The sequence below is a fragment of the Asterias rubens genome, unplaced genomic scaffold (genome assembly GCF_902459465.1).
Source record: "Asterias rubens unplaced genomic scaffold, eAstRub1.3, whole genome shotgun sequence".
NCBI classification, from domain to species: Eukaryota; Metazoa; Echinodermata; class Asteroidea; order Forcipulatida; family Asteriidae; genus Asterias; species Asterias rubens.
The window spans coordinates 1-52,306 of NW_022985749.1; the positions used below are offsets into that span (position 1 = coordinate 1).

Here is a 52,306-nt window from a genome sequence, read left to right on the forward strand (position 1 = left end):
CGCTAGCGCTCAGCTTGAAAAATATAGCAGAACATGTTTTTAAAGGGACACGTTGCCTTTGATCGGGCGTTGCCTTTGATCGCTTGTTATAAAAAGCTGACGGTTGGAAAGATGTTTTAAAAGTAGAAATATAGTTATCCGCACAATATAGTTATCCGCACAAAACCTCGACATTGCATGATTTTCTTTGTTATACGTTTTGTGGAGTCAAATGTTTGACTCCTCGAATTCGCAGACCGTGTTAGTAATAATATAATAAACAACGCTTATAAAGCGCCTTACATCCATGACTGGACCCCAAGGCGCTGTACACAGTTAAAAATAGCTGCAAAGAGCAAAAATTATGGCATATTTGTGTGTGGATCATTAAATTCTACTTTTTGCACGGCTTCAAACGTTTCCCTTTAATGTCGCGAAGGGTTGGAAAGAGGTGCTAGTGAACCTGACGGCCCCTTGCTTCGGCTTTGAAGAACCTGTCAGAATGATTCCAAGGGAAATCCCCTGACATCCAGTTTTTGTTCTAATTCACTTCTGTATATTATGGATTGGTTGAGCTCCGGGAGCAAGCCGTAGAGGGCGCGTGTTTGTACAGCTAACCATTTAATCGATACTGAGGTTTCATCACACAACGAAGCTATTCAAATGATCACATCACACTATATACAGTGCTGATACAGGACCAATTTCAGTAGCACATGGAGTAATTTCATCCAAAAATATAAATTCGATCCCTAAAACAAGTATTCTTACCTGGTGTATCCGTACATTATGCTTAAAATAACATATCTGTGAAAAATTGGACTCAATTGGTCATTGAAGTTGCAAGAAAATAATGAAAGAAAAACTTTTATTGCACAATAAATGTGTGCCGATTTCAATCCCCTTTATGCTTGCTGTTAATTAGAGTGTCAAGTTGTCGTTACGTGACTTCCGCAGCGCATATCAGACCGCTGGGTGCGGTGATAACGCATAATAGATTATTATCTTAATCTACAAAATGTTGACATCTGTGAAACAGAAATATTTTGGTCTGAAAGTATCTTTACCATCAAGTGTAGTTTATTATCAGTTAGACACAACAAAGCTGAACAGAATATTCAAAATAAAACTGTGAAACTCCAGACAAAATGTGTATTGAAATGACTCATCGGATTGGGTAATAACGAACAAGCTATTAGGCATTCCAGCACAGGTTGAAGTTTGCACAACTGTTTTGTGGGAAAAATAACCCTGGAAGTTTTTCGGTGATAGCCGGCATTTGTTGTTCATCTAAACTCAAACAATAAAACCGACCCTCTTTGTCGAAGCATCTGTTGTCCAACCACTGCTGTTTTAATAATGCAGGTTTACGTGACAAGGAGGGTGGCATTGTTTTAGGCCAAACTTGATTAGAATTGTCTTAAAAGGCACCGAACACTTTGGTAATTACTCAAAGTAGTTGTTAGCGTAGCAATTTACTTGGTAAAGCAATGGAGAGGAGTTGAATAGTATATTACGTTGTGACAAAACGACTCCCTCTGAAGTAACGTAGTTGTTGAGAAAGACTTAAAGGCAGTGAACACTAATGGTAGTTACTCAAAATAATTGTCATCGTAAAATCTTTATTGATTACGAGTAATGGGGAGAAGTTGATGGTATAAAACAGGGAGAGAAACAGCTCCCTTTGAAGTGACGTAGTTTTCGAAAACAAAGTCATTTTTCACGAATTTGATTTCGAGACCTCAAGTTTAGAATTTGAGGTCTCAAAATCAAGCATCGATTGAAAGCATACAACTTCATGTGACAAGGGTGTTTGTTCTTTCATTATTATCTCGCAAACTCGACGACCGATTGAGCTCAAATTTTCACAGGTTTGTTATCTTATGCACATGTTGAGATACACCATGTGAGAAGACTGGTCTTTAACAATTACCAATAGTGTCCACTGTCTTTTAGCCATGAAGCCCTTCTCCTGTATCTGAAAGCACATTTTTATTTTGCAACAATGTGTTTTCTTTCATTGTTTTTTTATTTGCAACTTCGCAGCCAATTGAGTCATAATTTTCCCAGATTTGTTATTCTATGCTTAATTTTTTGGACCTACCAAGTGAGAATATACTAGTCCTTGACAATACTATCATACGTGTTCGATGCCTTTAACAACTGCGAAGTGATTTGCCCAAAACCACAACCACTCGAGTTGTCAAGACATCTCGATCCAAACGCGTACAAACTAATAAGAATCTTGTAACGATAATCGATATGCCATTTTGTCTTTTGCTCAGCGTTAACCCAAAACAGATCCCCATTAATGACCTGGATAGGCCATGCTCACAGTGTTTGCCATCCAAACGGTGACAAGTGGGCTTTTTGCACATCGATGTTTTTCACCAACTTAATGAACAATACGTCGCCTAAATTTGTCAGATTTTTTTTCCGGCCTCTGTCCATTAATTATTCATTTATTTGTTAATTTAATATTTATCTGCAGGCCATACAGGGTACATTATATATAGCCATTCTACATTGGCCTTGTGGTAAAAAGAACAGGAAAAGCATTTAACAATAAGGCTAATAACATCTTATAATAAGGCTCTTATCATACCAGTATCAATCTTCCAAAATACATTTCCCTCCAAATAATTTTCCTCCAAATAATTGCCATCATCGAAAAGACGTACATTTTGGATGCGTTAATCGACTATAATAATTATACCCTAAAATTATACTATTAATTCCCGAGATTTCCAAAACAAAACGAAGACACAACAGAAGCGGGTACACCATGGTGGATATCGAACACCCAAAGTAACCGACAATTGAGATAGAAACCGGTGTGGCGGTTTCAACTTTCCGCCGTGTTCAGTTTTCCGAATGACCAAATACGGTAACATTACGTCATGCGATGCCTGCGCACAGCAAGCAAAAGTAGTCAATTTTTAGTGCTGTATTGAGTCATCCGTGTTACTCTCCGGTAGCTGTCATGGCGGCGTCCACGAGTACAACGAGCGGCGAACGCGTGGATCGTATGAGAGAATTTGGTGTGGCACAAGCAGTGTGACCTGCTTACAGCTGTACGCATGAATACGTGTAAAGATGGGGCAAGACAATGTGACTAAACAGAAAAGAATCTTAATAATAAACAATTTGGGTCACTGAGAGAACTACAGTACTCGCCAGGGTACTCGCGGCTGTATTTTTGTCTGGCTACGTCACCCGGAAAACTGAACACGCCGGAAAGCTTAAACCGTTGCAACAACGTGGTGAAATGTCCGGCTACGTCACCCGGAAAACTGAACACGGCGGAAGACTGAAACCGCCACACCGGCATCGGCTATGGTACACAAAATCCCTTACCCCCCCCCCAATTTAATCACAACCACCTATTTTGATGAAATTGCGCATTTCCTTAAAACTCAGAGTGTATACTAATGTCTTCATCCCAAAACCAATCCCGTATTTGAGAAAAGTACAGTCACCTGGTTGCCATGGAAACGACGTACTTGAGAACACCCCAGTATGTTACACTGTGGTGTTATTTTTGTGTTTTCCGTTTTCGAGGTTTTTTGTTTGTGTGGAATCTTCGTTGAACATCCAAACAAAGCTGTGTTTGATTTATGTCTCTCACGACTATTGATATATCAATCATTATTCACATTGAAAAGGTTTTTTTTTAATATGATTGTCAAGACATTTTGTCAACCGGGAATTACACGGGAGCTTGACATGAATTGCAAGAAACTAATCTTAAAGGCAGTGGACACTATTGGTAATTTGAGCTTAATTGGTCATCGAACTTGCAAGATAATAATGAAAGAAAAAACACCCTGTCACACGAAGTTGTGTGCGTTTAGATGCTTGATTTCGATACCTCAAGTTCTAAATCTGAGGTCTCGAAATCAAATTCGTGGAAAATTATTTCTTTCTCGAAAACAATGGCACTTCAGAGGGAGCCGTTTCTCACAATGTTTTATACCGTCAACCTCTCCCCATTACTCGTCACCAAGAGAGGTTTTATGCTAATAACTATTTTGAGAAATTACCAATAGTGTCCACTGCCTTTAAGGGGAACACATTATTATTATTCTCGCCTAAGTATAACATTATTACACATGGGAGCGTTAAAGGGAAGTGAATTTTGGTAATCACTCGTAAAATTAATGGCAATAAAACCATGTTTGGTTCGAAGAACCGGGATATTATTTCACTTCGATTTTGATAAAAGATATCCGTTTTTATCCAAGAGATATTACATCTGAGAAGCGTTTCTAGCAGAAGCGATTGTGTATTGCAATTGCGGTACATTCATCCTGCGTGGACATATCGCTCCGGGTTTGGGCGGTATCTCAAAAACGCGACCACTTTTTGAAAAATGAGTTTAAATTTTCACGGGTTTTTTATTTGAAGTCCAGTGCTTTTAATGGGAAACTGAAAATACCAACTTTGTATATTGGTTGCAGATTCACCGTTGAGGGACACAGTGTCGGGTAAAATTCTTGAGTACGAGTTGGACGGCATACTGGAGGAGCTACAGAGGAAATGGTTCGAAACGCTGGGATGCATGAAAGAGGATATCCTCGATCCCACCTCCGGGGGCGAGGATAATACAGTTACGATCGCACACGTAGGAGGTAAGAAAAAACCCACAAGACACATGAGAAGGAGTGTAGCTCTGGAGAGCGTTAGCTTATGAAATGTGGCTTCGGAATTAGCGGCTGCGACTCACGGCTTGATTGCTGAGGGATTAGTCATTAGTAATGCCTTTAGCCACCACTACTCATTCGGACGCTGGAAAACAAGAGCTTTCTATATGCTACACGGCCCAATATCAGAGCCGCTTAAAAGTAGAAAATATATTGCTTAGCAGAAATGAGCAGGATACCAGTCAAAAATGGTGCATGCGGCATGGTATTTTGGCTGGTAACCCTTTTGTGTGAAGCATTATTTTGGTGTGCTTTGCAAAGTTTTGGGTCCAAGTTCATGACACAATGGGTGGAGGAAGAGCAGAAGTTTATATGGAGGACTTATTTAACCAAGATTCACTCAGAGGAACTGACAGAGGTGGCCCCTTTGCCATTTTCGAAACCTCGGATTAGGTCAGGGCTCTGATAGCATTCTATACTTTAAAACTATTAATGAACTTTTTTGCTTCCAATTATTGGTCAATCTATTTGTAGAATTTCACACCAGTATTTGTGCATATATAATATTATGCGTTTGAATAGGTGCAAGTGAGGTAAATATATTACAATTGTTTTCCCAAATTAATGCAATATTCTTTGATTTTCGTACAATAAGTAACATTTTGTAGGCCTATAACGCCTGACTTTTGAATTTGTCCCGCCAATTTGGACAGGTCTCCTTCTTCTGCTCGTCAGCGGTGTCATCATATCCTGTCTTATCTTATTGGTGGAGTTTGCTGTACATAAATACATGGTGCCGAACCTACGTAAAGTGCCGAACCATCGACGGGACTGCCTCGTTCTAAGCCAGGTACGAGCTTACTCAAGTCAAGTATATTATAATCACTAAAATATATTATTACTTTTAAAGGCACTAGGCACTATTGGTAATTGCTCAAAATAATTGTTGGGCAGCGTAGTGAACCAATATTGAAAAAAAAAAACAAGGGAAAAGCAAAACAAGGAACCGGAGATGGGCGGAACACCTGTGCAGAAAGAAAGCACACAGAGGCGGGTTGGTACAGACAGGATCTAAAGGGTACAATTGAACCCCTGCCGTCGATTTCACAAAGAGTTAGGACTCGTCTTATCTCGAGTTAGGGACGAGTAATCGCCTGAACTTAGGATAATCTTAAGGTCTGCATGCTACAGTGCAGGGTTGGGACTCGTCCTAATTCATTTAGATTTGTCTTAAGTTAGGAGAGTTTTTTTTAAATCGACGGCAAGTAGTAATAACTGATTGGACTTACTCAGTTTGATGATAATGACTGGACAAGTACACACGCAGAACTTAACTGCACATCGCCATGTTGGGACATGTATTATCATAAACTCAACGGGTCAAGGGTCACTAGCCATGACGTATGGATACAACCTACATTATTCAACAGCCCATAGTAGCAAGAAAGACAATGTTAACTAACAGACTGGACCCAAAGGACACAAGAAAAAAGGCCCAAGCGCAAGATGAAAGAGTGAAAGGCTTCAGACGGTTGAAGACCTGAAGTTGGATGCCTTCTGAGGTCAGAGATAAGCAGCTGGCCAGGCAGACAAACATATAGACACATTTTGATTATTGTATTCTTTCTGAATTGTTCTCCCCAGAGATTGCACCATGAGATCAACTCTGACTATAAAGTGAGATCCTCAGCCAATATGAGGGAGCTACTCACGCTCGTCAAGCAGGGGAGTTTGCCAAAATGTTACAGAAAGAGCAAAGACCGGTAGGTAGTACATAATTTGTTTGCACATCTTCATTCCCGTGACTGCTGTCATCTTCGTCATGTTCCCTATGTCAACTAGCCGCAGGAGACACTAATACCAAAGAAGGGTGGGGGTGTCAGACCATTTCCCCTTTAAGCCTAGTTTTGGTTACATTGATTATTATATGAAAGACAAATTAACATTACGGTAAAGATAAAAAACCCAATAATTTACCAAATGAATCAAGGTCATTTGTAGTAATTTTTGAAAGATCGATATTTAGTTGCATCGGGATCATCAAAATACTGTCACTTTTAAAACCAATAAAGCAATATATCCTGTTTTACATAAATACTTTTTTTTGTGGGTCGTGAAGGCCACATCACAGAGGGCAAAAGAGAAACAAAAATCCCTCAGTATGTAATTTTCCACATTTTTTGGAGACAGTAAAATTGTTTAGTAACATTATCTTCTGTGTTTCCGAATCGGTTTTTTTTGTGCAATTCAGTTTTACTCCAAGCTGCCTGCAAATGTGTGACATGTCTTTTTTTTTGAGACAGTTATTTTCAAAACTAAATTACTTTCCTCTCATCCGCAAGGCTGCTCCTGAGGAGATCGAAGCTAGGCGAGACATCAGGAATGCAGTTCAAGCTGGCATGGCTGGACGGTCAGTATTATACCACTTTGAAAAACTTGCCAAAGACGACTTCCTTATAACTATACGATCCAAAATATTTATTAATACTATACAAATATTAATTACCAGAACAAGTCAACTTATTAGCAACCGTAGGTTGGCAAGATAAATTATCAGAGCAAGTCGACGTCTTAGTTTGAGGAATGAATCTCGTTGATATTATTATGTCTTGATTAATCGACTATTTCGTTTTCAAGGATTTTGATCAAGTTTCACTCAAAGGTTTTGTAGATCAAGTTTCAACTTCATTATCGTCAAGTTTTTGAAAAAAGGGTGAACGTCACAGAGGTATCTTTTCATGGGAGTCGCACAAATCCGTTGAAAATGCTAAAAATAATGTTTGTCGTACTGACACGAAAAATGCTTTCGTTTTCCCCGGTTTTTTTTACTGGATTCTCGAAAACTACAGCACCTCAGCAATTGATATTATAAGAAAGTTTCTTACCCCCATTAACTTTAAACCGTGTGAGTTTACCCCCCATTTACTTTAAACCGTAAGAGTTTAATGTAATGTTTATTTTAATGTTGTGTGTCGTAAAAAAGTACCCAAACCCGTAAATATGTCGATTTTGAAAGATGTCATTACCTATATATTAATATGGCACTCGTGGTGCTCCGTAGATCATGTTGTGCGTCAACTAATCCTTTTAATTATTTTGATTTTGATCTCCCTTTATTGTCGTGTTGCAGCTCGCTCGACAGCAACCGAAGCAATAGCGGAATACCTCACCTACGAGCCTCTGAGCAGCAGGAATATCTTCAGACGATGGACGACTGCAACGAAGACCATTCTCGACGGCAATCTCGCAACAGCGACGCCAAACCCAAGTACTCCTGGCGGTACTTCACTCCGGAAGATTTCCTCGATCACAACGACGAGACGGAAATGGACCGGTTGCTGTCTCGGGGGATCGTGGTTCCAATCCGCCATGTGGGGAGACTTCGGCAGCCGCACCTCCGACGAGCGACCACTACGAACACTCGGGGAACTCCCCAGCGTGGGAGTCGCACGTTAACATGGTCCGATTGAGATGAGCAACCTGCACAGTGCGGACATCGACGCTGGTCTTTACGCGAATGGATTGGGTGGTTCGAGTCCCTACACGGATGGAGTGGACTCAAATCCCTATGCGAATAGAGTGGATTCGAACCTAAACACGGTTGGGGTGGATTCGAATTCATACGCGAATGGTGTGGGTCCGAATCCATACTCGGATGGAGTGAACTCGAATCCTTACGCAAATGGAGTGGGTTCGAATCCCGCTTACCTGGACGTTGATATTGTACCCTACGCTGACGAAGGGGAAATGTCCGATTGCCGGAGAGACAGCTTTGCCTCAGGGTCCTACGAAATGGATGACCTCCTTTCGTTTATGTCGGATGAACTGGCACAAGGTCACCTCGGGAGGGCGTGTTTAGCCTCACCGGAAACGGACGATGGGACCGCGAGTCAAGGTCACTCGTCACTTTCCTCTGGCGGTGCCGAACATTTACCGTGGTGAGGGCGCCACTCTTCCAAGAACATCTTCTCTGCCATCTTACGACTCCGCCATGTACTATCCACCTTTAGTTTGTCCTACCCCATCAGAAAACACGCCAGAAAAAGTCATGAACTGTAAAACGTCATCAGAAAGAAACAGCTCATTTTCGTGACAGAGTAGGTGTTGAAAGTTCCGTATTTTTGACTTTCTACTTTCATCATTCCAGTAGCCATGTTCTTCTCTATATTACCCAGGGACAGACTGGGATACAACGCGAATCAGTCGAAAACAGGGACCCAACACAGAATCTGTACGTCTATTTGAAACATGCGTGCCAAAAGTGCACGTTTTCAAAACGAAATACTGACGGAGCCCAAACCGAAAACCGCGGTTTCAACAAGGCCTTGCGACTTTGGCATCTGATTAAAATACTACAAGAGGGCATTACCAGTACCTACAATGGCGTATCACGTCGTTTGCAACCCACCGTCATGGTTCTTTCTTTGATAATAGATAGTTTGCATATAGCGTCGACGACCGCCAAAATTGATGAGAAACAAAGGAAAGTGCACGCATAAATTATCATATACGCGCTGCCCAAAATCTCTGTGCACGTTTTATCAAAGGTGGTGGTTGTCAATGACGTCATGCGCAATCCATCTATTCCTTGAATCATGTGGATTACCCCCACTAGATTTAAAAGCCATCGAGTTTAATGCAGTATTCACATGATACATCGGTGAAGCACGATACAGAGAGCATTGATGTATAATGATGGGTTCAAGGTGGGGGTCATTGATTGGTTTAATTGGCAGATTTACAGAGGCCAGATTATTAATACAGATGCAATACAAGTCACATGTGAAAGTTTCAGCTGAATATTCATGCATTTCATGTATTAATTTCACAGGTAAAAATTAAAGAACACAGTATCTTCTTGTTGAGAAAACAGAACCAAACAGCAAAAACCGACACAAGGTTTATTATTTTAACAAGAACACCGAATGCATCTTCGTTTAGCGAGGATACGACGGGTACCAACCGCATCGCTGGTGGGAGAATTCACAAACGGACACCACACAGAAATTTGAACCTCCAAAAGCAACCTTTAGCGGGATTTTCAGATTCAAATCTGTCGACATACTATTTCTAACTAATGAAGGCACTTCATATGAAATTATTCGCAGGTTGCTTTACTATCATTACCATCTTTATAACAAGTGGGCTTAAAGGTATGAAAACTCACAGGTCACGAGGCCAATACCAAGGATGGCCCTACCTTTAAAACTGTAGTGAACAATTTACTAATCACGTCTGTATACGACTTAATGGTTTCACATCGATAAGATTGGCTAATTACTTTACACACAATGTCCCATCCAGTGGCTTCGATAGGTTGTGCTATTCCAGTAAGAAATGTCATTCACATGAAGACATGAATCAACTCTCACTCTACCTAAACGGTTTTCCCGTCTGCCGCCCTCTGTGACATGGTTTCGGTACTTTCTCATTGAGGTTAAGACTTGTTCAAGTCGGATGACATACAGACAGGTTCATTTTACCAAAGTTTGTACATGTATATTATGGTGCTACTTAAAAATTGTCTCATCAGTTTTCTCAAGCAGTGAACATTTAGTTACTTTTCAGTTACTTTAAATATTTTGGTGTTGACTCGTTTTTTTAAAATTTTATTATCATTGTTGTAGGCGATGTTAGTCCAATTTCAATAAGATGACAAGCATGAAATAAGTGGTTGTTTAGCAAAAAAGTTTATCAACCAACATGTTTTAGGGTTCACAATGTTGCGACTGGTCATCACAAAATTGTTTTGGATAAGCAACGATTTTTTCTTCTTCTTTTGAGCAAAGTTTATTGCTAAACTGCTAAAGTTTTTGTGAAAAAAAACCTGTACACCAATACAATGGCGCCATTTTCCACAGAACATGCGCTTACAGCGCCCAATAAAATGTGTGATTCAACATTAGGCAAAGGGTCATGTGGTTTAGCAGGAGATGAATAGACCTGTATAAGGCTGTCGCCATTTTCAACAACTATAAGGCCATTATTCAATGCACTGAAAAGGGTGCCAAACTATTTTTTACTTCCAACCTCGGTTTGGTTACATTGGTTCAGATTATAGAAAACCAAGATGGCCACACAATTATAGATGTCTTTTTAAGCCTAGAGCTAAACATCCCTTTCCCCTCAAAAACGTCGTCTTATGTTCTGTTTGATGTTGAAACACCACGCACACTGCCTGCTCCAACAGCTACGGCTGTTGCTAAGGGTGTTGCTAAGGACATCCTTTTCTTCAACACATGATGACTCGGCGATCGAGGTGTAGCCGTAACCGCCAATTGGGCTTCAGCCCCAGTTTGGAAAAAACTGCATAAGTTGAACAAGGAACGAGATTGCAATTTTTTCCAATTCAAAGTTTTATAATGTGGCAATTTCGGTCTTGTAAACCAAACTTTAAGCCAAAGAAAAACAGTTGTTTCTACTGGGTGACAACTCAACTTAACGTTATTCATTTAAACATAATACTTGATTAATCTTTAAATAGTTTGCTTTGACACATGGTGCCATCGAATACCATTTCCAGACGTAAACAAACCCAATACGAATCCAAGTATTCAATTCCTTCGTTTGCATAGGGAGGGAACGTTCGGTGCAAAATAACAAAACATCCAGTGAACGTATCCACATCTGCCTAATGTGATTTCATATGGTGGAAGCATTGACACGGAACCAGTACGGTAAACCTTTGTGCAACCTTTTACGCAACCCACTGCCATTGAATGACAAAAATAGCATCAAATAATGGGAACGGTCATGACAATGTTCCAAACTAATAAAATGTGTCTATTTTTAGTGAACTTGCTGGTTTAACCATGTGTACACCTCTTTGAAGAGTGTGTACACCTCTTTGAAGAGGGGCACATGTGGGCTACATGCACTTTCAAATGCATGTAAGCATCTTTGCATTTAAATATTGCTTGATTGAAAACTAGGAGATCTAAAAAAGGGCTTAGAGAAAGTGCAATATACAAAACATTCGTCTGTGCAAAATAAATAAGGTTTGCGCTATCCGAAGAAGGGCATCACCTTTTTACAGGGCCCAATTGCATCAGGCTGGTTAGCAGTACATATTGCATAACAAATTGCTTTGCTAAGCAAAGCAAAAAAGAGGGGGTACCTATCACAATAATGTAAACTTTAAGGAATGTTGGTTGGTGACCTGTTATTGCTAAGCAAGATTTTCCTTGGCTTAGCAGGTGTTTGTGCTTAGATAGAGGCTTGATAAAATTGGGACCAGTGTCCAATTTTATCTAGCCTTTCAGCACAAAAATCTTGCTAAGCACAGAAAAAATATTGCTTATTAGAAACGGGTTAGCATCGAAAACTACTTCAGGTGTACATTGTTGTAACAGGTGTCCCACTCAGTTTTCGTTTAGCAAAGAAATTTGGCAAACAGTATTTGGCCCTGACGTGGCGCAAGAAATGACTCACTCTAACTCTTTCTAAAAACCATTACAGAACTGGGCAACCATAATTTATGAAAGTACTTGTATGCAATTAATAATCTCAATAATGGAATGATAAAGATTATAGTAACTATTATTCTTTGATGGTTTAAAATTATAAACTTAATCATCTAAAAATCTTCTGCCACAAAGGACAAAAATCTGATACGGTGTGAGATGTTTTTTGTACGTTTTGAGAGATTAGTGAAATGTTCCGTGAGGAAGGAATTAGTTTTATTATATTTCATTAGTACTATGTCAACCTTTAAAGAACTTCTGGGTCAAGTTTGATTGATCCAAAACTGTGTCGAAATGGTCGAGTTTTTCATTAAAAAGTAGACTTTGAAAAGCAGCACCAGCTGTAATTTACAAACTCCTTAAAAGTTGGAAACTTTAGACGAGTCTTGAAAGAATTATGACAGTGAGAAGTGTTAAGTGCTGTTTTCCTGAAATACTTCTGCAACTTGCGTAAACAATTTTGAAGATCTTTCAAGACAGTAGAAAGGCAAACGGAGGGAAATGTTGTTCACCCCTTTTTGTGTATTTCAGAAAAGTTAGTGTGTGAAGGCCATTTTGAGTTGACGGCTCTTTCCACATAATAGTTCATAAATATGTCATTTCAAGGATTAAAAACAAACCGTATCGTCCACAATTTATGAACAAAATATTTGACATCCCCTGAATCCCGAATGTTGTTATTAGGGCAACCTTTGATCAGACTACAACTGAGCTCGAGGTACTTGTGAAGTAAAAAAAAATATGTAATAGCAGAGATCAACTCACACATTGTATAAAATGCACAAAGTGTTTTAGAAACTCGGCTTCTGCCTGTGGGCTCCGTCAGCATTTTCTGAATGTGTACTCATTCGGCATTGGGGTTCCGAATCCATAGCTTTGAAAGTGCCCCTTAAAGTTATAGACCTGTGGAAACAATAATGCGATTGTCGAGTCATTGGGGCCTCGGATTTCAAAATAGCATTTTTTGTTTTCAGGCGCAGATCCGGGGGTGTGTTGGGATCGCACACCCCCTTTCGGTCAGGGGAAAAAGGAGAAAAAGGAAGAGAGAGAAAGAGAGAGAGAGAGAGAGGGAGATAAAGGTGGAAAGGGGGGGGGGGTGGCACACAATAATTTACAAACCTGGGTAACACTTTCTTGTCATTGTGGACCGTTATTATTTCACTCACAGACATTGTCTCATGAGGAATTTAACGTGAATCTGTGTGCGTGTGGAAAACGTGTTTCTTAAGAACTCAAACTCGAAGGACCCGGGCCATGAAGGAGAGCCATGAAATTTGCCCCTGCACATGCCTTGTTGCAATCATTTCTTCTGTTTTATTTCTAAAGAAATCCCTTTTTTTTAACCGATTTGAAGAACCAACTTTCCCATTGAAAAGCATTACAACAATGACAATTTCATAGTGCAGAACAGAGAATTGCTGCCTTGCGCGCTCTTTCATTCTGGTTAAAAAAAAATATACGACCCCCCCCCCACTATCTTGTGGAGACCGAGACATAACAAAACAATGAAAGTAAAATAGTGTCAAAAGGGGACATTCTCAATATTGGGTGTTCCTAAAGGGTTTTTGGGGTATGCAGTTTACGAAATGGCATGGACCTGAGAACAAAAGTCTCTATACCAAACAAACCAATCAGAGCATACTGATCGAAAACGTCGAGATGAAACCAACGGTTCTTTTCAGAACCACCCCAACTCATTAGATAGTCACTATCATGGTGTTACCGCAAACCTTTCCATATAAACAAACCATGGTTTTGAAATACATGTGGAGTTACACACTTTCACACCGAGTTTTGATAATAATTATATTGTGTTGAAGAAAAGGATTAATTTTAAAGTGATATTATAACAAAGGATGTCCACAGATAAGGGAATCACAATGTGTATGGTAGTGAAGAGGTTTTCAACTAGTGGTTTAATCCCAACGAGGCCTGGTTCTTGATAATTTTACCGAGACGAAGTCGAGGTAAGTTATTAAGAACCAGGCATCGGCGGGTTTAAACCACTAGTTGAAACCAGATTCAACACACTTTGATTCCCATTAATAAATACCTTTTCGGTCAAAAAAATAAACACTTTTGGTAAAAAGTAAATAATGCAAACATTATAATTGTTCAATGATTTCTTTCAACACAACACCCCTAAAGCTATGAAATGATAAGGCCCTCCGCCGCCCTCGGATAAACAACTCCTTTTAAGGGAATGACGTGCGCGTCGCGCGTATCGCGTGATGTGGCACAACTGTCCCGGCCGTTGCTCTCGACCAATAGGAATGAAGAAACTGTCTTTCAAGCACAGGCGCAAGATCGCGTGCCACGCCCATGGTTCAACTCTTTGTACTGGTCATGAACAAAGGTTTATATACACACACGTGACGTGCTCTCCGCCAATAGGAATAGCGAAACTGGCTGAGGTATTTATAAATGGTGTATACAAAAATCACAAAGCTGTTTGTGTACAAGTTAAGTACAGGGACTGAGGGGGCAAAAACAAAAGATAGCCCACGAGAGATATCAAAAATAGACTAACTGTTTAGCGGAGCGTGGATGGTCCCCTGTATGACATTTTAAGCTAAGAACCCCATTCGGGCGCTTGCTGAATTCACTTGTAACACTCATCAGATTTGTGCATCTATGCACATCTTCCGTGAAGAGTGTGATCTTAAATTCAAATCGATCGACGGTTAGAAGGGGCTCATTGTTTCTATTATTTGTTTTTTTATTTTTTTTACATTTTGCTGTTTTGAATTAGTCATTTCCCGAATGAGTGATAACAAAAATGGCTTTTAAAAAACATGGGTAAAACATATGGTTCTACGGAATAAAAGACACAAAAGACACAATTTCGAGTGATGTTTGAATGTATTTTTTATACTCTACTTTAAAAATGTATTTCCAACCATAATAAATTGACTTTAAAACGCCGCTTTTCATAGCCCAAAGCGCCCGATCCGAAGACATCGGCTTCTTTTATGTTGATGAAACACCACGTAGCCCTAATTTTTGCGCGCCAAAACAAATGAACTTTTTGTTGGGGAACAATATTGTATTTGCAATGACAAGAATGCGGGTCAGCCTCAATTTGGAGCCAATCTGTATGGGTTAGAGTCCTTTATTAAAAATTAAACCACATAACAATAAAGTATATCTCTTTCAGAATGTAGAATCTTTTTTAACAGTTTATATTAACGTATAGCTATAACTAAACAAAATATGAAATATTTAGAGATCTTATGAAATGTATAATATGAAGTGAGTGATTAAAAAAACGGCCATCTTTATGCAAACTTACAGTGCATGCATCTTATGTTGTCTTGCTGTCTGTACAAATTCTGTTTGGAGTTAAAACACAATGTTGTACCCACTATTTAAACCTGTTTTAAAGGGAAGGTACACGTTTGGTAATTGTCAAAGACCAGTATTCTCACTTGGTGTATCCCAACATAAGCATAAAATAACAAGCCTGTGGAAATTTGAGCTGAATTGGTCATCGAAGTTGCGAGAAAATGATTAGAGAAAAAACACCCTTGTTGGACGAATTTGTGTGCTTTCAGTTAGAAATAAAAGACTTCTGGCTAGAAGCCTTTAATTATTTTAGTGAGAAATTACCTCTTTCTCAAAATCTATGCTACATCAGAGGGAGCCGTTTCTCACGATGTTTTATACAATAGTATACAACATTGTGAGAAACGGTTCCCTTCTGAAGTAATGTAGTTTTCGAGAAAGAAGTAATTTTCTTCGGATCTCGAGACCTCAGATTTAGAACTTGAGGTCTCGAAATCAAGCATCTGAAAGACACAATTTCGCGTATACAAGGATGTTTTCTACGACCGATTGAGCTCAAATTTTCACAGGTTTGGTTTTTCATGCATATGTTGAGATACACCAAGTGAGAAGACTTATCTTGGACAATTACCAATAGTGTCCACTGTCTTTAAAAAGCAAAACAAAAGTAATACTGACCCTCGCAGATTTTTTCTCGAAAGCTAAAAAGATGAGTAGCAAACACAAACGTTTACACTATGACGAAATCAGGTGTAGGTAACGATAATTCAAACGTTATTTATAAACAAAATCATAGCTCAGTCATGTCGTCTTGCAGCTTACTACACTTTTGACATTCTGTCTAATAACATGACCCCACCGTGATCATCTCATCCGGTTCAAACAGGAAGATATAAAACACAAACAAATCATATACTGAACCCTTTTTACAAAAGTTTCTAGCCTACGACACATTTTGAGAGTTTATACTCAATTAGCATGACCCCGTTTAACCTTTCCTCCGGTCCATACATTATGTGCAGATTTTAGTTTAAAGCCAATTCCTGAATAACATGTGAACAAGTCATGAATATTTGCTTATGAGACAAGACTGTAACTCAGTCCTAATTTTCCTATTTATTTCCAGGACCAAATAGCAAGGTGAGTTAAAGAATTTGGTTGTTTTGTGTCCCAGACCCATTAAGAGTCAATTCATAGTGGGTCTGTTAGCTTAGGGTGTGTCCCAGACCCATTAAGAGTCAATTAATAGAGGGTATGTTAGCTTAGGGTGTGTCCCAGACCCATTAAGAGTCAATTAATAGTGGGTCTGTTAGCTTAGAGTGTGTCCCAGACCCATTAAGAGTCAATTAATAGTGGGTCTGTTAGCTTAGGGTGTGTCCCAGACCCATTAAGAGTCAATTAATAGTAGGTCTGTTAGCTTAGGGTGTGTCTCAGACCCATTAAGAGTCAATTAATAGAGGGTGTGTTAGCTTAGGGTGTGTCCCAGACCCATTAAGAGTCAATTAATAGAGGGTATGTTAGCTTAGGGTGTGTCCCAGACCCATTAAGAGTCAATTAATAGTGGGTCTGTTAGCTTAGGGTGTGTCCCAGACCCATTAAGAGTCAATTAATAGTAGGTCTGCTAGCTTAGGGTGTGTCTCAGACCCATTAAGAGTCAATTAATAGAGGGTGTGTTAGCTTAGGGTGTGTCCCAGACCCATTAAGAGTCAATTAATATAGGGTATGTTAGCTTAGGGTGTGTCCCAGACCCATTAAGAGTCAATTAATAGTTCCTATCTAAAAGCACACACATTCGTCCAATAAGTGCTTTTTCTCTCATCATTTTATCGCAACTTCGATTACCAATTTAGCTCAAATTTTCACAGGCTTGTTATTTTATGCTTATGTTGGGATACACCAAGCTCAAAGACTGGTCTTTGACAATTACCAAACGTGTACCTTCCCGTTAACTCTTTGTGAAATCCACCCGGCAAGTTCAATCGGAGGTTACAGGTTCATATCCCACTCTCGTCATTTTGTCAGTCCTTATCCCCATTTTATTAAGACAAATAAATTCTTCTACGCTCCACTCGCAGCCATTAACCAAAACCATAGCCGATTCCATATATCCCTGGCTTATATAGTTTACACGGCTTAATTTTCCGATTCGATCCAAGCCACATTTTCGTAACCAAAGCACTACTCCGACTGCAATTTTGTTTTCTGTAGTTTCTCAAAAATTGTCCTTTTTTTTAGGGGGGGGGGGTTCCTTTTTTATTCGACTCACAAAAAACCCTACCACAGCACTACCACAGTGGCAATTTTGATGTACAGAGAAAAAAACATGCGCTCCGCTTAGGTTGTTAAATTACAAGCACGATTCGAATGTGTTATTTCCTTTGCTCTAATGTCCAGCTATTATTAGAGGACTACGCGCAACCGCACGTTTCGACGATAACGTTTATGGTAGTTGTGTGCACGCTATTGTTTTCTAGGTAAATCACCTCCATTCCACTGATGTCTTTCGGAACGCAGCACATAGCCATGTCGGTTCCCCCAGCATTGTTCTCTATGTGAAGTGATACCACCTCCGCGTGATCCGACAGGTAGTTACGGGTGGCCGCGCCGCAACTCCCGGTACAGTACCGTACATTGAACTCTAATGGCCGGATGATCCAGGATGACCAGCCAATCAGTCTGAAGTCCGCCATAAAGTCCTTGACGCAGCACGAGGTCTGATTGGCGGTGCACAGTCCGGTGCTCCGGCGCGTCCGGTGCGACCACTCTTTCCGGGTCAGTGTCATCATCAGCATGGGACGCAGGCTGGATTCCCTGGACACGGTGCGGTTCCCAATTTCGTGGGTGGGTTTTGTAGTGACCACGAAGTAGTGCTGCTGGCGGTTCCATTTGTGACGTTCCAGCGGGATCTCCACCTCCACCCATCCTTCTTGAGAGTACAGCTTTCGGGTGACGAGGACCCGACCCTTGCCATAGTGATGCTTCGGTCGGCTGATGACGACGGATGAGCCCTCGGGCGCATGCGTGATGTAGACCCAAATTAATGCAGAACTTACGACAGAGTTATCCAGCGCATCTGTAACGTCGAACTTGAAGCATGAACTGTCATCAACATCGACCCCACATACCACTTCACCTGAAAGTATAAAGAGTATATTAGTTCGTACAAGATTGCTCACTTCACCGGTACTATACTCCCAACGAACCAAAGTTATATATTCGTGTGGGAAATCATATTGGTCAGTATGGCGTTGACATTTTAAACAAAGATATCTCTATACAAAATACAAATATCTCAAATGCTCATCGAAATATCTCTATTGCATGCTATATTCAAGATATATATATCTATAATACTGATAACCGAGATATTTCTAATTCTAATCAAGATACCCTATTAATAATCGAGGTATCTCTATTGCCAATATAGATATCTCTATTGGTAATCGAGACATCTCTATTGCCAATCAAGATATCTCTATTGTTAATTGAGATATCTCTTTTGCCAATCGAGATATTTCTATTGCCAATCAAGATATCTCTATTGCCAATCAAGATATCTCTATTGCTAATTGAGATATCTCTAATGCTAATCGAGATATCTTTATTGCTAATTGAAATATCCCTTTTGTTAATCGAAATATCTCTATTGCCAATCGAGATATCTCTATTGCCAATCAAGATATCTCTATTGCCAATCAAGTTATCTATATTGCTAATTGGGATATTCTAATGATAATGGAGATATCTCTAATGCTAATCGAGATATCTCTATTGCCAATCAAGATATCTCTATTGCCAATCAAGATATCTCTATTGCCAATCAAAATATCTATATTGCTAATTGGGATATTCTAAATATTCTAATGATAATGGAGATATCTCCAATGCTAATCGAGATATATCTATTGCTAATTGAAATATCCCTTTTGTTATATCGAAATATCTATATTGCTGATTGAAATTGTTCTTAAGATAATGGAGATATGTCTAATGCTATAATCAAGATATCTATATACATCGATATAATCGAGATAATCCAATCGAGATATCCCTATCGCTAATCGAGACTCTCGATCTTATTACCTAACTCAGTACTCAATTATTAAACAAATATTTTCAAGAGATTTGCATGATTTAAGATATTTACTTGTAAAATAAGTACAATTTCAAAGATTAAATGGCAAGCAACAATCTATGAACCAATGATTTCAAAATGAATTTTCAAAACTTCAAAGAATATTTTCTCCAACCTCTAAGATTTAGCTGCTGTGGAATCGCAAAATTTCAACGAGTGATTATATATTCTACGAACGAAATGCATCCAATATTCAGTTTCATAGACGCCAACCTCGTCCCCCGTGAAACGACCTTGTCCCTTCCCTCGTTTGGACAAACATGCGGGAACGATTATCTTTGGAACTACGCTCCGAAGTGTCAAATAAAGGTCTTTATTGGACTACAATATTAAGCATCGCGGCAGCAAATATATGGTAAAATAACGGATGACACTTGACGCATATTCCACCGATCAATTTACAAGAAACTGAATGTCATGTATTACAAAAAATATATTTTATAAATAATTATATTTGAACCCACACACCACCAAAAAGAAAATGTATACAAAGTGGTGACACTATAGACCAAGAAGTCATTTGGCAAGAAAGGGTGCTTTCCACTTAACGGTTTGGAACAGTGGCGAAACTATAGGGGTGCACGAAAACTAGACCAAAATTGCTGCCGCACAAACAAAGGTACAGCCCTCTGTGTCGCCCCCCCCCCCCCCCCCCCCCGCCCCCAACCCGCCCCCCCAACCCGCCCCCAACCCGCCCCCCAACCCGCCCCCAACCCGCCCCCACCCCCAAACACCAAAATATAGAATACAATTAGGCCCACCATGGTTTCGGCGTTTGTTCGAAACCGACAATATTGATGTATGTTTTGCTCCAAGCTGACATCTTTGGCAGCTGGCCCATTTCTTCACCATCAGATGCATTTTGTTTTTTTAAAGAATTATTTTGTGCTGAAAATGAGAAAGAAACCACAGTGCGCTCAAGTTCAATGGCAAATAAATCCACCCTTAAGCTACTATTGATAACATCAACACATGTTCCAGAACAGTCGTATACATTTCAAATATCTGGTTAGTTGTATAGAGGGAAATGGCATAATAAACCTGACCACGAAAGGAATTAAGAGAAGGGGCTCCGAACATATCACAGGACCCGCTGTTTTTTTTTATGTGGAGGAAATCCTTGACAAAAAGCCAAGATCTTTCATATCAATCCAACTCTTTGGCAAAAGATGTTTTTTGTGTGTGTATTATACTAAGATTATGTACATAAGCTAGAAGGGTTATTTTGGAAAGATTTGTAGAGAAAAAGACAGTCATTTAATATTCTTCTATAAATGGGTGGTAGCCTGTAAGTTTTACACAGGCCCAAATAATCAAAGTACCACTCGTGAGAGATTTAGACTACTCGACCATCATATCTACAGTCCTTGATTCTCGACTGAAAAGTTGACATTAACACTGAGTTGGCACAGTTAACCGTTAAGAACAAAAATACATCCAAAAAACAAAATTGTAAACAACGGGAAAAAATCAAAGATCATAAAAGATTTTAAATTAAGGTTAGGATTGGGTGCGTTCGTTTAGCTTCCCTGGGTCGACCCCGGTGTGTGGCGGTTTTTTTTCCAAGACGAACGTGGGTTATTATCTGCACACGTTCGTCCTGGAAAAAAAAAACGCGACACACCGGGGTCGACCCGGGGAAGCTAATCGGACGCACCTATTGACTGGTTTTGCACGTGCACAAGTCTAAACGACTTAGTGCCAACTGCCGACCTAACACATTTAGTTTAAAAACAAATTAATGGCCTGACGTTTTGACCCTAGCAGAGTCTTTGTCGAATGATAAATGACAACACACCTTCACAGATAAAAAAAGTGTAACACATGCAGTGGAGTGAATAAGAAAGTCAGAAAGCACATAGCAAAAAAGCATGGGGTAAACAATGTTATGGGTCAGTAGACATGAATAATAACACCAAGGGTTCCGTATTCAGATAGGGGAATTTCCCCCATCACAAATAATTTGCTCCCCTCAAGCACAAATTACAATCATGTACTTTACTTTTCTATTTTGCATTCGGAGTGTGAAAACTGTAGTACTCTTATACTGTACTTTCCTTCCTTCTGGTTTAACTGGAAATGACAAAAACCGTTCATGTTTTTATCATTAAAATGCGTACTTGTTGTTTAATCGATTCACTAGAGTTTTTGGATTTCATGGGTTTTGTTAAATGCAGTGGACACTATAAGTGATTACTCAAAATAATTTTTAGCAACTGTCTTGGTAACAAGCAATGGAGAGCTGTTGATATAGTATAAAATATTGTGCCAAACGGCTCCCTCTAAAGTAACGTATAGTTTTTCATGTAATAAACATTTAGTATGTTTCTATATACAATATCAATGGAGAGACAAGGTTTGATGTCAAAATGCCAACTTTAATAATGTAGCATTCCTCCTCGACTCAAACTGCTCGTCTTCCTCTTTTTTGTTTTGTTTTTAGTTGGTCCTTATTTTGTCCTTATTTCTTGGGCATTATCTGCGTATAAATAGCTCATGACAGGAATTTTTTTGCATTCTCTTCTGTCCGGTTGTGTTGTCTTGGCTTATTGATTTTGTTCCACACATCCTCCTTTCTCACTTATTATATTTCGTTATTATAATTGTTTCATTATCATTGGTCATTTTGCCCCCAAGTTTCTTGTATTGTATACTGCTATTATTTTTCCCAATAAACCCGTCTTTTCTTATTGCGAGTACGGATATAAATTATGTTTCATTGAATTGAATGTAATTGAGTTGAATTGGATACCAGCTGGGGATTCATTTGTCAAGTCACTAAGTTAATTTTTTAATTTACAATTCTCACGTTAAATTCAATTCAGTTCAATTCAAAATTTGTTTACTTTTGTATAAAAATACAACACGAAATAAAAAGTCACATACTAATGGGACAAGTTTGTATCTGACTTTTCAGCGGATGATGTTTGCACTTGGGTGTCGCATTGCCATTGCTCTTGTTGTCGTCGTCGGTATTTTTCAATTCCGCCTTCAAGCGCCCCCCTATTTGTTACAGTAGGATGGGTGGTTTTTAACTGAGGGGTGGGTTTCAGGGGACATTTTCTGTGGCAGGACGGCTTTCTAGAGGTGCTGGTCACCTGCTGTTCCTCCTCGCCACTCACTGGCTTTGGTATTTAAATGGCTATTTTGATCCATTGTTTCTTTATGTATCATCTTGTATATATATATATATTTTTATGGCAGTGGAAAATCTAATAAAAAAATAAAATAAAAAACTGGCACTTGGTAAACTATAAAATTAAACCAACAATGTATGTACAAGTATATTATGTTAAATACAATAGTATTGGTTTAATCCATCTTTGTCTGGTCTCAACTATTAGTATTAACTTTTGATCTGTGTCTGTGTGTTAAAATAGTGTGTGATATTTTCCCTCTGGTTGTCTGTTCAAAAGGGAAAACTATAAAACCATTTATCATCTGCTTCACATTTTCCCTACCATGCTGGCTCCATTTTCACCTTTATGTTACTAAGTTTCAATCATCCAATTTATTGTTCAATCTGCAACAATCGACATATCGGACTCAGTATGGAATAAATATTGTTGTTGCAATCACTTGAAGTTATTTGAAATGCTCTTACCTTCCTCAGCAAACACGACGACCTTCCTTGGCTTAGTGTCTTGAAGACGCGGCTGGTCATTCTGCTCTCTGTTCAGCAGCCGGCTCAGCACAACGGACGGTAAATTGGGTTTAGGTTGCGTGACATTGGGAGGAGCTTTGAGACCCAACTTCTGTAAGAACGACTCTTTGAACATCTCTAGCCGGGCAATTCTCTCTTTTTCCCCGATGAGGAACGGGTTGGAAGGGGGGTCGGTCGACTCGGAAGTAGACACCGACTCGGCTTTGGATTGTCCAGCAGCTTTGTGTTTTCCATGCGACTTTTCCCCGCTGTCTTTTGGCGAGCTGTTTAGGTTGTACTGTCCGGCGCGTTTCGGTGGTGGCACCCCCTCTTCAGCCGCACTTTCCACACCGTCTACCGGAGCTGTTTGCCCCACGAAGAGCCGGGTGGTCATCTGGTTGGCGTGCTCGTCTGGATTAGTTATGTTTACTGATTCAATCGATGTGTTACTCACGGGGGCAAGCTCCGGACTCGTACTTGACAGAATTCCACCATGAGCAAAGTTAGTGGCGAGAATAATACAGTTTATCAACACGAATGCTATTACTTGCCATGACAGTACGGCCATAGTGAGATAGGTTGCGCAACACCCTTAAGAACAGCGAATTGTGGCGCCTGGAGATTGCGGTTAGAGTCAGTCGCGGGAAGGTTCGGATATGAACGCTAGACCCTCTTGCAATGTCCGTATTAGAAGTCAACGGGGTTTGAAGTGAACAAACAGGCTTTATAGACAGTGACTTTATCTCATCACTTTCCCATTCTCAGAAAATTATTCCCAGGTCACCTACCCTCAGCGTTTCATCCAATAAGAGCCTTGTATTTTTTTTCTTCATTTTTTTTGCTTTTACAAAAGAAATACCCGCGTGCAAATGTCAAACAAACAAGGTTAGGAACTCACAAACAAAGGCATTTCCCTTTGTTCTTTTGTTGTTTGTTATTTCCTGTAAACTGGTGGCGATGTTGTGATTTCCAAATACACAAAGGACACCAAAATCAAAGCCGGAGGCTCTTTTTTTATTGTCAATTTAGGGTTAACCAACCCTAACATGTCTTCGAAAGGAATTAAACCGAACAACACCAGCAGAGATGAAATAAATCAACCCTTTTCAAAACAATTTCTAATCACAGATTACATTTCTTTTCTAGATTGCACTGTCAGATTTGCTTTGTACTTTCATCTATTGTGTTTTGTCAGTATATGCACAATGGATGGGGGTTCACCATACCTCTGCGATATGGGTCATGGTGGTATCCTTTAGATACTTTTTTTTTTGTTTGGGTGGGTGGGGGGGGGGGGTGTACCCTCCAACCCCACCCCCTCCCCATTATAAGGCATGGTATGCACCAAAGGCCCAATGTGCAGTCTAGTCTGGCACCCTGTGTATCTTCCACCATTCAACGAGTGAACTGGTGGCGATGTGGCGATGTTCCGATTTCCCAATACACACTGGCGGAAAGGGAACACCAAAATCAATCAATGAACGCACAACAATCCAAAATTCACCCAGCTCTACACATTACACAGTTGCACTGTTTCCAATCTCAAAGATAACAGTATCATCAGACTTTCATAAAGTGGTTATACCTACCTGATTTGGTAGGCTTACTGTCAGCAAACTGGGATAAAAGTTGGATGCGACACTACACCCATTAAACCTTGAATCATTAAGCTTTACAAAACCAGTGCCCAGTTTCACTTTTAAACGTATCAAAACGTAGTCCAGCTTAAGAAAATTAAGCTTACACAAATAAGGTTATCAGCCAAAATACCACGCACATGCAACATTTCTTACCGGTATCCTGCTTATTGTAGCTAAAGGCACAATATTTGTAAGCAAAATGGTTGCCCAAAGCAGCTCTGTGAAGTTGGGCCTATAGGATACACTGGGTGCGTTCGATTACCTTCCCTGTGTCGACCCTGCGGTGCTCACTCGGGTAAGCCCCTGACCCCTGACAAGAGCTAATCGAACGATCACTCACACTTTTACGGTGACGTCATGCACCTGGGGCCAGCCCAAAGTGACCCACTCCACAAGCAGGGGACTTGGGGCTGACTCAGGTGAGCCCTGGAATGACGTCAAAAGCTATTCGAACGTACCGGGGAAAGACCGGGGTCGACCCAGGGAAGCTAATCGATTGCACCCAGTGTAAAAAAGAGCGCTTTTCGAGATCACGTTGGTAACCCATCGCAATAGGGCTGCGAGCAAGGGAAACATAGTGGGGGTACCAGTGAACGTAATCAGTATTCCCTTGGATGAGCAAGCAGAGGCAACTACCATTTAGAGTCAAAGAGCATTTTTTCCTTCTGACTGAGGGGTGATCCCGCACTTAGCTACGCCATTGTGGGGAAATGAAGATATTATTTGGGGCATTGTTTTTAAATGACGAGCATGGAACAGTCAGAGAATGTCATGAAAACAAAATTGTTGTCAAGGGACCACCGCAGAATGGTCCTATTAAAATTTTGTTTTAAAAATTGTTGTAATTTATACTAATATATAGATGATAAGTACAAATTGATGCGATGCCATAGCCATCATATAGCTTCCAATGGCATTGAATGTCATGTTAGTATGATTTAAGGCCTAATCAATCCCATGACCTACCTGTTTCACAGACCCACTGCCTAAAGTTGTATCTCCCGAGCTTCCGCGAAAAGGTCAATTCTTCCGATATATCGTTTTCCGTACGAACTTTGACCTCATGGTGGTGTATGATGCTGCTTCAAAACGAAAAGAACACAAAATACTTCAGTGAATACAAACACAATGCGCACATACTGGTAAAAAAAAATTTTTTTTTTAAAATTGTAATTTGAAAATTGGATTTGAAACTTTGCATGGTGGAAATACGATATAGAAAGGTTTGCAGTAGACACCAGTAAGGACTATGCTCTAAGGAGATTGGGTGTTCTGAAAAGAACCGTTGGTTTTTCAACTCGACGTTTCGATCATTATGCGCTGATCGTCTTCTGATAAAGACATCAGGCGACCCATCAGAGCATACTGTCGAAACAACGAGTTGGAAACCAACGGTTCTTTCAGAACCACCCAACTCATTAGAGCATAGTCATTACATGTGGTTACTGCCAAACCATTTCTATATCGTATTTCCACCATGCAAAGTTTCAAATCCAATTTTCAAATTACAATTTTAAAAAAAAATTTTTTTTTTACCAGTATGTTGCGCATTGTGTTTTGTATTCACTGAATATTTTGTGTTCTTTTCGTTTTGAAGCAGCATCATACACCACCATGAGGTCAAAGTTCGTACGGAAAACGATATATAGGAAGAATTGACCTTTTCGCGGAGCTCGGGAGATACAACTTTAGGCAGTGGGTCTGTGAAACAGGTAGGTCATGGGATTGATTAGGCCTTAAATCATACTAACATGACATTCAATGCCATTGGAAAGATAATATGATGGCTATGGCATCGCATCAATTTGTACTTATCATCTATATATTAGTATAAATTACACAATTTTTAAAACAAAATTTTAATAGGACCATTCTGCGGTGGTCCCTTGACAACAATTTTGTTTTCATGACATTCTCTGACTGTTCCATGCTCGTCATTTAAAACCAATGCCCCAAAATAATATCTTCATTTCCCCACAATGGCGTAGCTAAGTGCGGGATCACCCCTCAGTCAGAAGGAAAAAATGCTCTTTGACTCTAAATGGTAGTTGCCTCTGCTTGCTCATCCAAGGGAATACTGATTACGTCACTGGTACCCCCACTATGTTTCCCTTGCTCGCAGCCCTATTGCGATGGGTTACCAACGTGATCTCGAAAAGCGCTCTTTTTACACTGGGTGCAATCGATTAGCTTCCCTGGGTCGACCCCGGTCTTTCCCCGGTACGTTCGAATAGCTTTTGACGTCATTCCAGGGGCTCACCTGAGTCAGCCCCAAGTCCCCTGCTTGTGGAGTGGGTCACTTTGGGCTGGCCCCAGGTGCATGACGTCACCGTACAAGTGTGAGTGATCGTTCGATTAGCTCTTGTCAGGGGTCAGGGGCTTACCCGAGTGAGCACCGCAGGGTCGACACAGGGAAGGTAATCGAACGCACCCAGTGTATCCTATAGGCCCAACTTCACAGAGCTGCTTTGGGCAACCATTTTGCTTACAAATATTGTGCCTTTAGCTACAATAAGCAGGATACCGGTAAGAAATGTTGCATGTGCGTGGTATTTTGGCTGATAACCTTATTTGTGTAAGCTTAATTTTCTTAAGCTGGACTACGTTTTGATACGTTTAAAAGTGAAACTGGGCACTGGTTTTGTAAAGCTTAATGATTCAAGGTTTAATGGGTGTAGTGTCGCATCCAACTTTTATCCCAGTTTGCTGACAGTAAGCCTACCAAATCAGGTAGGTATAACCACTTTATGAAAGTCTGATGATACTGTTATCTTTGAGATTGGAAACAGTGCAACTGTGTAATGTGTAGAGCTGGGTGAATTTTGGATTGTTGTGCGTTCATTGATTGATTTTGGTGTTCCCTTTCCGCCAGTGTGTATTGGGAAATCGGAACATCGCCACATCGCCACCAGTTCACTCGTTGAATGGTGGAAGATACACAGGGTGCCAGACTAGACTGCACATTGGGCCTTTGGTGCATACCATGCCTTATAATGGGGAGGGGGTGGGGTTGGAGGGTACACCCCCCACCCACCCAAACAAAAAAAAGTATCTAAAGGATACCACCATGACCCATATCGCAGAGGTATGGTGAACCCCCATCCATTGTGCATATACTGACAAAACACAATAGATGAAAGTACAAAGCAAATCTGACAGTGCAATCTAGAAAAGAAATGTAATCTGTGATTAGAAATTGTTTTGAAAAGGGTTGATTTATTTCATCTCTGCTGGTGTTGTTCGGTTTAATTCCTTTCGAAGACATGTTAGGGTTGGTTAACCCTAAATTGACAATAAAAAAAGAGCCTCCGGCTTTGATTTTGGTGTCCTTTGTGTATTTGGAAATCACAACATCGCCACCAGTTTACAGGAAATAACAAACAACAAAAGAACAAAGGGAAATGCCTTTGTTTGTGAGTTCCTAACCTTGTTTGTTTGACATTTGCACGCGGGTATTTCTTTTGTAAAAGCAAAAAAAATGAAGAAAAAAAATACAAGGCTCTTATTGGATGAAACGCTGAGGGTAGGTGACCTGGGAATAATTTTCTGAGAATGGGAAAGTGATGAGATAAAGTCACTGTCTATAAAGCCTGTTTGTTCACTTCAAACCCCGTTGACTTCTAATACGGACATTGCAAGAGGGTCTAGCGTTCATATCCGAACCTTCCCGCGACTGACTCTAACCGCAATCTCCAGGCGCCACAATTCGCTGTTCTTAAGGGTGTTGCGCAACCTATCTCACTATGGCCGTACTGTCTTGGCAAGTAATAGCATTCGTGTTGATAAACTGTATTATTCTCGCCACTAACTTTGCTCATGGTGGAATTCTGTCAAGTACGAGTCCGGAGCTTGCCCCCGTGAGTAACACATCGATTGAATCAGTAAACATAACTAATCCAGACGAGCACGCCAACCAGATGACCACCCGGCTCTTCGTGGGGCAAACAGCTCCGGTAGACGGTGTGGAAAGTGCGGCTGAAGAGGGGGTGCCACCACCGAAACGCGCCGGACAGTACAACCTAAACAGCTCGCCAAAAGACAGCGGGGAAAAGTCGCATGGAAAACACAAAGCTGCTGGACAATCCAAAGCCGAGTCGGTGTCTACTTCCGAGTCGACCGACCCCCCTTCCAACCCGTTCCTCATCGGGGAAAAAGAGAGAATTGCCCGGCTAGAGATGTTCAAAGAGTCGTTCTTACAGAAGTTGGGTCTCAAAGCTCCTCCCAATGTCACGCAACCTAAACCCAATTTACCGTCCGTTGTGCTGAGCCGGCTGCTGAACAGAGAGCAGAATGACCAGCCGCGTCTTCAAGACACTAAGCCAAGGAAGGTCGTCGTGTTTGCTGAGGAAGGTAAGAGCATTTCAAATAACTTCAAGTGATTGCAACAACAATATTTATTCCATACTGAGTCCGATATGTCGATTGTTGCAGATTGAACAATAAATTGGATGATTGAAACTTAGTAACATAAAGGTGAAAATGGAGCCAGCATGGTAGGGAAAATGTGAAGCAGATGATAAATGGTTTTATAGTTTTCCCTTTTGAACAGACAACCAGAGGGAAAATATCACACACTATTTTAACACACAGACACAGATCAAAAGTTAATACTAATAGTTGAGACCAGACAAAGATGGATTAAACCAATACTATTGTATTTAACATAATATACTTGTACATACATTGTTGGTTTAATTTTATAGTTTACCAAGTGCCAGTTTTTTATTTTATTTTTTTATTAGACTTTCCACTGCCATAAAAATATATATATATACAAGATGATACATAAAGAAACAATGGATCAAAATAGCCATTTAAATACCAAAGCCAGTGAGTGGCGAGGAGGAACAGCAGGTGACCAGCACCTCTAGAAAGCCGTCCTGCCACAGAAAATGTCCCCTGAAACCCACCCCTCAGTTAAAAACCACCCATCCTACTGTAACAAATAGGGGGGCGCTTGAAGGCGGAATTGAAAAATACCGACGACGACAACAAGAGCAATGGCAATGCGACACCCAAGTGCAAACATCATCCGCTGAAAAGTCAGATACAAACTTGTCCCATTAGTATGTGACTTTTTATTTCGTGTTGTATTTTTATACAAAAGTAAACAAATTTTGAATTGAACTGAATTGAATTTAACGTGAGAATTGTAAATTAAAAAATTAACTTAGTGACTTGACAAATGAATCCCCAGCTGGTATCCAATTCAACTCAATTACATTCAATTCAATGAAACATAATTTATATCCGTACTCGCAATAAGAAAAGACGGGTTTATTGGGAAAAATAATAGCAGTATACAATACAAGAAACTTGGGGGCAAAATGACCAATGATAATGAAACAATTATAATAACGAAATATAATAAGTGAGAAAGGAGGATGTGTGGAACAAAATCAATAAGCCAAGACAACACAACCGGACAGAAGAGAATGCAAAAAAATTCCTGTCATGAGCTATTTATACGCAGATAATGCCCAAGAAATAAGGACAAAATAAGGACCAACTAAAAACAAAACAAAAAAGAGGAAGACGAGCAGTTTGAGTCGAGGAGGAATGCTACATTATTAAAGTTGGCATTTTGACATCAAACCTTGTCTCTCCATTGATATTGTATATAGAAACATACTAAATGTTTATTACATGAAAAACTATACGTTACTTTAGAGGGAGCCGTTTGGCACAATATTTTATACTATATCAACAGCTCTCCATTGCTTGTTACCAAGACAGTTGCTAAAAATTATTTTGAGTAATCACTTATAGTGTCCACTGCATTTAACAAAACCCATGAAATCCAAAAACTCTAGTGAATCGATTAAACAACAAGTACGCATTTTAATGATAAAAACATGAACGGTTTTTGTCATTTCCAGTTAAACCAGAAGGAAGGAAAGTACAGTATAAGAGTACTACAGTTTTCACACTCCGAATGCAAAATAGAAAAGTAAAGTACATGATTGTAATTTGTGCTTGAGGGGAGCAAATTATTTGTGATGGGGGAAATTCCCCTATCTGAATACGGAACCCTTGGTGTTATTATTCATGTCTACTGACCCATAACATTGTTTACCCCATGCTTTTTTGCTATGTGCTTTCTGACTTTCTTATTCACTCCACTGCATGTGTTACACTTTTTTTATCTGTGAAGGTGTGTTGTCATTTATCATTCGACAAAGACTCTGCTAGGGTCAAAACGTCAGGCCATTAATTTGTTTTTAAACTAAATGTGTTAGGTCGGCAGTTGGCACTAAGTCGTTTAGACTTGTGCACGTGCAAAATCAGTCAATAGGTGCGTCCGATTAGCTTCCCCGGGTCGACCCCGGTGTGTCGCGTTTTTTTTTTCCAGGACGAACGTGTGCAGATAATAACCCACGTTCGTCTTGGAAAAAAAACCGCCACACACCGGGGTCGACCCAGGGAAGCTAAACGAACGCACCCAATCCTAACCTTAATTTAAAATCTTTTATGATCTTTGATTTTTTCCCGTTGTTTACAATTTTGTTTTTTGGATGTATTTTTGTTCTTAACGGTTAACTGTGCCAACTCAGTGTTAATGTCAACTTTTCAGTCGAGAATCAAGGACTGTAGATATGATGGTCGAGTAGTCTAAATCTCTCACGAGTGGTACTTTGATTATTTGGGCCTGTGTAAAACTTACAGGCTACCACCCATTTATAGAAGAATATTAAATGACTGTCTATTTCTCTACAAATCTTTCCAAAATAACCCTTCTAGCTTATGTACATAATCTTAGTATAATACACACACAAAAAACATCTTTTGCCAAGGAGTTGGATTGATATGAAAGATCTTGGCTTTTTGTCAAGGATTTCCTCCACATAAAAAAAACAGCGGGTCTTGTGATATGTTCGGAGCCCCTTCTCTTAATTCCTTTCGTGGTCAGGTGTATTATGCCATTTCCCTCTACAACTAACCAGATATTTGAAATGTATACGACTGTTCTGGAACATGTGTTGATGTTATCAATAGTAGCTTAAGGGTGGATTTATTTGCCATTGAACTTGAGCGCACTGTGGTTTCTTTCTCATTTTCAGCACAAAATAATTCTTTAAAAAAATAAAATGCATCTGATGGGGAAGAAATGGGCCAGCTGCCAAAGATGTCAGCTTGGAGCAAAACATACATCAATATTGTCGGTTTCGAACAAACGCCGAAACCATGGTGGGCCTAATTGTATTCTATATTTTGGTGTTTGGGGGGGGGCGGGGGGGGGGCGACACAGAGGGCTGTACCTTTGTTTGTGCGGCAGCAATTTTGGTCTAGTTTTCGTGCACCCCTATAGTTTCGCCACTGTTCCAAACCGTTAAGTGGAAAGCACCCTTTCTTGCCAAATGACTTCTTGGTCTATAGTGTCACCACTTTGTATACATTTTCTTTTTGGTGGTGTGTGGGTTCAAATATAATTATTTATAAAATATATTTTTTTTTAATACATGACATACAGTTTCTTGTAAATTGATCGGTGGAATATGCGTCAAGTGTCATCCGTTATTTTACCATATATTTGCTGCCGCGATGCTTAATATTGTAGTCCAATAAAGACCTTTATTTGACACTTCGGAGCGTAGTTCCAAAGATAATCGTTCCCGCATGTTTGTCCAAACGAGGGAAGGGACAAGGTCGTTTCACGGGGGACGAGGTTGGCGTCTATGAAACTGAATATTGGATGCATTTCGTTCGTAGAATATATAATCACTCGTTGAAATTTTGCGATTCCACAGCAGCTAAATCTTAGAGGTTGGAGAAAATATTCTTTGAAGTTTTGAAAATTCATTTTGAAATCATTGGTTCATAGATTGTTGCTTGCCATTTAATCTTTGAAATTGTACTTATTTTACAAGTAAATATCTTAAATCATGCAAATCTCTTGAAAGTATTTGTTTAATAATTGAGTACTGAGTTAGGTAATAAGATCGAGAATCTCGATTAGCGATAGGGATATCTCGATTGGATTATCTCGATTATATCGATGTATATAGATATCTTGATTATAGCATTAGACATATCTCCGTTATCTTAAGAACAATTTCAATCAGCAATATAGATATTTCGATATAACAAAAGGGATATTTCAATTAGCAATAGAGATATCTCGATTAGCATTGGAGATATCTCCATTATCATTAGAATATCCCAATTAGCAATAGAGATATCTTGATTGGCAATAGAGATATCTTGATTGGCAATAGAGATATCTTGATTGGCAATAGAGATATCTTGATTGGCAATAGAGATATCTCGATTGGCAATAGAGATATCTCGATTAGCATTAGAGATATCTCCATTATCATTAGAATATCCCAATTAGCAATATAGATATCTTGATTGGCAAAAGAGATATCTTGATTGGCAATAGAGATATCTTGATTGGCAATAGAGATATCTTGATTGGCAATAGAGATATCTCGATTGGCAATAGAGATATCTCAATTAGCAATAGAGATATCTTGATTGGCAATTGAGATATCTTGATTGGCAATAGAGATATCTCGATTGGCAATAGAGATATTTCGATTAACACAAGGGATATTTCAATTAGCAATAAAGATATCTCGATTAGCATTAGAGATATCTCAATTAGCAATAGAGATATCTTGATTGGCAATAGAGATATATTGATTGGCAATAGAGATATCTCGATTGGCAAAAGAGATATCTCAATTAACAATAGAGATATCTTGATTGGCAATAGAGATGTCTCGATTACCAATAGAGATATCTATATTGGCAATAGAGATACCTCGATTATTAATAGGGTATCTTGATTAGAATTAGAAATATCTCGGTTATCAGTATTATAGATATATATATATCTTGAATATAGCATGCAATAGAGATATTTCGATGAGCATTTGAGATATTTGTATTTTGTATAGAGATATCTTTGTTTAAAATGTCAACGCCATACTGACCAATATGATTTCCCACATGAATATATAACTTCGTTGGGAGTATAGTACCGGTGAAGTGAGCAATCTTGTACGATCTAATATACTCTTTATACTTTCAGGTGAAGTGGTATGTGGGGTCGATGTTGATGACAGTTCATGCTTCAAGTTCGACGTTACAGATGCGCTGGATAACTCTGTCGTAAGTTCTGCATTAATTTGGGTCTACATCACGCATGCGCCCGAGGGCTCATCCGTCGTCATCAGCCGACCGAAGCATCACTATGGCAACGGTCGGGTCCTCGTCACCCGAAAGCTGTACTCTCAAGAAGGATGGGTGGAGGTGGAGATCCCGCTGGAACGTCACAAATGGAACCGCCAGCAGCACTACTTCGTGGTCACTACAAAACCCACCCACGAAATTGGGAACCGCACCGTGTCCAGGGAATCCAGCCTGCGTCCCATGCTGATGATGACACTGACCCGGAAAGAGTGGTCGCACCGGACGCGCCGGAGCACCGGACTGTGCACCGCCAATCAGACCTCGTGCTGCGTCAAGGACTTTATGGCGGACTTCAGACTGATTGGCTGGTCATCCTGGATCATCCGGCCATTAGAGTTCAACGTACGGTACTGTACCGGGAGTTGCGGCGCAGCCACCCGTAACTACCTGTCGGATCACGCGGAGGTGGTATCACTTCACATAGAGAACAATGCTGGGGGAACCGACATGGCTATGTGCTGCGTTCCGAAAGACATCAGTGGAATGGAGGTGATTTACCTAGAAAACAATAGCGTGCACACAACTACCATAAACGTTATCGTCGAAACGTGCGGTTGCGCGTAGTCCTCTAATAATAGCTGGACATTAGAGCAAAGGAAATAACACATTCGAATCGTGCTTGTAATTTAACAACCTAAGCGGAGCGCATGTTTTTTTCTCTCTACATCAAAATTGCCACTGTGGTAGTGCTGTGGTAGGGTTTTTTGTGAGTCGAATAAAAAAGGAACACCCCCCCCCCTAAAAAAAAGGACAATTTTGGAGAAACTACAGAAAACAGAATTGCAGTCGGAGTAGTGCTTTGGTTACGAAAATGTGGCTTGGATCGAATCGGAAAATTAAGCCGTGTAAACTATATAAGCCAGGGATATATGGAATCGGCTATGGTTTTGGTTAATGGCTGCGAGTGGAGCGTAGAAGAATTTATTTGTCTTAATAAAATGGGGATAAGGACTGACAAAATGACGAGAGTGGGATATGAACCTGTAACCTCCGATTGAACGTGCCGGGTGGATTTCACAAAGAGTTAACGGGAAGGTACACGTTTGGTAATTGTCAAAGACCAGTCTTTGAACTTGGTGTATCCCAACATAAGCATAAAATAACAAGCCTGTGAAAATTTGAGCTAAATTGGTAATCGAAGTTGCGATAAAATGATGAGAGAAAAAGCACTTATTGGACGAATTTGTGTGCTTTTAGATAGGAACTATTAATTGACTCTTAATGGGTCTGGGACACACCCTAAGCTAACATACCCTAAATTAATTGACTCTTAATGGGTCTGAGACACACCCTAAGCTAACAGACCTACTATTAATTGACTCTTAATGGGTCTGGGACACACCCTAAGCTAACAGACCCACTATTAATTGACTCTTAATGGGTCTGGGACACACCCTAAGCTAACATACCCTCTATTAATTGACTCTTAATGGGTCTGGGACACACCCTAAGCTAACACACCCTCTATTAATTGACTCTTAATGGGTCTGAGACACACCCTAAGCTAACATACCTACTATTAATTGACTCTTAATGGGTCTGGGACACACCCTAAGCTAACAGACCCACTATTAATTGACTCTTAATGGGTCTGGGACACACCCTAAGCTAACAGACCCACTATTAATTGACTCTTAATGGGTCTGGGACACACCCTAAGCTAACAGACCCTCTATTAATTGACTCTTAATGGGTCTGGGACACACCCTAAGCTAACAGACCCACTATGAATTGACTCTTAATGGGTCTGGGACACAAAACAACCAAATTCTTTAACTCACCTTGCTATTTGGTCCTGGAAATAAATAGGAAAATTAGGACTGAGTTACAGTCTTGTCTCATAAGCAAATATTCATGACTTGTTCACATGTTATTCAGGAATTGGCTTTAAACTAAAATCTGCACAGTATGTATGGACCGGAGGAAAGGTTAAACGGGGTCATGCTAATTGAGTATAAACTCTCAAAATGTGTCGTAGGCTAGAAACTTTTGTAAAAAGGGTTCAGTATATGATTTGTTTGTGTTTTAGATCTTCCTGTTTGAACCGGATGAGATGATCACGGTGGGGTCATGTTATTAGACAGAATGTCAAAAGTGTAGTAAGCTACAAGACGACATGACTGAGCTATGATTTTGTTTATAAATAACGTTTGAATTATCGTTACCTAACACCTGATTTCGTCATAGTGTAAACGTTTGTGTTTACTACTCATCTGTTTAGCTTTCGAGAAAAAATCTGCGAGGGTCAGTATTACTTTTGTTTTGCTTCTTAAAGACAGTGGACACTATTGGTAATTGTCCAAGATAAGTCTTCTCACTTGGTGTATCTCAACATATGCATGAAAAACCAAACCTGTGAAAATTTGAGCTCAATCGGTCGTAGAAAACATCCTTGTATACGCGAAATTGGGTCTTTCAGATGCTTGATTTCGAGACCTCAAGTTCTAAATCTGAGGTCTCGAGATCCGAAGAAAATATACTTCTTTCTCGAAAACTACATTACTTCAGAAGGGAACCGTATCTCACAATGTTGTATACTATTGTATAAAACATCGTGAGAAACGGCTCCCTCTGATGTAGCATAGATTTTGAGAAAGAGGTAATTTCTCACTAAAATAATTAAAGGCTTCTAGCCAGAAGTCTTTTATTTCTATCTGAAAGCACACAAATTCGTCCAACAAGGGTGTTTTTTCTCTAATCATTTTCTCGCAACTTCGATGACCAATTCAGCTCAAATTTCCACAGGCTTGTTATTTTATGCTTATGTTGGGATACACCAAGTGAGAATACTGGTCTTTGACAATTACCAAACGTGTACCTTCCCTTTAAAACAGGTTTAAATAGTGGGTACAACATTGTGTTTTAACTCCAAACAGAATTTGTACAGACAGCAAGACAACATAAGATGCACTGTAAGTTTGCATAAAGATGGCCGTTTTTTTAATCACTCACTTCATATTATACATTTCATAAGATCTCTAAATATTTCATATTTTGTTTAGTTAAAGCTATACGTTAATATAAACTGTTAAAAAAGATTCTACATTCTGAAAGAGATATACTTTATTGTTATATGATTTAATTTTTAATAAAGGACTCTCACCCATACAGATTGGCTCCAAATTGAGGCTGACCCGCATTCTTGTCATTGCAAATACAATATTGTTCCCCAACAAAAAGTTCATTTGTTTTGGCGCGCAAAAATTAGGGCTACGTGGTGTTTCATCAACATAAAAGAAGCCGATGTCTTCGGATTGGGCGCTTTGGGCTATGAAAAGCGGGGTTTTAAAGTCAATTTATTATGGTTGGAAATACATTTTTAAAGTAGAGTATAAAAAATACATTCAAACATCACTCGAAATTGTGTCTTTTGTGTCTTTTATTCCGTAGAACCACATGTTTTACCCATGTTTTTTAAGAGCCATTTTTGTTATCACTCATTCGGGAAATGACTAATTCAAACAACAAAATGTAAAAAAAAATATTGAAAAAAAATAATAGAAACAATGAGCCCCTTCTAACCGTCGATCGATTTGAATTTAAGACCACACTCTTCACGGAAGATGTGCATAGATGCACAAATCTGATGAGTGTTACCAGTGAATTCAGCAAGCGCCCGAATGGGGTTCTTAGCTTAAAATGTCATACAGGGGACCATCCACGCTCCGCTAAACAGTTAGTCTATTTTTGATATCTCTCGTGGGCTATCTTTTGTTTTTGCCCCCTCAGTCCCTGTACTTAACTTGTACACAAACAGCTTTGTGATTTTTGTATACACCATTTATAAATACCTCAGACAGTTTCGCTATTCCTATTGGCGGAGAGCACGTCACGTGTGTGTATATAAACCTTTGTTTATGACCAGTACAAAGAGTTGAACCATGGGCGTGGCACGCGATCTTGCGCCTGTGCTTGAAAGACAGTTTCTTCATTACTATTGGTCGAGAGCAACGGCCGGGACAGTTGTGCCACATCACGCGATACGCGCGACGCGCACGTCATTCCCTTAAAAGGAGTTGTTTATCCGAGGGCGGCGGAGGGCCTTATCATTTCATAGCTTGAGGGGTGTTGTGTTGAAAGAAATCATTGAACAATTATAATGTTTGCATTATTTACTTTTTACCAAAAGTGTTTATTTTTTTGACCGAAAAGGTATTTATTAATGGGAATCAAAGTGTGTTGAATCTGGTTTCAACTAGTGGTTTAAACCCGCCGATGCCTGGTTCTTAATAACTTACCTCGACTTCGTCTCGGTAAAATTATCAAGAACAGGCCTCGTTGGGATTAAACCACTAGTTGAAAACCTCTTCACTACCATACACATTGTGATTCCCTTATCTGTGGACATCCTTTGTTATAATATCACTTTAAAATTAATCCTTTTCTTCAACACAATATGATTATTATCAAAACTCGGTGTGAAAGTGTGTAACTCCACATGTATTTCAAAACCATGGTTTGTTTATATGGAAAGGTTTGCGGTAACACCATGATAGTGACTATCTAATGAGTTGGGGTGGTTCTGAAAAGAACCGTTGGTTTCATCTCGACGTTTTCGATCAGTATGCTCTGATTGGTTTGTTTGGTATAGAGACTTTTGTTCTCAGGTCCATGCCATTTCGTAAACTGCATACCCCAAAAATCCTTTAGGAACACCCAATATTGAGAATGTCCCCTTTTGACACTATTTTACTTTCATTGTTTTGTTATGTCTCGGTCTCCACAAGATAGTGGGGGGGGGGGGTCGTATATTTCTTTTTAACCAGAATGAAAGAGCGCACAAGGCAGCAATTCTTTGTTCTGCACTATGAAATTGTCATTGTTGTAATGCTTTTCAATGGGAAAGTTGGTTCTTCAAATCGGTTAAAAAAAAAGGATTTCTTTAGAAATAAAACAGAAGAAATGATTGCAACAAGGCATGTGCAGGGGCAAATTTCATGGCTCTCCTTTCATGGCCCGGGTCCTTCGCCCTTGAGTTCTTAAGAAACACGTTTTCCACACGCACACAGATTCACGTTAAATTCCTCATGAGACAATGTCTGTGAGTGAAATAATAACGGTCCACAATGACAAGAAAGTGTTACCCAGGTTTGTAAATTATTGTGTGCCACCCCCCCCCCCCTTTCCACCTTTATCTCCCTCTCTCTCTCTCTCTCTTTCTCTCTCTTCCTTTTTCTCCTTTTTCCCCTGACCGAAAGGGGGTGTGCGATCCCAACACACCCCCGGATCTGCGCCTGAAAACAAAAAATGCTATTTTGAAATCCGAGGCCCCAATGACTCGACAATCGCATTGTTGTTTCCACAGGTCTATAACTTTAAGGGGCACTTTCAAAGCTATGGATTCGGAACCCCAATGCCGAATGAGTACACATTCAGAAAATGCTGACGGAGCCCACAGGCAGAAGCCGAGTTTCTAAAACACTTTGTGCATTTTATACAATGTGTGAGTTGATCTCTGCTATTACATATTTTTTTTTACTTCACAAGTACCTCGAGCTCAGTTGTAGTCTGATCAAAGGTTGCCCTAATAACAACATTCGGGATTCAGGGGATGTCAAATATTTTGTTCATAAATTGTGGACGATACGGTTTGTTTTTAATCCTTGAAATGACATATTTATGAACTATTATGTGGAAAGAGCCGTCAACTCAAAATGGCCTTCACACACTAACTTTTCTGAAATACACAAAAAGGGGTGAACAACATTTCCCTCCGTTTGCCTTTCTACTGTCTTGAAAGATCTTCAAAATTGTTTACGCAAGTTGCAGAAGTATTTCAGGAAAACAGCACTTAACACTTCTCACTGTCATAATTCTTTCAAGACTCGTCTAAAGTTTCCAACTTTTAAGGAGTTTGTAAATTACAGCTGGTGCTGCTTTTCAAAGTCTACTTTTTAATGAAAAACTCGACCATTTCGACACAGTTTTGGATCAATCAAACTTGACCCAGAAGTTCTTTAAAGGTTGACATAGTACTAATGAAATATAATAAAACTAATTCCTTCCTCACGGAACATTTCACTAATCTCTCAAAACGTACAAAAAACATCTCACACCGTATCAGATTTTTGTCCTTTGTGGCAGAAGATTTTTAGATGATTAAGTTTATAATTTTAAACCATCAAAGAATAATAGTTACTATAATCTTTATCATTCCATTATTGAGATTATTAATTGCATACAAGTACTTTCATAAATTACGGTTGCCCAGTTCTGTAATGGTTTTTAGAAAGAGTTAGAGTGAGTCATTTCTTGCGCCACGTCAGGGCCAAATACTGTTTGCCAAATTTCTTTGCTAAACGAAAACTGAGTGGGACACCTGTTACAACAATGTACACCTGAAGTAGTTTTCGATGCTAACCCGTTTCTAATAAGCAATATTTTTTCTGTGCTTAGCAAGATTTTTTGTGCTGAAAGGCTAGATAAAATTGGACACTGGTCCCAATTTTATCAAGCCTCTATCTAAGCACAAACACCTGCTAAGCCAAGGAAAATCTTACTTAGCAATAACAGGTCACCAACCAACATTCCTTAAAGTTTACATTATTGTGATAGGTACCCCCTCTTTTTTGCTTTGCTTAGCAAAGCAATTTGTTATGCAATATGTTCTGCTAACCAGCCTGATGCAATTGGGCCCTGTAAAAAGGTGATGCCCTTCTTCGGATAGCGCAAACCTTATTTATTTTGCACAGACGAATGTTTTGTATATTGCACTTTCTCTAAGCCCTTTTTTAGATCTCCTAGTTTTCAATCAAGCAATATTTAAATGCAAAGATGCTTACATGCATTTGAAAGTGCATGTAGCCCACATGTGCCCCTCTTCAAAGAGGTGTACACACTCTTCAAAGAGGTGTACACATGGTTAAACCAGCAAGTTCACTAAAAATAGACACATTTTATTAGTTTGGAACATTGTCATGACCGTTCCCATTATTTGATGCTATTTTTGTCATTCAATGGCAGTGGGTTGCGTAAAAGGTTGCACAAAGGTTTACCGTACTGGTTCCGTGTCAATGCTTCCACCATATGAAATCACATTAGGCAGATGTGGATACGTTCACTGGATGTTTTGTTATTTTGCACCGAACGTTCCCTCCCTATGCAAACGAAGGAATTGAATACTTGGATTCGTATTGGGTTTGTTTACGTCTGGAAATGGTATTCGATGGCACCATGTGTCAAAGCAAACTATTTAAAGATTAATCAAGTATTATGTTTAAATGAATAACGTTAAGTTGAGTTGTCACCCAGTAGAAACAACTGTTTTTCTTTGGCTTAAAGTTTGGTTTACAAGACCGAAATTGCCACATTATAAAACTTTGAATTGGAAAAAATTGCAATCTCGTTCCTTGTTCAACTTATGCAGTTTTTTCCAAACTGGGGCTGAAGCCCAATTGGCGGTTACGGCTACACCTCGATCGCCGAGTCATCATGTGTTGAAGAAAAGGATGTCCTTAGCAACACCCTTAGCAACAGCCGTAGCTGTTGGAGCAGGCAGTGTGCGTGGTGTTTCAACATCAAACAGAACATAAGACGACGTTTTTGAGGGGAAAGGGATGTTTAGCTCTAGGCTTAAAAAGACATCTATAATTGTGTGGCCATCTTGGTTTTCTATAATCTGAACCAATGTAACCAAACCGAGGTTGGAAGTAAAAAATAGTTTGGCACCCTTTTCAGTGCATTGAATAATGGCCTTATAGTTGTTGAAAATGGCGACAGCCTTATACAGGTCTATTCATCTCCTGCTAAACCACATGACCCTTTGCCTAATGTTGAATCACACATTTTATTGGGCGCTGTACGCGCATGTTCTGTGGAAAATGGCGCCATTGTATTGGTGTACAGGTTTTTTTTCACAAAAACTTTAGCAGTTTAGCAATAAACTTTGCTCAAAAGAAGAAGAAAAAATCGTTGCTTATCCAAAACAATTTTGTGATGACCAGTCGCAACATTGTGAACCCTAAAACATGTTGGTTGATAAACTTTTTTGCTAAACAACCACTTATTTCATGCTTGTCATCTTATTGAAATTGGACTAACATCGCCTACAACAATGATAATAAAATTTTAAAAAAACGAGTCAACACCAAAATATTTAAAGTAACTGAAAAGTAACTAAATGTTCACTGCTTGAGAAAACTGATGAGACAATTTTTAAGTAGCACCATAATATACATGTACAAACTTTGGTAAAATGAACCTGTCTGTATGTCATCCGACTTGAACAAGTCTTAACCTCAATGAGAAAGTACCGAAACCATGTCACAGAGGGCGGCAGACGGGAAAACCGTTTAGGTAGAGTGAGAGTTGATTCATGTCTTCATGTGAATGACATTTCTTACTGGAATAGCACAGCCTATCGAAGCCACTGGATGGGACATTGTGTGTAAAGTAATTAGCCAATCTTATCGATGTGAAACCATTAAGTCGTATACAGACGTGATTAGTAAATTGTTCACTACAGTTTTAAAGGTAGGGCCATCCTTGGTATTGGCCTCGTGACCTGTGAGTTTTCATACCTTTAAGCCCACTTGTTATAAAGATGGTAATGATAGTAAAGCAACCTGCGAATAATTTCATATGAAGTGCCTTCATTAGTTAGAAATAGTATGTCGACAGATTTGAATCTGAAAATCCCGCTAAAGGTTGCTTTTGGAGGTTCAAATTTCTGTGTGGTGTCCGTTTGTGAATTCTCCCACCAGCGATGCGGTTGGTACCCGTCGTATCCTCGCTAAACGAAGATGCATTCGGTGTTCTTGTTAAAATAATAAACCTTGTGTCAGTTTTTGCTGTTTGGTTCTGTTTTCTCAACAAGAAGATACTGTGTTCTTTAATTTTTACCTGTGAAATTAATACATGAAATGCATGAATATTCAGCTGAAACTTTCACATGTGACTTGTATTGCATCTGCATTAATAATCTGGCCTCTGTAAATCTGCCAATTAAACCAATCAATGACCCCCACCTTGAACCCATCATTATATATCAATGCTCTCTGTATCGTGCTTCACCGATGTATCATGTGAATACTGCATTAAACTCGATGGCTTTTAAATCTAGTGGGGGTAATCCACATGATTCAAGGAATAGATGGATTGCGCATGACGTCATTGACAACCACCACCTTTGATAAAACGTGCACAGAGAGTTTGGGCAGCGCGTATATGATAATTTATGCGCGCACTTTCCTTTGTTTCTCATCAATTTTGGCGGTCGTTGACGCTATATGCAAACTATCTATTATCAAAGAAAGAACCATGACGGTGGGTTGCAAACGACGTGATACGCCATTGTAGGTACTGGTAATGCCCTCTTGTAGTATTTTAATCAGATGCCAAAGTCGCAAGGCCTTGTTGAAACCGCGGTTTTCGGTTTGGGCTCCGTCAGTATTTCGTTTTGAAAACGTGCACTTTTGGCACGCATGTTTCAAATAGACGTACAGATTCTGTGTTGGGTCCCTGTTTTCGACTGATTCGCGTTGTATCCCAGTCTGTCCCTGGGTAATATAGAGAAGAACATGGCTACTGGAATGATGAAAGTAGAAAGTCAAAAATACGGAACTTTCAACACCTACTCTGTCACGAAAATGAGCTGTTTCTTTCTGATGACGTTTTACAGTTCATGACTTTTTCTGGCGTGTTTTCTGATGGGGTAGGACAAACTAAAGGTGGATAGTACATGGCGGAGTCGTAAGATGGCAGAGAAGATGTTCTTGGAAGAGTGGCGCCCTCACACGGTAAATGTTCGGCACCGCCAGAGGAAAGTGACGAGTGACCTTGACTCGCGGTCCCATCGTCCGTTTCCGGTGAGGCTAAACACGCCCTCCCGAGGTGACCTTGTGCCAGTTCATCTGACATAAACGAAAGGAGGTCATCCATTTCATAGGACCCTGAGGCAAAGCTGTCTCTCCGGCAATCGGACATTTCCCCTTCGTCAGCGTAGGGTACAATATCAACGTCCAGGTAAGCGGGATTCGAACCCACTCCATTTGCGTAAGGATTCGAGTCCACTCCATCCGAGTAGGGATTCGGACCCACACCATTCGCGTATGAATTCGAATCCACCCTAACCGTGTTTAGGTTCGAATCCACTCTATTCGCGTAGGGATTTGAGTCCACTCCATCCGTGTAGGGACTCGAACCACCCAATCCATTCGCGTAAAGACCAGCGTCGATGTCCGCACTGTGCAGGTTGCTCATCTCAATCGGGACCATGTTAACGTGCGACTCCCACGCTGGGGAGTTCCCCGAGTGTTCGTAGTGGTCGCTCGTCGGAGGTGCGGCTGCCGAAGTCTCCCCCACATGGCGGATTGGAACCACGATCCCCCGAGACAGCAACCGGTCCATTTCCGTCTCGTCGTTGTGATCGAGGAAATCTTCCGGAGTGAAGTACCGCCAGGAGTACTTGGGTTTGGCGTCGCTGTTGCGAGATTGCCGTCGAGAATGGTCTTCGTTGCAGTCGTCCATCGTCTGAAGATATTCCTGCTGCTCAGAGGCTCGTAGGTGAGGTATTCCGCTATTGCTTCGGTTGCTGTCGAGCGAGCTGCAACACGACAATAAAGGGAGATCAAAATCAAAATAATTAAAAGGATTAGTTGACGCACAACATGATCTACGGAGCACCACGAGTGCCATATTAATATATAGGTAATGACATCTTTCAAAATCGACATATTTACGGGTTTGGGTACTTTTTTTACGACACACAACATTAAAATAAACATTACATTAAACTCTTACGGTTTAAAGTAAATGGGGGGGTAAACTCACACGGTTTAAAGTTAATGGGGGTAAGAAACTTTTCTTATAATATCAATTGCTGAGGTGCTGTAGTTTTCGAGAATCCAGTAAAAAAAACCGGGGAAAAACGAAAGCATTTTTCGTGTCAGTACGACAAACATTATTTTTTAGCATTTTCAACGGATTTGTGCGACTCCCATGAAAAGATACCTCTGTGACGTTCACCCTTTTTTCAAAAAACTTGACGATAATGAAGTTGAAACTTGATCTACAAAACCTTTGAGTGAAACTTGATCAAAATCCTTGAAAACGAAATAGTCGATTAATCAAGACATAATAATATCAACGAGATTCATTCCTCAAACTAAGACGTCGACTTGCTCTGATAATTTATCTTGCCAACCTACGGTTGCTAATAAGTTGACTTGTTCTGGTAATTAATATTTGTATAGTATTAATAAATATTTTGGATCGTATAGTTATAAGGAAGTCGTCTTTGGCAAGTTTTTCAAAGTGGTATAATACTGACCGTCCAGCCATGCCAGCTTGAACTGCATTCCTGATGTCTCGCCTAGCTTCGATCTCCTCAGGAGCAGCCTTGCGGATGAGAGGAAAGTAATTTAGTTTTGAAAATAACTGTCTCAAAAAAAAAAAGACATGTCACACATTTGCAGGCAGCTTGGAGTAAAACTGAATTGCACAAAAAAAACGATTCGGAAACACAGAAGATAATGTTACTAAACAATTTTACTGTCTCCAAAAAAAATGTGGAAAATTACATACTGATGGATTTTTGTTTCTCTTTTGCCCTCTGTGATGTGGCCTTCACGACCAACAACAAAAAGTATTTTATGTAAAACAGGATATATTGCTTTATTGGTTTTAAAAGTGACAGTATTTTGATGATCCCGATGCAACTAAATATCGATCTTTCAAAAATTACTACAAATGACCTTGATTCATTTGGTAAATTATTGGGTTTTTATCTTTACTGTAATGTTAATTTGTCTTTCATATAATAATCAATGTAACCAAAACTAGGCTTAAAGGGGAAATGGTCTGACACCCCCACCCTTCTTTGGTATTAGTGTCTCCTGCGGCTAGTTGACACAGGGAACATGACGAAGATGACAGCAGTCACGGGAATGAAGATGTGCAAACAAATTATGTACTACCTACCGGTCTTTGCTCTTTCTGTAACATTTTGGCAAACTCCCCTGCTTGACGAGCGTGAGTAGCTCCCTCATATTGGCTGAGGATCTCACTTTATAGTCAGAGTTGATCTCATGGTGCAATCTCTGGGGAGAACAATTCAGAAAGAATACAATAATCAAAATGTGTCTATATGTTTGTCTGCCTGGCCAGCTGCTTATCTCTGACCTCAGAAGGCATCCAACTTCAGGTCTTCAACCGTCTGAAGCCTTTCACTCGTTCATCTTGCGCTTGGGCCTTTTTTCTTGTGTCCTTTGGGTCCAGTCTGTTAGTTAACATTGTCTTTCTTGCTACTATGGGCTGTTGAATAATGTAGGTTGTATCCATACGTCATGGCTAGTGACCCTTGACCCGTTGAGTTTATGATAATACATGTCCCAACATGGCGATGTGCAGTTAAGTTCTGCGTGTGTACTTTGTCCAGTCATTATCATCAAACTGAGTAAGTCCAATCAGTTATTACTACTGCCGTCGATTTAAAAAAACTCTTCCTAACTTAAGACAAATCTAAATGAATTAGGACGAGTCCCAACCCTGCACTGTAGCATGCAGACCTTAAGATTAATCCTAAGTTCAGACGAGTTACTCGTCCTAACTCGAGATAAGACGAGTCCTAACTCTTTGTGAAATCGACGGCAGGGGTTCAATTGTACCCTTTAGATCCTGTCTGTACCAACCCGCCTCTGTGTGCTTTCTTTCTGCACAGGTGTTCCGCCCATCTCCGGTTCCTTGTTTTGCTTTTCCCTTGTTTTTTTTCAATATTGGTTCACTACGCTGCCCAAACAATTATTTTGAGTAATTACCAATAGTGCCTAGTGCCTTTAAAAGTAATAATATATTTTAGTGATTATAATATGCTTGACTTGAGTAAGCTCGTACCTGGCTTAGAACGAGGCAGTCCCGTCGATGTTTCGGCACTTTACGTAGGTTCGGCACCATGTATTTATGTACAGCAAACTCCACCAATAAGATTAGACAGGATATGATGACACCGCTGACGAGCAGAAGAAGGAGACCTGTCCAAATTGGCGGGACAAATTCAAAAGTCAGGCGTTATAGGCCTACAAAATGTTACTTATTGTACGAAAATCAAAGAATATTGCATTAATTTGGGAAAACAATATTGTAATATATTTACGTCACTTGCACCTATTCAAACGCATAATATTATATATGCACAAATACTGGTGTGAAATTCTACAAATAGATTGACCAATAATTGGAAGCAAAAAAAGTTCATTAATAGTTTAAAAGTATAGAATGCTATCAGAGCCCTGACCTAATCCGAGGTTTCGAAAATGGCAAAGGGGCCACCTCTGTCAGTTCCTCTGAGTGAATCTTGGTTAAATAAGTCCTCCATATAAACTTCTGCTCTTCCTCCACCCATTGTGTCATGAACTTGGACCCAAAACTTTGCAAAGCACACCAAAATAATGCTTCACACAAAAGGGTTACCAGCCAAAATACCATGCCGCATGCACCATTTTTGACTGGTATCCTGCTCATTTCTGCTAAGCAATATATTTTCTACTTTTAAGCGGCTCTGATATTGGGCCGTGTAGCATATAGAAAGCTCTTGTTTTCCAGCGTCCGAATGAGTAGTGGTGGCTAAAGGCATTACTAATGACTAATCCCTCAGCAATCAAGCCGTGAGTCGCAGCCGCTAATTCCGAAGCCACATTTCATAAGCTAACGCTCTCCAGAGCTACACTCCTTCTCATGTGTCTTGTGGGTTTTTTCGTACCTCCTACGTGTGCGATCGTAACTGTATTATCCTCGCCCCCGGAGGTGGATCGAGGATATCCTCTTTCATGCATCCCAGCGTTTCGAAACCATTTCCTCTGTAGCTCCTCCAGTATGCCGTCCAACTCGTACTCAAGAATTTTACCCGACACTGTGTCCCTCAACGGTGAATCTGCAAACCATATACAAAGTTGGTATTTTCAGTTTCCCATTAAAGCACTGGACTTCAAATAAAAAACCCGTGAAAATTTAAACTCATTTTTCAAAAAGTGGTCGCGTTTTTGAGATACCGCCCAAACCCGGAGCGATATGTCCACGCAGGATGAATGTACCGCAATTGCAATACACAATCGCTTCTGCTAGAAACGCTTCTCAGATGTAATATCTCTTGGATAAAAACGGATATCTTTTATCAAAATCGAAGTGAAATAATATCCCGGTTCTTCGAACCAAACATGGTTTTATTGCCATTAATTTTACGAGTGATTACCAAAATTCACTTCCCTTTAACGCTCCCATGTGTAATAATGTTATACTTAGGCGAGAATAATAATAATGTGTTTCCCCTTAAGGCAGTGGACACTATTGGTAATTTCTCAAAATAGTTTATTAGCATAAAACCTCTCTTGGTGACGAGTAATGGGGAGAGGTGACGGTATAAAACATTGTGAGAAACGGCTCCCTCTGAAGTGCCATTGTTTTCGAGAAAGAAATAATTTTCCACGAATTTGATTTCGAGACCTCAGATTTAGAACTTGAGGTATCGAAATCAAGCATCTAAACGCACACAACTTCGTGTGACAGGGGTGTTTTTTCTTTCATTATTATCTTGCAAGTTCGATGACCAATTAAGCTCAAATTACCAATAGTGTCCACTGCCTTTAAGATTAGTTTCTTGCAATTCATGTCAAGCTCCCGTGTAATTCCCGGTTGACAAAATGTCTTGACAATCATATTAAAAAAAAACCTTTTCAATGTGAATAATGATTGATATATCAATAGTCGTGAGAGACATAAATCAAACACAGCTTTGTTTGGATGTTCAACGAAGATTCCACACAAACAAAAAACCTCGAAAACGGAAAACACAAAAATAACACAACACAGTGTAACATACTGGGGTGTTCTCAAGTACGTCGTTTCCATGGCAACCAGGTGACTGTACTTTTCTCAAATACGGGATTGGTTTTGGGATGAAGACATTAGTATACACTCTGAGTTTTAAGGAAATGCGCAATTTCATCAAAATAGGTGGTTGTGATTAAATTGGGGGGGGGGGGGGGTAAGGGATTTTGTGTACCATAGCCGATGCCGGTGTGGCGGTTTCAGTCTTCCGCCGTGTTCAGTTTTCCGGGTGACGTAGCCGGACATTTCACCACGTTGTTGCAACGGTTTAAGCTTTCCGGCGTGTTCAGTTTTCCGGGTGACGTAGCCAGACAAAAATACAGCCGCGAGTACCCTGGCGAGTACTGTAGTTCTCTCAGTGACTCCAAATTGTTTATTATTAAGATTCTTTTCTGTTTAGTCACATTCTCTTGCCCCATCTTTACACGTGTTCATGCGTACAGCTGTAAGCAGGTCACACTGCTTGTGCAACACCAAATTCTCTCATACGATCCACGCGTTCGCCGCTCGTTGTACTCGTGGACGCCGCCATGACAGCTACCGGAGAGTAACACGGATGACTCAATACAGCACTAAAAATTTACTACTTTTGCTTGCTGTGCGCAGGCATCGCATGACGTAATGTTACCGTATTTGGTCATTCGGAAAACTGAACACGGCGGAAAGTTGAAACCGCCACACCGGTTTCTATCTCAATTGTCGGTTACTTTGGGTGTTCGATATCCACCATGGTGTACCCGCTTCTGTTGTGTCTTCGTTTTGTTTTGGAAATCTCGGGAATTAATAGTATAATTTTAGGGTATAATTATTATAGTCGATTAACGCATCCTAAAAATGTACGTCTTTTCGATGATGGCAATTATTTGGAGGAAAATTATTTGGAGGGAAATGTATTTTGGAAGATTGATACTGGTATGATAAGAGCCTTATTATAAGATGTTATTAGCCTTATTGTTAAATGCTTTTCCTGTTCTTTTTACCACAAGGCCAATGTAGAATGGCTGATATATAATGGACACTGTATTGCCTGCAGATAAATATTAAATTAACAAATAAATGAATAATTAATGGACAGAGGCCGGAAAAAAAATCTGACAAATTTAGGCGACGTATTGTTCATTAAGTTGCCGAAAAACATCGATGTGCAAAAAGCCCACTTGTCACCGTTTGGATGGCAAACACTGTGAACATGGCCTATCCAGGTCGTTAATGAAAGGGATCTGTTTTAGGTTAACGCTGAGCAAAAGACAAAATGGCATATCGATTATCGTTACAAGATTCTTATTAGTTTGTACGCGTTTGGATCGAGATGTCTTGACAACTCGAGTGATTGTGTTTACTGGGCAAATCACTTCGCAGTTGTTAAAGGCATCGAACACGTATGATAGTATTGTCAAGGACTAGTATATTCTCACTTGGTAGGTCCCAAAATTAAGCATAGAATAACAAATCTGGGAAAATTATGACTCAATTGGCTGCGAAGTTGCAAATAAAAAAACAATGAAAGAAAAACACATTGTTGCAAAATAAAAATGTGCTTTCAGATACAGGAGAAGGGCTTCATGGCTAAAAGACAGTGGACACTATTGGTAATTGTTAAAGACCAGTCTTCTCACATGGTGTATCTCAACATGTGCATAAAATAACAAACCTGTGAAAATTTGAGCTCAATCGGTCGTCGAGTTTGCGAGATAATAATGAAAGAAAAAACACCCTTGTCACACGAAGTTGTGTGCTTTCTGATGCTTGATTTCGAGACCTCAAATTCTAAACTTGAGGTCTCGAAATCAAATTCGTGAAAAATTACTTCTTTCTCGAAAACTACGTCACTTCAGAGGGAGCTGTTTCTCACAATGTTTTATACCATCAACCTCTCCCCATTACTCGTAATCAAGAAAGGTTTTATGATGATAATTATTTTGAGTAATTACCAATAGTGTCCACTGCCTTTAAGTCTTTCTCAACAACTACGTTACTTCAGAGGGAGTCGTTTTGTCACAACGTAATATACTAATCAACTCCTCTCCATTGCTTTTTACCAAGTAAATTGCTACACTAACAACTACTTTGAGTAATTACCAAAGTGTTCGGTGCCTTTTAAGACAATTCTAATCAAGTTTGGCCTAAAACAATGCCACCCTCCTTGTCACGTAAACCTGCATTATTAAAACAGCAGTGGTTGGACAACAGATGCTTCGACAAAGAGGGTCGGTTTTATTGTTTGAGTTTAGATGAACAACAAATGCCGGCTATCACCGAAAAACTTCCAGGGTTATTTTTCCCACAAAACAGTTGTGCAAACTTCAACCTGTGCTGGAATGCCTAATAGCTTGTTCGTTATTACCCAATCCGATGAGTCATTTCAATACACATTTTGTCTGGAGTTTCACAGTTTTATTTTGAATATTCTGTTCAGCTTTGTTGTGTCTAACTGATAATAAACTACACTTGATGGTAAAGATACTTTCAGACCAAAATATTTCTGTTTCACAGATGTCAACATTTTGTAGATTAAGATAATAATCTATTATGCGTTATCACCGCACCCAGCGGTCTGATATGCGCTGCGGAAGTCACGTAACGACAACTTGACACTCTAATTAACAGCAAGCATAAAGGGGATTGAAATCGGCACACATTTATTGTGCAATAAAAGTTTTTCTTTCATTATTTTCTTGCAACTTCAATGACCAATTGAGTCCAATTTTTCACAGATATGTTATTTTAAGCATAATGTACGGATACACCAGGTAAGAATACTTGTTTTAGGGATCGAATTTATATTTTTGGATGAAATTACTCCATGTGCTACTGAAATTGGTCCTGTATCAGCACTGTATATAGTGTGATGTGATCATTTGAATAGCTTCGTTGTGTGATGAAACCTCAGTATCGATTAAATGGTTAGCTGTACAAACACGCGCCCTCTACGGCTTGCTCCCGGAGCTCAACCAATCCATAATATACAGAAGTGAATTAGAACAAAAACTGGATGTCAGGGGATTTCCCTTGGAATCATTCTGACAGGTTCTTCAAAGCCGAAGCAAGGGGCCGTCAGGTTCACTAGCACCTCTTTCCAACCCTTCGCGACATTAAAGGGAAACGTTTGAAGCCGTGCAAAAAGTAGAATTTAATGATCCACACACAAATATGCCATAATTTTTGCTCTTTGCAGCTATTTTTAACTGTGTACAGCGCCTTGGGGTCCAGTCATGGATGTAAGGCGCTTTATAAGCGTTGTTTATTATATTATTACTAACACGGTCTGCGAATTCGAGGAGTCAAACATTTGACTCCACAAAACGTATAACAAAGAAAATCATGCAATGTCGAGGTTTTGTGCGGATAACTATATTGTGCGGATAACTATATTTCTACTTTTAAAACATCTTTCCAACCGTCAGCTTTTTATAACAAGCGATCAAAGGCAACGCCCGATCAAAGGCAACGTGTCCCTTTAAAAACATGTTCTGCTATATTTTTCAAGCTGAGCGCTAGCG

The 52,306-nt window shown here is 39.8% G+C and overlaps 4 protein-coding genes and 1 long non-coding RNA gene across 5 annotated transcripts; 2 read left to right on the forward strand and 3 right to left on the reverse strand.

Moving 5' to 3' along the window:
* Nucleotides 1-6,352: 6,352 nt before the first annotated feature.
* LOC117306624 lies at nt 6,353-8,092 on the forward strand. Its single transcript, XM_033791111.1, has 3 exons — nt 6,353-6,385; nt 6,965-7,032; nt 7,753-8,092. Exons 1-3 carry the CDS (start codon nt 6,362-6,364, stop codon nt 8,090-8,092), a joined length of 432 nt encoding a protein of 143 aa, XP_033647002.1. The 5' UTR covers nt 6,353-6,361.
* Nucleotides 8,093-17,266: 9,174 nt separating this feature from the next.
* On the reverse strand, nt 17,267-23,716 carry LOC117306625 (inhibin beta B chain-like). Its single transcript, XM_033791112.1, has 2 exons — nt 23,110-23,716; nt 17,267-18,503 (listed from the first exon to the last, which is right to left on the reverse strand). The coding sequence occupies exons 1-2, from the start codon at nt 23,714-23,716 to the stop codon at nt 17,779-17,781; spliced, it is 1,332 nt and encodes a 443-aa protein (XP_033647003.1). The 3' UTR covers nt 17,267-17,778.
* A 4,659-nt stretch (nt 23,717-28,375) lies between these two features.
* On the forward strand, nt 28,376-35,063 carry LOC117306627 (inhibin beta B chain-like). The gene is made up of 2 exons (XM_033791114.1): nt 28,376-29,138; nt 33,826-35,063. Exons 1-2 carry the CDS (start codon nt 28,532-28,534, stop codon nt 34,548-34,550), a joined length of 1,332 nt encoding a protein of 443 aa, XP_033647005.1. The 5' UTR covers nt 28,376-28,531; the 3' UTR covers nt 34,551-35,063.
* An 8,502-nt stretch (nt 35,064-43,565) lies between these two features.
* LOC117306626 lies at nt 43,566-45,938 on the reverse strand. Its single transcript, XM_033791113.1, has 3 exons — nt 45,906-45,938; nt 45,256-45,323; nt 43,566-44,529 (listed from the first exon to the last, which is right to left on the reverse strand). The coding sequence occupies exons 1-3, from the start codon at nt 45,927-45,929 to the stop codon at nt 43,566-43,568; spliced, it is 1,056 nt and encodes a 351-aa protein (XP_033647004.1). The 5' UTR covers nt 45,930-45,938.
* A 2-nt stretch (nt 45,939-45,940) lies between these two features.
* Nucleotides 45,941-47,726, reverse strand: LOC117306629. The gene is made up of 3 exons (XR_004520958.1): nt 47,683-47,726; nt 46,818-46,954; nt 45,941-46,024 (listed from the first exon to the last, which is right to left on the reverse strand). It is a non-coding gene; the product is annotated as an uncharacterized LOC117306629 (long non-coding RNA).
* Nucleotides 47,727-52,306: the final 4,580 nt, after the last annotated feature.

Bases quoted from the DNA above. Each gene is read 5' to 3' on its own strand.
- LOC117306624 (XM_033791111.1), top strand. From the start codon at position 6,362: ATGTTACAGAAAGAGCAAAGACCG. The intron at 6,386-6,964 runs GTAGGTAGTACA...CTCATCCGCAAG, and splicing joins TACAGAAAGAGCAAAGACCG to GCTGCTCCTGAGGAGATCGA. The intron at 7,033-7,752 runs GTCAGTATTATA...GTCGTGTTGCAG, and splicing joins CAAGCTGGCATGGCTGGACG to CTCGCTCGACAGCAACCGAA.
- LOC117306626 (XM_033791113.1), bottom strand. From the start codon at position 45,929: ATGTTACAGAAAGAGCAAAGACCG. The intron at 45,324-45,905 runs GTAGGTAGTACA...CTCATCCGCAAG, and splicing joins TACAGAAAGAGCAAAGACCG to GCTGCTCCTGAGGAGATCGA. The intron at 44,530-45,255 runs GTCAGTATTATA...GTCGTGTTGCAG, and splicing joins CAAGCTGGCATGGCTGGACG to CTCGCTCGACAGCAACCGAA.
- LOC117306625 (XM_033791112.1), bottom strand. From the start codon at position 23,716: ATGGCCGTACTGTCATGGCAAGTAATAGCATTCGTGTTGATAAACTGT. The intron at 18,504-23,109 runs GTAAGAGCATTT...TTATACTTTCAG, and splicing joins CGTCGTGTTTGCTGAGGAAG to GTGAAGTGGTATGTGGGGTC.
- LOC117306627 (XM_033791114.1), top strand. From the start codon at position 28,532: ATGGCCGTACTGTCTTGGCAAGTAATAGCATTCGTGTTGATAAACTGT. The intron at 29,139-33,825 runs GTAAGAGCATTT...TTATACTTTCAG, and splicing joins CGTCGTGTTTGCTGAGGAAG to GTGAAGTGGTATGTGGGGTC.